Source organism: Bubalus kerabau, chromosome 8 (assembly GCF_029407905.1).
Source record: "Bubalus kerabau isolate K-KA32 ecotype Philippines breed swamp buffalo chromosome 8, PCC_UOA_SB_1v2, whole genome shotgun sequence".
Classification (NCBI taxonomy): Eukaryota; Metazoa; Chordata; class Mammalia; order Artiodactyla; family Bovidae; genus Bubalus; species Bubalus kerabau.
Window position 1 is genome coordinate 116,486,950 of NC_073631.1, and position 72,089 is coordinate 116,559,038.

The 72,089-nt window shown below is 42.5% G+C and overlaps 2 protein-coding genes and 1 pseudogene across 2 annotated transcripts in view; 1 reads left to right on the forward strand and 2 right to left on the reverse strand.

The window, feature by feature from the left end:
• Nucleotides 1-16,910: 16,910 nt before the first annotated feature.
• On the reverse strand, nucleotides 16,911-25,736 carry LOC129658763 (GTPase IMAP family member 4-like). The gene is made up of 3 exons (XM_055589600.1): nucleotides 25,706-25,736; nucleotides 21,662-21,715; nucleotides 16,911-18,645 (listed from the first exon to the last, which is right to left on the reverse strand). The coding sequence occupies exons 2-3, from the start codon at nucleotides 21,699-21,701 to the stop codon at nucleotides 17,720-17,722; spliced, it is 966 nt and encodes a 321-aa protein (XP_055445575.1). The 5' UTR covers nucleotides 21,702-21,715; nucleotides 25,706-25,736; the 3' UTR covers nucleotides 16,911-17,719.
• Nucleotides 25,737-28,152: 2,416 nt separating this feature from the next.
• LOC129658465 (sulfate transporter-like) lies at nucleotides 28,153-30,250 on the forward strand (annotated as a pseudogene).
• Nucleotides 30,251-65,244: 34,994 nt separating this feature from the next.
• The window catches only part of LOC129658764 (GTPase IMAP family member 7-like), an 8,350-nt gene continuing 1,505 nt past the window's right edge, over nucleotides 65,245-72,089 (reverse strand). The window contains exon 2 of the mRNA XM_055589601.1: nucleotides 65,245-66,658. Within this exon, the coding sequence (XP_055445576.1) occupies nucleotides 65,736-66,617 (882 nt within the window). The 5' untranslated portion in view covers nucleotides 66,618-66,658 and the 3' untranslated portion in view covers nucleotides 65,245-65,735. The remainder of the gene's footprint in view (nucleotides 66,659-72,089) is intronic.

Sequence of the window (72,089 nt, forward strand, 5' to 3'; positions counted from 1 at the left end):
GTCTACTATAAAAGAGGTCTTTTCCCTGGCCACTACCCCATCTACCCTAAGTTCCAAGCTCGTGTTCAGGACACGGGCTTGGGGGGCTGGAACCCAGCCCCTGTCATTGCAACAACTCTCGTAGGGTTGGGCTGGGGTTCTGGGGAGAAGTGGGGATCTCCCCAAGGGCACCAGGGTGTCGCTGTGGACATTCCACTCTCCAGGTCTGGGAGGTGGGACCTCCCCAGGGGTGCCAGGGCATCCCTGGGGACAGTCCATCTTCCAGTGTCCCCATTGGCCACAGGTTGGGCATGATTTTGCCCAATGTCCTGACCGGTTGCATTGGAAGCAGGGTCGGGGGGAGGGGGTCTTAAGCCCCGTTCTAGGATGACTTGGGCCAAGCTGATCTCATCCCTTAATTGCTGCCACCAAAAAGGCATATTTAGTTTTTCTCTCACGTTCTTTTTCTCTCTTAGCCTCCTCCTCCCTATTATTGAACACCTTGAGGGCTACTTCTAGAAGGTCTCTTTGGAGGGTCTCAGGGCCCTTTTCTAGTTGTCAAAGCTTGTGTCTCATGTCAGGGGGGGACTGGCTGATGAATTGAACGTGAAGGTAGAGTAACCCAGCAGGCGTGGTAATATCTAGGTTGGTATACCTCTGGACTGCCTCTGTGGGGCGTGCCAAGAATAGGGCGGGATTTTCATCTGCCCCTTGGGTGATTTCTCTGACTTTATCATAATTGACATGGATATGAGTATTTTTCTACATTCCTTCTAGAATGCAGGTAATCATATGATTGAGTCTCCTGATACCTGGGTCACTGGGCTGGTAAGTCCAGTGGGGATCTAATGGAGGCACCACCTCATCAGCCACTGGGCTATCCCAGTCTTGGTTATGTAAATGATCACCGTGGGCTTTTGCTGCTTGCCAGATATGGTCTTTTTCGTCAGTGGTGAGAGTGGCATTTAAGATATAATATACATCACTCCACATGAGGTTATAGGCCTGGGAGAGTCTCAGGAATTCTTTTCTGTATCTGGTAGGATTTTCAGAAAATGATCCTAACTTTTCCTCTATCTGGCTCATATCTGACAATGAAAATGGCACATGGACTCGGATGGGGCCCTCTGGTCCTGCCACCTCTCTCAGGGGAAACATGTGTTGGGTACGTGACCATGTGGCAGGGGGGGAAGGGGGGAGTGGGAGTCGGGGAGATGGGGTAGTGGGGTCAAGGGGGAGTCAGGAGAGGTTTCCGGGCCAGTAGGTGAGTTGGATGAAGGGGAAGGAGAGGGTTGGTGGGGTAGCGGGTAGGGAGGGGGCTCATCCGCCAGGTCGAACTCCGGGGGTGCAGAAGGTCACGGTCTGCGGTTAGTTGAGGAAGAAGAGCCCTTTTGCTTGGGAGGCAAGGTGCATAGAAGGACCTCGTGGGTGGAGCAAGCCTTGCATAGGGAGGGCCTGTTCTGAAGGGCCCAAAAGGCTTGGGCATAGGGCACCTCCGACCACTTGCCATTCCGTTTAAGGAAGTCTGTGAGATTTTGAAGAATGTTAAATGTGCCAGCTTCAGGCCAGTGGTCTTGATTGTCTAATTGGTATTGAGGCCAAATCTGTGTACAGAGTTGTTTTAAACGCTTAGCTTTGAGTTCAGTGAATGCAAGTGGTTTGAGATTTTTGAGAACACAGGTCAGAGGGGAATCTTTTGGGACAGATTGGCCAGACCCCACAATTGAAAGGCAGCAGAGGCTCCTACTGAGAGCTCGAGTCATCACCCGTAGTTGCAATAGGAGTTATGAGAGCTCTGTGTCGAGGTGGAGAGTCCCCCACCATCGCCTACAGAGTGGCCCTGGGCCAAGGGTCCCCGGGACCCGGAGAGGACTGAGTTCTAGGGTGCCTCTAGAACACTGTCCGGATCTTACCTTAGTCTAGGGGCCGGCTTGAGTGGAGTGTTGCATGTAGAGCAGTCTAATGGCAAGAGTTCCCTATTCCGGAGGTAGTCAGAGAGAGAGAGAGGGAAAGCAGGTAGAGCCGAGGCCTACCCTGGAAAAGGGAACCGCTACCCACTACAGTATTTTGGCCTGGAGAATTCCATGGACAGAGGAGCCTGGCAGGCTGCAATCCATGGGGTTGCAAAGAGTCTGACACGACTGAGTGACTTTCACTGTTACTTTTCAGTTCTCTGCTAAAAGTTCAGAGTTGTCTTTTATTTATCCTATCACAGAAAACAAAATTGTTTTTTTGGTCTACATCTGATAATTACGATTTCTTAAGTCATTTCCTGACCCCTTTTCCTTTTTGTTGTTTCATATAATTCTTATTCCTTTTTAGTTTCCTGTGTATTCCATTATCCTTATCTGGGCCTTGGATACTACATTTGAAAAGTTAAGAATGTTTTTTGCGCCATAGAGTACATACTTAGGAAATTTACATTTGCTTTTGACAGACACTTTGGGAGTATTGCAATCCAGGATACAGTTTATAACCCAGGTTTACAGTTTGAGAAAAGCAGTTTGATCCAAAGTTGTTATCTGCCTTGGGTTATTCTCACTTAAGGTTGTATCTCTTTGGAATTCCAGCTTCTTATGAGAGGGGCTTAGGCCCTCAGTTTTATTTCTGTATCAGTCACCCTGATAATCAATAAAAACAAAGGTTCTAATTTTTCAAGATCAGCAAGAACACTTCAGAGGAAATGTGGCTTTAGAATTTGCTTTCCATGCTGAATTTTCATTCCTGTTTCATTTAAAGGAAAATTGTGGTAAAATATACATAATGTAAAATATATAACATAAAATTTACCATTTTAACTGTTTTTAAGTGTATAGTTCAGTGGCATTAAGTATAATATATTCCCATTGTTGTACAAACATCAGCACTATCCGTCTCCTCAACTTTTTCATCATCTCATAGTGAACCCATTACACAATATTCTCTTTATCTCACTCACCTCAGCCCCTGGTAACTGCTGTTCTACTTTGTATGAGTTTGATTATTCTAAGTACCTCATATTAGTAGAATCATGTAGTAGTTGTATTTTTGTGTCTGGCTTGTTTCACTTAGCATAATGTCATTAAGGTTCATGTTATAACATGTACCAGAATCTCACTCCTTTTTAAGGCTGAATAATATTCCTCTCTCTGTGTGTATGTTTGTGTGTACTCATACCACATTTTGATTATCAACTCATCTACCGATTGGAAACTTTACTTGTTTCTACTTTTTGGCTGTTGTTTATAATGTTGCTATGAACATGGGTGTACAAGTATCTGTTTGAATCCTTGCTCTTATTTCCTTTGGGTATATACCCATGGGTGGAATTGCTGGATCATATAGTAATTCTATTTTTAATTTTTTGAGGAATCAATGCACTATTTTCCACAACAGCTGCACCATTTTACATTTTCATTAGCAGCACGCAAGGGTTCCAGTTTCTCCACATCCTCATCAATACTTGTTGTTTCCTGTTTTGTTTTGTTTTAATAACTTTTAACAGGTGTGAAGTGGTATCTTACTGTGATTTTCATTTGCATTTCCCCAGTGATTAGTGATGTTGAGCATCTTCTCTTATGCTTATTGGCTAGTTATGTGTCTTCTTTGGACAAGTGTCTATTCAAGTCCTTAGCCTGTTACATTTTTTTTGTTTGTTTATTTTTGGCTGTGTGGGGTCTTTGTTGCTGCATGGGCTTTGTCTACTTGTGGTGAGCAGGGATTCTCTCTAGTTGCAGTCCATGGGCTTCTTATTGCAGTGGCTTTTCTTATTTCAGAGCATGTTCTCTAGGGTGCATGGGCTTCAGTAGCAACAGACTCAGTTGCTCCATGGCATGTGAAATCTTCCTGGACCAGGGATTGGGCTCATGTCCCCTGCATTCACAGGCAGACTCCCAACCACTGGACCACCAGGGAAGTCCCTTAGCCCATTTTTTAATTTGCCCAATTTTAATTTAGTATTAGGAGTTGCTTCCAGATATGAATTCTTTATCAGGTATGTAATTTGCAAATATTTTTTCAGTTCTGTGGGTTGCCTTTTTATTCTGTTGATAGTATTATTTTATCCACAAAAGTTTAAAATTTTGATTTAGTCAGTTTATCTATTTTTTTTCCTTTTGTTGCCTATGTTTTTAGTGTCATATCTAAGAAATCATTGTCAAATTCAGTATCATGGAACTTTCTATGTTGTCTATGAAGAGTTTTATACTTTTAGCTCTTACATTTAGGTCTTTGATCCATTTTGAGTTAGTTTTTGTAAGGTAAGTGTCCACCTTTATTTTTTTTTCTTCGAATGCAAATATTTAGTTTTTCCAGCACTATTTTTTGAAATCCCTTCTTACTTTTCTGACTTGATGATTTTTTTACTGTCTTATTATTTTTCAGTGCTTTCAAAAAAATGTTTTTAAGTACTTTTAGAGGTCATTAAGTTATTTGTAACAGGAAGATTGATGTGCAAAACCTAGTTCACCATTGTACTTAAAATAGGAAAATTCATTAATGTTTTAAATCAGTTTGAATGAGAGTACAAGTGATAACCTAAATCCTGTAAAACATGTGGAGGGGTGTAGATAAAGCTCCTATCCTTAGCTTTCAATACTATTTGGTTGCAGTTTTTCACTTTTCATGGGAAAAGGGTACAGCTTATCACCATATGTGTTTTTTAAATAACCAAATAATTCTTTAGTCTAAATCTTATTTTCCTAGGTTATAAGTCTTACTTAGGATTGAATTACTAATGAAAGAAACAAAGACACAGATGTATAGAACAGCCTTTTGGACTCTGTGGGACAGGGAGGGGGGGATGATTTGGGAGAATGGCATTAAAACATGTATAATATCATAAAAGAAAAAAAAAAAAGAAACAGACATAATTTACTACCAAGAATTTGATAATCATGAAAGTATTCTCATCGCTTTTTAGTGGTTTTAAGTTTTCCCCACATTAGTGAATGAATAAGGATTAGATCCAAAATTTTAATCTGTCATTTAAATAATCAAGTTTAATTAGGTAGATGGAGGAGCAACCTCTCTGTTTTAAAAAATTCAGCAACAAAGTAAATATTAATCATACCATCTTCAAATGATACACTGCTAATGTTTTTTTTTTAACTTGTTTTTTATTGAGGGATAATTGCTTTACAGAATTTTGTTGTTTTCTGTCAAACCTCAACATGAATTAGCCATAGGTATACATATATCCCCTCCCTTTGAACCTCTCTCCCATCTCCCTCCCCATCCCACCCCTCTAGGTTGATACAGAGCCCCTGTTTGAGTTTCCTGAGCCATACAGCAAATTCTCCTTGGCTGTGTATTTTACACACGGTGATGTAAGCTTCCATGTTACTCTTTCCATACTTCTCACCCTATCCTCCCCTCTCCCCATGTCCATAAGTCTATTCTCTGTGTCTGTTTCTCCACTGCTGCCCTGTAAATAAGTTCTTCAGTACCATTCTTCTAGATTCTATATATATGTGTTAGAATATGATATTTATCTTTCTCTTTCTGACTCACTTCACTCTGTATAATAGGTTCTAGGTTCATCCACCTCATCAGAACTGACTCAAATGCATTGCTTTTTATGCCTGAGTAATATTCCATTCTGTATATGTACCACAACTTCTTTATCCACTCATCTGTGATGGACATCTAGGTTGCTTCCATGTTCTAGCTATTGTAAATAGTGCTGCAGTGAACAATGGGATACATGTGTCTTTCTCAGTTTTGGTTTCCTCAGGGTATAATATGCCTAGGAGTGGGATTGCTGGGTCATACGGTGGTTTTATTCCTAGTTTTTTAAGGACTCTGCATACTGTCTTCCATAGTGGCTGTATCCATTTACCTTCCTACCAACAGTGTGAGAGCGTTCCCTTTGCTGCTAATGTTTTATTTCTTTTAGAAATTTCTTCTTTGTACATGAATAGGCAAGTATAGGATTCCCAGAGTAAGAGCTAGAATCAGTCAGTATTCATAGGTAGTAATTTTCAGAGATCTGTTGAGCAGTGCATTAATGATTTTATTCAGATGTTTATAACATTTGACTTTGTTCAAATTCATTATAGGATTCCTTGATAACATTTTTTTTTTCCTGTGAATCCTCTTGAACTATGTACCAGTAGCACTTTTCACCCCCAAAGTGTACCCCTTCTGTGTGGCATTGCATGTGTGTGTGCTTAGTTGCTCACTCGTGTCTGACTCTTTGTGACTCCATGCACTGTAGCCCGCCAGGCTCCTCTGTCCATGGGGATTCTCCAGGGAAGAATACAGAAGTGGGTTGTCATACCTTCCTCCACGGGATCTTCCCAACCCAGGAATCCAACTGCGGTTTTCTGCATTGCAGGCGGATTCTTTATCAGCTGGACTACTAGGGAATCCCATTATCCTCTTTAATTCACAATAGTAGTTGGTTGTCAGGTATTTAGCAGGTAATTGTTACATCAAAGAATTGAATTAAAATGTGTAATTACTTTTACAATACTAATTAGGGTGGATTTACACATAATCTTATTGTTTCTTGCTTCCTTGAGAAGGGATAAAGAGGTGGTGTTAAAATATAGTGAATGTACTTATTTATTCTATAGCCTGGTAGGGTATTTGCACTTGTAAATATCATATATTATGTGTGTTGGAGAAGAAAAAAACATGAAGGGCTATTTTAGTATAGAGGGTATCTGTGAAAAAATATCTGTGTAATATTTGTTGGAAAAAAAATTGACTAATGACCTTTAACTTTTAAAATTGCTTTCAACCAAGACATTTTATCAGTTTGTCAACAATTTTAACGTACCTGATACTTGTGCCGTGTTTCAGCTATGGAGAGAGCACAGTGTGGGCTGAAGAGCAGAGCGTTAGAGTGGTCACGGGAAGTCTGCCCTTATAAGTCTTGAAGATAAGCCCTGATATTGTGCATATTTACTCCCTCAATGACTAATTCAATAAAGCCTATTCATTAAGGAAAACTTGTCCTTGACTCAGGTCCATGTGTCACAAATCACACTTTCCAATTTTAGGATTACGTCAGGCTGAAATCTTGGACAAAGCATGTTGCTATGTTCATTATTTCTTTTATAACACAAGGAGCGGCTTATTATCAAATTGCCCACAGCAATTTGATCATCAGCAATTTTTATATATTTAGGGTGATTACTCCAACATTTCCTTAAAGCTATCGAGCTTTATAAAGCCCTTTCACTTTTTGGAACAAGAAAGAAAGAATTTTGGTTATGTATTAAATGCTTGCCACTTGCCACACGTTGTATTATATTGAATCCAAGACAAGTAACACAGTTTCTCCTTGCAGGTTAACAGTTTTCTAGGAAAGTACAACACACAAAGCAGAAGAACGGTTCACTCAGCTGAATTTTAAGAATAGTTTTGGTTTTTATCAAAGATCATTTTAATCACTGAAGATTTATAGTCTATAAAACAGAAGTGTCAGAAGTATTATTGGATGGAGGAAGAGGAAGACATTTAAAAATTCTATTTAAGAAGCCATTATTGATTCTCTTTTTTTTATTTTAAAAACTCTGATGGTTACTGGGATTACAAAGACCTGATTATGCCCCAAGATATGTAAAATGTAGGAGGATAAGAGTTACCTCAAAGCTGTCTTGCCCTTTATAGAGTGCACATTGCTTTTATGGTATAAGCTCCATTATTCTTCATAACTGTACTGTTTGGGTTTACAGTGGGGGTAATAAAGGCCCACAAAGACCAAATGAAGAATGGAGTGGGTATTTAGCCCTGCTTCTGTGTTTCTGCAATGTCTTTTTGAGATACTGCTGCTGCTGCTGCTGCTGCCAAGTCACTTCAGTCGTGTCTGACTCTGTTTGACCCCACAGACAGCAGCCCACCAGGCTCGCCCATCCCTGGGATTCTCCATCTCCAGGCAGGAACACTGGAGTGGGTTGCCATTTCCTTCTCCAATGCATGAAAGTGAAAAGTTTTGAGATACTGAGTGAGGATTAAATAAGCTTTGTAGAGTAGCACGTGGAACTGTGTGGGACCTTTAGACTGTATCTTGTGTTGGTGTTTCGTCACGTTGCTAGAATAAAATGACAAAGCAAAAAAGCAAAACCATTTAGTATTTGGATAATACTGAATACATGAGATATTTAAATTTATTTTTGTTACAGATTAATTGCATAATGTGTGTCAGACATTATATTCATTGACTGTTCTATTTGGTTCTGCCGTCACTCTTACTAATTTAAGCATCCTTAATGCAGAAGATTTGTAAATGCTATTAAGCATAAAGATCCAGAAAGAAGTTATTTATTAACTCTGCCTCTCATTTTCTAGAAGGAGTCATTGTGAGCATTTTGATTTATTTCCTCAAGTTATTCTTTATCCATAAAAATAAGTCCTGTTTTATTGAGACCATGCGGCATACATATGATTGAATTCTATTATACTTTTATTTAAATACTTTACCCTCACAATAAAAATAATTAATATTTCTTGGGCATTTACTATATTTTTGGCATAGAGCTAATATATAATTCTTTTATACTAAAATTTTTTGTATTTTAAAAATATGTATCACTCAAGACATGGCAAAGAATCTACATATATAAGTTATGGATTTTTGTGAGCTGATCATCCAGAGTAAGAACAATGTGAGAACCAATACTATTGAAGAAATGACAAAATATACCACTTTGGCATAAGGATTATTTTGAGCTAAATGCACTTAAAAAAATGGCAGGTGCAAGAAGAATGCTCTGACCACAGCCCCCTCCCCCTGCCCCACCCCACCCCATTCTTCCTGAAAGCAGAAGATAAAACTCTACTCAAGTGAAAAATGCCTTCCATACCATACCAAGAGGAAACATTTTTATCAGTGGAGCCAGGGGTTGAAACTGAGTGTTCTGTACAAACAAACCTTGTAAAAATAACTCCTGTCTCTACTCTTTTCTCACAGTTGCTTCTCTTTGTTCACCTAAAATATAAGCACTTAGGTTTTGCCAATTTGAGGACTCTTCATTTTCTTGTGGACACTTACATGTACGTGAAAAAATAATGTGTTTTCTTCTTTTATAGTGTCATAGTTCTAATAAAATTTTTTCTTCTTTTAATTTGTCTGAAGTCACTTCAGTTCAGTTCAGTTGCTCAGTCGTGTCCGACTCTTTGTGACCCCATGAATCGCAGCACGCCAGGCCTCCCTGTCCATCACCAACTCCGGAGTTCACTCAAACCCATGTCCATCGAGGCAGTGATGCCATCCAGCCATCTCATCCTCTGTTGTCCCCTCTCCTCCTGCCCCCAACCCCTCCCAGCATCAGGGTCTTTTCCAATGAGTCAACTCTTTGCATCAGATGGCCAAAGTATTGGAGTTTCAGCTTCAAGCATCAGTCCTTCCAATGAACACCCAGGACTGATCTCCTTTAAGATGGACTGGTTGGATATCCTTGCAGCCCAAGGGACTCTCAAGAGTCTTCTCCAACACCACAGTTCAAAAGCATCAATTCTTCGGTGCTCATCTTTCTTCACAGTCCAACTCTCACATCCATACGTGACCACTGGAAAAACCATAGCCTTGACTAGACGAACCTTTGTTGGCAAAGTAATGTCTCTGCTTTTGAATATGCTATCTAGGTTGGTCATAACTTTCCTTCTAAGGAGTAAGTGTCTTTTAATTTCATGGCTTCATTCACCATCTGCAGCGATTTTGGAGTCCCAAAAAATAAAGTCTGATACTGTTTCCAGTTTCCCCATCTATCTGCCATGAAGTGATGGGACCAGATGCCATGACCTTTATTTTCTGAATGTTGAGCTTTATGCCAACTTTTTCACTCTCCTCTTTCACTTTCATCAAGAGGCTTTTTAGTTCCTCTTCACTTTCTGCCATAAGGCTGGTGTTGTCTGCATATCTGAGGTTATTGATATTTCTCCTGGCAATCTTGATTCCAGCTTGTGCTTCTTCCAGCCCAGCGTTTCTCATAATGTACTCTGCATATAAGGGAGGCAATGCCAAAGAATGTTCAAACTACTGCACAATTGCACTCATCTCACATGCTAGTAAAATAATGCTCAGAATCCTCCAAGCCAGGCTTCCATGGTATGTGAACCAGGGACTGCCAGATGTTCAAGCTGGTTTTAGAAAAGGCAGAGTAAGCAGAAATCAAATTGCCAACATCCATTGGATTATCAAAAAAGCAAGAGAGTTCTAGAAAAAAATCTACTTCTACCCTATTGACTATGCCAAAGTCTTTGATTGTGTGGATAACAACAAACTGGGAAATTCTTCAAGAAATGGGAATATGATAAAAACTCTCCAGAAAGCAGGAATAGAAGGAACATACCTCAACATAATAAAAGCTATATATGACAAACCCACTGCAAACATTATCCTCAATGGTGAAAAACTGAAAGCATTTCCTCTAAAGTCAGGAACAAGACAAGGGTGCCCACTTTCACCACTACTAATCAACATAGTTTTGGAAGTTTTGGCCACAGCAATCAGAGCAGAAAAAGAAATAAAAGGAATCCAAATTGGAAAAGAAGAAGTAAAGCTCTCACTATTTGCAGATGACATGATCCTCTACATAGAAAACCCTAAAGACTCCACCAGAAAATTACTAGAACTAATCAATGACAATAGTAAAGTTGCAGGATATAAAATCAACACACAGAAATCCCTTGCATTCCTATACACTAATAATGAGAAAACAGAAAGAGAAATTAAGGAAACAATTCCATTCGCCATTGCAACAGAAAGAATAAAATACTTAAGAATATATCTACCTAAAGAAACTAAAGACCTATATATAGAAAACTATAAAACACTGGTGAAAGAAATCAAAGAGGACACTAACAGATGGAGAAATATACCATGTTCATGGATTGGAAGAATCAATATAGTGAAAATGAGTATACTACCCAAAGCAATTTATAGATTCAATGCAATCCCTATCAAGCTACCAACAGTATTCTTCACGGAGCTAGAACAAATAATTTCACAATTTGTACGGAAATACAAAAAACCTCGAATAGCCAAAGCGATCTTGAGAAAGAAGAATGGAACTGGAGGAATCAACCTACCTGACTTCAGGCTCTACTACAAAGCCACAGTTATCAAGACAGTATGGTACTGACACAAAGACAGAAATATAGATCAATGGAACAAAAAAGAAAGCCCAGAGATAAATCCACGCACCTATGGACACCTTATCTTTGACAAAGGAGGCAAGAATATACAATGGATTAAAGACAATCTCTTTAACAAGTGGTGCTGGGAAATCTGGTCAACCACTTGTAAAAGAATGAAACTAGAACACTTTCTAACACCATACACAAAAATAAACTCAAAATGGATTAAAGATCTTAATGTAAGACCAGAAACTATAAAACTCCTAGAGGAGAACATAGGCAAAACACTCTCTGACATACATCACAGCAAGATCCTCTATGACCCACCTCCCAGAATATTGGAAATAAAAGCAAAAATAAACAAATGGGACCTAATTAACCTTAAAAGCTTCTGCACATCAAAGGAAACTATTAGCAAGGTGAAAAGACAGCCTTCAGAATGGGAGAGGATAATAGCAAATGAAGCAACTGACAAACAACTAATCTCGAGAATATACAAGCAACTCCTACAGCTCAACTCCGGAAAAATAAATGACCCAATCAAAAAATGGGCCAAAGAACTAAATAGACATTTCTCCAAAGAAGACATACAGATGGCTAACAAACACATGAAAAGATGCTCAACATCACTCATTATCAGAGAAATGCAAATCAAAACCACTATGAGGTACCCTTTCACACCAGTCAGAATGGCTGCGATCCAAAAGTCTACAAGTAATAAATGCTGGAGAGGGTGTGGAAAAAAGGGAACCCTCTTACACTGTTGGTAGGAATGCAAACTAGTACAGCCACTATGGAGAACAGTGTGGAGATTCCTTTAAAAACTGGAAATAGAACTGCCTTATGATCCAGCAATCCCACTGCTGGGCATACACACTGAGGAGACCAGAAGGGAAAGAGACATGTGTACCCCAATGTTCATCGCAGCACTGTTTATAATATCCAGGACATGGAAGCAACCTAGATGTCCATCAGCAGATGAATGGATAAGAAAGCAGTGGTACATATACACAATGGAGTATTACTCAGCCATTAAAAAGAATACATTTGAATCCGTTCTAATGAGGTGGACGAAACTGGAGCCTATTATACAGAGTGAAGTAAGCCAGAAAGAAAAACACCAATACAGTATACTAATGCATATATATGGAATTTAGAAAGATGGTAACAATAACCCTGTGTACGAGACAGGAAAAGAAACACTGATGTACAGAACAGTCTTATGGACTCTGTGGGAGAGGGAGAGGATGGGAAGATTTGGGAGAATGGCATTGAAACATGTAAAATATCATGTATGGAACGAGTTGCCAGTCCAGGTTCGATGCACGATACTGGATGCTTGGGGCTGGTGCACTGGGACGACCCAGAGGGATGGTATGGGGAGGGAGGAGGGAGGAGGGTTCAGGATGGGGAACACATGTATACCTGTGGTGGATTCATTTTGATATTTGGCAAAACTAATACAATTATATAAAGTTTAAAAATAAAATAAAATTTAAAAAAAAAGAAAGAAATGGGAATACCAGACCACCAGATCTTCCTCCTGAGAAATCTGTATGCAGATCAGGAAGCAACAGTTAGAACTGGACATGGAACAACAGACTGGTTCCAAACAAGAAAAGGAGTACGTCAAGGCTGTATATTGTCACCCTGCTTATTTAACTTATATGCAGAGTACATCATGAGAAGCGCTGGGCTGGAAGTAGCACAAGCTGGAATCAAGATTTCCAGGAGAAATATAAATAACCTCAGATATGCAGATGACACCACCCTTAGGGAAGAAAGTGAAGCAGAACTAAGGAGCCTCTTGATGAAAGTGAAAGAGGAGTGAAAAAGTTGGCCTAAAACTTAACATTCAGAAAACTAATATCATGGTGTATGGTTCCATCACTTTGTGGCAAATAGATGGGGAAACAGTGGAAACAGTGAGAGACTTTATTTTTGGGGGCTCCAAAATCACTGCAGATGGTGACTGCAGCCATGAAATTAAGAGATGCTTGTTCCTTGGAAGAAAAGCTATGACCAACCTGGACAGCATATTAAAAAGCAGAGACAGTACTTTGCCGACTAGGTCCATCTAGTCAAAGCTATGGTTTTCCCTGTAGTCATGTATGGATGTGAGAGTTGGACTGTAAAAAAGCTGAGCACTGAAGAATTGATGCTATTGAACTGTGGTGTTGGAGAAGATTCTTGAGATTCCCTTGGACTGCAAGGAGATCCAACCAGTCCATCCTAAAAGAAATCAGTCCTGAATATTCATTGGAAAGCCTGATGTTGAAGCTGAAACTCCAATGCTTTGGCCACCTGATGTGAAGAACTGACTCATTGGAAAAGACCCTGTTGCTGGGAAAGATTTAAAGCAGGAGGAGAAGGAGATGACAGAGGATGAGATAGTTGGATGGCATCATTGACTCGATGGACATGAGTTTGAGCAAACTTCAGAAGTTGGTGATGGACAGGGAAGCCTGACATGCTGCAGTCCATGGGATCGCAAAGAGTTGGAGACAACTGAGCAACTGAACTGAACTGACCAGGCTGAATGCCTTCTTTATAGTCTGGAAATGACTTACTACACAGCATCAGTAAATTGGTTAAAAAAAAAAAGGCCAGACACCAGAGAGGAAGATTCTTATGCAGTATTAATAAAGTGTATATATATACATATATATATATATATATATTTATATTTATATTTATATAGGTGTGTTTGTGCATATTGGAGAGGGGCATGGCCACTCATTCCAGTATTCTTGCCTGGAGAATCCTCATGGACAGAGGAGCCTGGTGGGCTACAGTACATGGGGTCACAAAGAATTGGACATGACTGAACAACTAAGCACATATGTGTGTGTGTGTGCGTGTGTGTGTGTGTGTGTTCATGTATATATATATATGTGTGTGTGTGTGTATATATATATATATATATATATATATATATATATGGTTGTTCAGTCACTTAGTCATGTCCAACTTTTTGCCACCCCATGGACTGCAGCATGCCAGGTTTCCCTATCCATCACCAACCTCTGAAGTTTACTCAAACTCACGTCCATCGAGTTGGTGATGCCATGTAACCATCTCATCCCTTGTTGTTCCCTTCTTCTCCTGCCTTCAATCTTTCCCAGCATCAGGGTCTTTTCTAATGAGTCAGTGCTTCACAACAGGTGACTAAAGTATTGAACCTTCAGCTTCAGCATCTGTCCTTCCAATGAATATTCAGGCTGTATTCATTTAGGTTTGACTGATCTCTGTGCAGCTCAAGGGTCTCTCAAGAGTCTTCTCCAACACCACAGTTCAAAAGCATCAATTCTTCAGCAATCAGCCTTCTTTATAGTCCAACTCTCACATGACTACTGGAAAACTCATAGCTTTCACTATATAGACTTTTGTTGGCAAAGCGATATCTTTGCTGTTTAATACACTGTCTAGATTTGTCATACCTTTCCTTCCATGGAGCAAGCATCTTCTAATTGTATGGCTGCAGTCATCATCCACAGTAATTTTGGAGCCCAAGGAAAGAAAATCTGTCACTGTTTCTCCTTTTTCCCCTTTCTACTTGCAATGAAGTGATGGAACCAGATGCCACGATCTTTGTTTTTTGAATGTTTAGTTTTAAGCCAGCTTTTTCACTCTCCTCTTTTACCCTCATCAAGAGGCTCTTTAGTTCCTCTTCAATTTCTGGCATAAGGGTGGCATCATCTGCATATCTGAGGTGATGGATATTTTCCTGGCAATCTTGATTCCAGCTTGTGCTTCATCCAGCCCAGCATTTCTCATGATGTTCTCTGTATATGTTAAGTAAACAGGCTGAGCCTTGTCATACTTGTTTCCCAATTTTGAGCCAGTCTGTTGTTCCATGCAAGGTTCTAACTGCTGCTTTTTGACCCGCAAACAGATTTCTCAGGAGACAGGTGAGGAGGTCTGATATTCCCATCTCTTGAAGATCACAGTTTGTTGTGATCCACACGGTCAAAGGCTTTAGCATAGTCAATGAAGCAGAATTAGATGTTTTTCTTGAATTCCCTTGCTTTCTGTGTGATCTAACGGATGTTGGCAATTTGATATCTGGTTCCTCTGCTTTTTGTAAACCAGGCATGGAAAATTGTAAATATTATTTTATATATATTATATATGTGTATATATATCATGCATATCTTTTTTAAAAGTCACATTCCTTAAGTATTAGGGAAGGGAGCCAAGTCCTTGGTAATTAGTAAAGGTACGGGAGGTGATGGAATTCTAGCCAAACTCTTTAAAATCCTGAAAGATGATGCTGTTAACGTGCTGCACTCAGTGCGCCAGCAAATCAGGAAAACTAAGCAATCGCCACAGGATTGGGAAAGGTCAGTTTTCATTTTAATCCCAAAGAAAGCCAGTGTCAAAATATGGCAAATAATTACATTGCTGCTGTTGCTGCTAAGTCACTTCAGTCGTGGCCAACTCTGTGCGACCCCATAGATGGAATTACATTGAATACATTTCAATCCATTCTTGGATGTGTCTCAGGGACTTTTAAACTGTACATTCTTATAACAAAACAAGTATCCATATACCCATGTTCAGATTATTTTGATGAAATGATTTAAAGGAATGAGATGGGAAATAAATAGCAGAACGATTTTCTTTGTCTCATCTACAGCATTAACCTAGGATGCAAGAATAAGAATAATTGAATGTATTTATACTGAAAATTACCACTGCAGCTAGCTTTTTTTTTTTTATCTTAAACCTGAATTTAATTTTCTTTGAGGGGTATGTGTTGTTCTTTGGTTGAATATTTGCTTGTGGAAAGTTGTAATACAATAGCATGTTAAATTCACACCTAAGAATTTTGACTGAAACACCAATGAAGAAAACTATAAAGACTAAGTTCTCCCACATTCTGCCGAGTGAAATGGAATCTGTCCACTCAGAGTGACCGACTCTGCTGGAGTCCTGTGCTTCTTTGCCAGGTGCTTCTCATATCCTTGAGCCTTTGCTAACTTCCCCGGTGGCACAGACAGTAAAGTGTCTGCCTACAATAGGAGAGACCTGGGTTCAATCCCTGGGTCAAGAAGATCCTCTGGAGAAGGACATGGTGACCCACTCCAGTACTCTTGCCTGGAAAATCCCATGGACAGATGAGCGTGGTAGGCTACAGTCCATGGGGTCACAAAGAGTCGGACATGACTGAGCAACTTCACTTCACTTTAGTGACTGAACAACAACAGCAATAGTTTCTTTCCAATAGTATGTTAGTTTCTATTGTACAGCAAAGTAAGTCAGCTATAGATAGATAGCAGCTGTGTTAAGGGTACAGTCCTGTGTGTTTGGGGGAAGTCAGGGCAAGGCATTATGTCCTCTTTTGGACAGAATGGGTTAGGGCATGGAGAAGATGATTTTAAGATGACCAAGCAAGGAGAGTTGGCATAGATCACGTGTGACCTTCAGACCATATTGGAAGAGCATGGGAATGTGCTTGGGAAAGCCTACAATTAATAGGTGAAGAGGACCCATTGGAAGAGGAGAAAAGGGACAGGGATGTCTCTATTTTATCCATAGATTTAAAAGAATTTTTGCAGCAGGAAAGCCACAAAGGTCTCAGAAACCTCGGTTACACATAATTTCTACCAACATAATGGATGAATCCAAGGAGAATATATACTTTGACTGATAGAGGTGTTGAAAATGTGGCTCAAACCTTCTGGGGTTTGGGGGAAAGAGGAGGGGAGATGTCTGGAGGGTGGACCAAGTCTACACCAAAATCATCTTGAACTTTTACAAAAAAAACTGAAATTCATCCCTGTTCTTAGAAGGAATAGTGGTGCTTTTCAAGGAAGAAAAAAAAAAAACATTTTCCAATTTGCACAAGTATGAGAGAACAGAAGCATTTTATTAAAATAACAGTAAGCAAACAATTCCTCTGCATGGGGCAGCTGTTAGTTTCACAGGAAAAGGAGAGAACTGGTTATTCAGCAAACTGTTTGTTGGTCAAAGATTTCCTACAGATACATCTGAACACACCAAGCATTATTCCCTTATCTGTTGAATATCTTTTGTGCCTTTTGGCATTTCAGGTAGTTAAGTTCTGAAAGATCTATTTGCCAGAGAACTCTTTGTTCGTAATGGTCAGTTGATAAGGAACAATTTGAGGCCTTCAGTAAAATTATAAGTGAACAAATTTCCATTCATCTAGAAAGATTTCTATCAGTATCTCCTTCTGTAAGTTTAACTAATGCAAAGAATTGATCTTTCTAATAAACTATAAGGGTAAGATGATCAGCACCGTCTAAAGACAAAATAAGTGAGAAAAAGCTGTAAGGAGATTGGAGAGAGAGCTAGGGAACACATGATTCTCTCACCCACCAATCTAGAAAGAATCTAGCAGAGAAATCTTTTCTAGGGATAAAGAGAGAAAGCTTGGGGTCATCTTCTTTGGTCTCCTGCATTCCCTGTCTTGGTGTCTCTGAGAAAGAATTCACAAATAAGGAGCATCAATACTTTCTGCTTTGGAGTTTCACAAGTTGAGAATTTATCCTCTTCCTGTTAAATCAATCAAACATATACCAATTATCAACAGTGAACTTACTCTCCTTAGCCCTGAGAGTCTCAGAGAAAAAGGAGAATGCTCTGAGTTACGTGGGGCAGGACCACCCCAAAATATGCAGGAAATATAGAAAGATTTTCATGAAGTTTAATCCCTAAACAGAGGGAAGACAAAGGAAGCAACCTGTAACAAGGTATAGATGATTTCAAATATCTTATCCTGACTCAAAACATCATCTCTGGCTGTTTGCTGCCTTGAAACCCAGTAAGCTTCCCTTTCTGCCAATTGCCTTTCCATTTCCACCTTCCGCTTTTGCTGTTCTAGTTCATCCTTCAGCTTTCTGATTTCCTCTTCAAGCTCCTGTTTTATCTGAGCTTTCACTCTCTCGAGCTCTGCTCTGTAATTTTCTTGAAACACTTGGATTTGTTTCTGAATCTCCTCCTCGGTCTTCTGATACAGGCTATTCGTGTAGTATCGACCATTGCACTTGTCCACCACACCCTGGACCAGGGCCAGCAGCTGCTCCCTCTGGTTCTCCTGCTCAGCTCCTGTGGCCTTGTTGTTGAAAACACAGTAGCGATCTCTGAACTTGCGAATCAGCTCTTGGATGGCTGTAGGAGCATGCTTTAAGTAATCACGGAAATCCATGCCTTCTAAGTCATCTTTCCGGGTGAATAAGAGAATCATGTGTTCCCTAGCTCTCTCTCCAAACATCGTCAGGATCTTCTCTGTGGCTTTCTGGTCTTCCAGCGTGTAACGGCCCAGTGGGATGACCAGGAGCAGAGCGTGAGGCCCCGGGGAGGTCAGCACCATGCAGCGGGTAATCTCCTTGAGAGTCTCAGCGTCTGGGACCTCCGTGTCAAAGAGGCCAGGTGTGTCCACGACGACAACTTCTCTCCCCTTCCAGGTGGTGCTTTCTTTCTGACAGTTCTTGGTGATGGATACAGCCGAAAAGCTAGACGGAAACACTTTCTCGCTGTTTCTGAGGATGCTGTTTCCTGTTGCGCTTTTTCCTGCCCCAGTCTTACCCACTAAAACAAGTCTCAGCTGGGAATCTCCGGGGTTTGCAAGCCCTGGAACATCAGGAAACAGAAGACCCAGTGTTAGAATGAACTTCAAATGTCTCCCCTGCAAGGCTCCCGCCCACTGAATAAATATTCAACCCTGAATGTTCATTGGAAGGACTGATGCTGTAGCTGAAGCTCCAATACTTTGGCCACCTGATGCAAAGAGCAGACTCACTGGAAATGATTCTGATGCTGGAAAAGTTTGAAGGCAAAAGAAGAAGCGGGTGGCAGAGGATAAAATGGCTAGACAGCATCACCAAATCAATGGACATGAATTTGAGCAAACTCCAGGAGAGAGTAGAAGACAGAGGAACCTGGCAAGCTGCAATCCATGGGCATGACTTAGCAAGTGAACAACAGTAACAATGGATATTTTTCAGGATTCCTTTCAGCTTCTTACTCTGACCTTGTGGAAGCAAAAGCTCATAGAGGAGGAAACAATGTGATTAAGAAGAGGTCTCTGAGTTGCTACCAGTAGCTGTTCTTCATAAGATAGGAGATAACACAAAATTGACTATGCATATTCGACTTCCTAGGAAAGTTGAAAGTTAATATCAGAGCAGTAGAGCACAGCAATTGAAACCTGAATTTAAACACCAAATCATCTACCAGCTCTTTCTGTGCTTGTACTTAGCAAGTCTCTGCATATCTCTGCAATGTGTCTATAAAGTCAAAGTCCCCTGGATTTGTCAGGCATAGACCCAGGACCAGAGGGAAAGCAATTGACAGTCACATGTGAAAGCCTGTTTTTCCAAGAAGGCAGACCTTGCCAGGTGGCCCTTGAACTTAAGGGTCTGATTCCTGCATGAGGAATCCTATGTTATATCTACCCATTTCTGCTTTGAGACAATGCCTACATTATCCCAGGTACAACATCATAGACACTGTTACCAACTCCAATTTATTTTCAGAGGCATCACCATTCACCCAGGTCCTCAGACTGGAAAGCTAGGAGTCGCCCTTGACTCCCCTCTTTCCCCTACTTTCCAGACCCAACCCATCAGCATGTTTTCTTGGCTCCAAATCTGTTCGTCTGTCTCTGTTTTGAAGATCATCATTCCAGTCCAGATTCCATCACCACCCCTGCCTCAGCAGTCTCCTAACAGGTGTCTCCACTTCCACATTGTCTCTTTTAGTCTATTCTGTGACGTGGGCTAATCTTTAAAAAATATCAATCATGCTTGGGGCTGGTGCACTGGGATGACCCAGAGGGATGGTATGAGGAGGGAGGAGGGAGGAGGGTTCAGGATGGGGAACACATGTATACCTGTGGTGGATTCATTTTGATATTTGGCAAAACTAATACAATATTGTAAAGTTTAAAAATAAAATAAAATTAAAAAAAAAAATCAATCAAACAGAACCAGGAACTTGAGGAAACCCCTCCTGTGATGTCCACAAAATCTGTAGTTAATCTCCATCTCCCACACTCTTTCTGATGAAGTGTTTGCTGCTCCCTGAATCCCTAAGACAGAGTTTTACCCATTTCAAAACCAGAATCCTGGGATAAAAGAAGTAACCCAATGCTGCAAACACTGGATATGGGATGGCTAAGATTTATCTAAAAAAAAAATGTACATAAGAATTCAGAGTATTCTTAATAGTTAGCCTCACAATAGAAGCTCCAACCTAAGGAGATCCCAGGGCATTGGTTGGCCTTAGAGAGAGGGTGTAGGAAATTCATGGCCTGGCAGTGAAAAGGCACCAAGGACAGTGCCAACACCACAACCATTGCCCAATGCTGATATGTGGCCAATGGATGGCAACCTCTGAACATGGCAGCCATAGCCACGAAGGAGTCCATCTCTGCACTTGTGCCTCTTGGGAAGGTGGATTCTCAGCTCCTCTCATCAGGATGCTGAGTCTGTTTCTCCAACCCTTCAGTCTGACTGGGCCATGTGACTTGCTTTGGATTATAGGATCATGAAAACATGGTTAAGCAGAGAATCCAAAAGCACTGACACATTGTGCTTTGCCTTCTCTTTCTGATTTTTGGAACCCTATACCTGCCCTGGACTAGCCTACTTGGTGAGGGACACAAGGCCCTGTTATCCCTGTCTGCCTGGCCGACCCAGAGCTTGCTGACCACCAGACATGTCTGTGAGGCTATCCAAGATATTGTGTTGAATCCTGAACCACCAGCTGAGCACCCACACATGAGTCAATCTGGCTGAGATTAGCCAGGTTGGTCCAGACCCTAGCACAGCCCAGTTCAGTTCAGTTCAGTCGATCAGTCATGTTCGACTCTTTGCGACCCCATGAATCGCAGCACGCCAGGCCTCCCTGTCCATCACCAAGTCCTGGAGTTCACTCACACTCACGTCCATCAAGTCGGTGATGCCATCCAGCCATCTCATCCTCTATCGGCCCCTTCTCCTCCTGCCCCCAATCCCTCCCAGCATCAGAGTCTTTTCCAATGAGTCAACTCTTCGCATGAGGTGGAAGTGACCCTCAAAATTAAGAGCCAACTAAATGGTTGCTGTTTTAGGTTCCTAAATTACAGGGTGATTTGCTGAACCAGCATAAGCTCAAATGATAAATTCTATTCCTAGGATAAACGGGTAGAGGGAGGGTTATATGAGAAATGGAGTGATCAGTCTGTTGAGTGTGTTGCTTAGAGTGAGGCCACTGGGAGCAGGGAAATTAGGGGCCTGAATGAGGCATTGATCACCCCCACATTCCTCCTTCCCAGTCCTCTTGGGCTGAAGAGAGGGGCAGAGAAACCATCTGGGAGGCCACAGCCCCTGATCCATGTGCCCACATGGCAGGAAGTAGCAAAGAAGAAACCTCATCAAGCCCGGGAGCAGTCAGGGTATTGGAACTCTCCTCCTGCTCGCTGTTAAGCTACATCACAAGGAGGATGTGTAGAGGGTGGAGAGAATGAGAGAGCAGAGCAAATGAGGGGAAAATGAGAAATGTGGTTGAAGATGTTTCACTCTTGTACAGGTTGGCTGGATGACAGGGCAGGAGAGACCCAGCCCTCCCCACCAAGCCTGGCTGCCCTCCCCAAGCAGCCTCTCACCGTGGCTAGTCCTGGGTTCGCTGAGGTACTGGGCTGCCATTGTGGTGTGGATTCCTGGGAATAGAGAGACAGAACTATGTTATGTCAGGGAAATGCAGAACAAACCAGAAACATTGACTTCCTGTAAACAACACTTTCTTCATAAACTTGCTGCTCGATCTCTCCTCTATTTCTCAATACTTCTTAATTCTGCTTTCAGTCTCATTTTCAGACTGTCAAATTTCTTTACACAGATGTTAGTGCTTCAAGTGCTTCCTTGGCACTGGTTCTGGGTGCCCTTCCCGCCTCTATTCCATTATTGCTCTGAATGCCATTTATATGTAGTCTGCAGCCTAGACCCTTCCCAGTGTTACAACCTTTTCTATCCCAGTCAAATTCTCCATTTAGCAATTTTGTGGGCATCTCCAACCGATTTGGACAAAATGAAACCCTGACTTCCATCCCTAACCTGGTTCAAATTTCAGTAAGTGGCATCACAAAATGGCTCATGAAGAACCTCGGGGTCATCTCTAAAACACTTCTTTCCTCACTTGCTCACAGTCCATCACCAAATCCTACAGATTTTAGTTCCCCAAATGAAAAAGTATCCATTTCTCCCCATCTCCATGTGAATCCAATCCTATCATTTGATTGCAATGTAGTAGGCTCCCAAATGATACTGTATCTTCAATCCCTCCTCTACTCAATAGTCAGAGGCCTTTTTAAAATTTATAATCAAAGGATAATTGCTTTACAGCATTGTATTGGTTTCTACCAAACATCAACATGAATCAGTCATAGGTTTACCATGTTCGCTCCCACTTGAACATCCCTCCCACCTCCCTCCACATCCTGCCCCTCTAGGTTGTTACTGAGCCCCGGTTTGAGGTCCCTGAGTCATACAGCAAATTCCCATTGGCTACATATTTTACATATGGTAATGTATATTTCCATGTTACTCTCTCTATACATAGTCAGATGCCTTTTTGATATTTGGTTTTTTCTCATTTAGATTTTCTAATGGATTGTTTTTGTTTTTTATTTTTCAAATAGTTGAAAGCCCTTGGAATGATCCTGAAGGCCTTGCACGATCAATTTCTCTCTCTCTCTCTCAAAAAGCTTTAATCATACTGGCCTCCTCAGTGTTCCCTATATCCCCTAAGCTCTCCCCAGCTCCTAGATCTTTGAGGAGCACCTCCCCCTCCCCAGAGCACTCCCACCCCCACCCAATGGCCAACTGGTTTCTGCTCAGCCCTGAGGCTTCAGTGTTTTGTTATTTCTCCAGAGGGGGCCTCTCCACACACATCATCAACCAACAAGACAGGTTTGGTGTGGAGTTTGTTCTAACTACACCCTAGAGTTTCTATAGAATACATACCACAATAGGAAGTGGTTTGATTTTTTTTACTGTCTCCTTGTAGACTGCTAGCTTTGTGATGGTGAACTGTCTGTGTCTTGCATACCCCATTATTCCCGAGGAAAAAAGCACAGTATTGGACAAAGCATGGATCTCAAAAACTATTAGTTTAATGAATTAATTGATTAAAAAATACCCCACTGTTTCTTGCCTCCTCTGTGATTGAGCTTTATATCTCGCTTGCATCTGGCTGTGAAAAAACTTATCTTTTCCTTATTAAAACCACATTGCTCTTGAAACATTGCATTACATTTTAGATGCTTTCTTTTATCACTACCTACTAAGGTTGGGCAATGGAGAAAGCCATTTGAAGAATTCTTAGCAGAGCAGATGTTAACTAGAACAGGCTGAAAATGCTATTTGCTAAAGATAGAGTCTGTTGGGGGCTGGCGTGAGGCACTCCGCCCATGGCAAAGGTCATGAGGAAGGAGGCTCGACATACGCAAAGGCGGGATCGAGCCTTAGGAGTCCCCCTGGAAATCCTCGAGCATCTACCCCCATAACCAGAGCCTGCCTACTTTACTACTTTGTGCTCTCACCTACACCTCTGGCTTTATGGGGGGCTGTCCCCCACCACCTCTTTCGGAGAAGGAGTTAACTTAGAGCTCCAGTTAATAAAAACTCCTGGGTGTGATAGGAATGTTTCAACCTACAAACTCCTCTGAAGGTTCTCTAGCCTGCCTGACAGGCTTGTCCGGCCACATGTGATTGCTCACAGCCTCCCAACTGTGAGAGGCATGAGATGCTTTAAACCTTCTAAAAACAGGTTCTTTAGAAAAGTTAGAAAGCTATTAGTATAAGTATAATGGGCTGATTTGAAATCGTATTGGTGAAGGGTTTTTCATTTGTTGAGCCGATGTTTACTGCTAAGTCTCCACATCCCCTGCCCTTATACACATTAATGAATATATAGAAGAAATAAGTATTAACCTTTGATATTAATCACGTTAGACCTTAGGCTAAGTAAATTCTGTCCTTAACTAAAACCCCCTACACCCTCTCCCTATAGGAGTGTAACTTTATTTGGGTGGCGTCTGTTTTAAGAATAATCACCCCTGGAGAAATAAGTGTCCTGGTTGACTGACCACTGTCACAAGGAGAGGGTCATAAATTGTCAGCAGGCCCCCTGGCCAGAAGATGATGTAATACCCCTAAGACCTCTGTATGCATTTGTATGAAGCACCTGACTTTGATAAAAGTCAGGACTTCTGACCCCACGTGACTTTTGCATAACATCTCAGTGTATAAAAGTAGACCATGGAAAATAAAGAATTGGGATCAGTTCCTCGAAAGACTGGTCTCCCCATGTCTCCCTCTCACTCTGGCTGAGTCTCCTCTGGAGCGCGGAACCCACCATGCTTACTAATTATGCCTGAGCTTCTAAGATCCGACCGGGGAGGCCTCAGTGTCTCCTCTCTTTCAGGAGAACGGAAGGATGCCTGTGGCCTACGTAAGTGGTGCAAACTTCTTGTCTTGAAGTTTTATTGGTCCCCCGCATAAACCAAGCTACTCAGCCTCTTTTCTCCACTGAATTTTCCTACTGAGCTATCCTTATTCTATTACTCTTTATATCCTTAATTAACGTTTAATTAAGCAGTTGTTTCCTGACCCTCGCCTACGCCGTCTCTCCTTCGAATACCCTGGATCAGCTGGGGCTGGACCCCGGCAAGAGTCATCTGGTAGGAATGCATCAAATACAAATTTGAAGCACTTTCTTTTGAAAGTCGATTAGGAATAAGAGTAGGAAATAGCTTCTTATAAACTGGGAACTGATATCACCGAATTTTAAAGAATAAGCTTTGTTCATAAAGTTCATGTTGGTTGTGGGCGTTAGGAGAAGGAGTAAGATACCAGAAATAGGAACATACAAGGTTTGGGTTATTTCTTAAAGTCTGCTGTCCAGTCTGTGGGCTCTCCTTCAGCATTCTTTAATGCTGTTCTGTTTATCCTAGTTCAGATATTAAACCAGAGGCCTGACCTTGTCTACACACTGACACTGGATGGCTGAATTCTCCTCCTACTGTTTAAGGAACAAGCATCAGTTGGTCCCCTGCTTCTCCTGAACGGTAGACAGTAACATGGGTTGGCATCTCCCTCCTCCTGTCTTCTAAAAGCTTCTCTTCCCCAACTCAGGGTGAGGCCCAGGAAGAGACTGTCCCTGAGGAGGCAGGTCCAAAGGGGCAGCTCTGAGCAGAGGGTTAACTGGGTAACAGACTCACTATTTCTGCTCTGTGTGCTGGTTTTGCAACAGGGGAAGTGCTGAGCTGTGCCTCTTACATCTTCTCGAGCTCTTCTCAACACCAGCTTCCCACAGAATGAATTCTGTCTGTTTGGTCAATGCTAATCCTGAAAACTTCAAGTTTTCTAATAAATTCTATGAATGGTGAGAGGAATCATTTGTTTGTACAAGTATCCTCTGAGCCATCACCATGGAAAGAGGCATCAATTTGTAGGGCTCAGCCTTCAAAACAGATTACAGCCTAAAATCATCAAAAACAGCAAACAGAAACCCAATGAGAAATATATTCTGAGAGCAAGTTTGCAAGGAGATTTAAGATACAGATCCAGGGGAGGAGTCCCCATCCATCAAATCACACATTTCCCTCCCTCCCTCCCTCTCACCCCCACAAACACACTTCTTCCCTTACCTAGAAAATCTGGGGCCTGCTCCCTTCTCTTACTTTGAAGACAAGGCTGAACCAGGAGGTGATGCAAAGCTATTAAAAGGAGGAGGCAGGAGGAGACAGGAAGTGAGGGAGGAGCCATCCAAACTCACCCCAAAGACCTGCTGCCCCTGTGATCATCCAGGAGAGTTAGAAGTCTTTGCAAAGATGAAACTGTTTTGTGTGGTTCCGTATGGTTGCCCTGAGCCACATGGGTTATTGAGCTCATGAAATGTAAGAAGTGTAAATGAAGAACTGAATTTTAAATTTTATTCCAAATTGTCTAATTGAAAGTTACAGTTGAATGGCCACACCTGCCTAGTTACTACCATACTAGGCCATGCAGAGATTACAAAAGGGAGGGAAACAAGATGTGTCATGCTGTGAAAGTCGAGAAAAAACTACTGGGTCAAAACCAGAGTGCTGACGCTCAGAGTGTGGCCAAGATGGCAGGGTAGGAAGACCCTGAGCACAACCCCTCCTATGGGCATGCCAGAATTATAAGTATCTAGAAAATAACTATGATCTAAGAACTAGTAGAAAAGATTTTCCACATCCAAGGTAAAAAGAAGGAACCACAACAAGACAGATAGGAGGGAGTAAGGTCAAGACCCGCATCCCTAGGTAGGTGACTCACAAATGGGAAGATAATCACAACAACAGAGGTTTTCCCTAAGGAGCAAGGGATTGGGCCCCACTTCAGGCTCCCCGGAGGGGGGAGGTCCTGCACTAGAAAGGTGAGCCCCCAAAATATCTGACTTTGTTGTGTCATTGCTAAGTTATGTCTGGCTCTTTGTGACCCCATGGATGGTAGCCCGCCAGGCTCCTCTGTCCATGGGATTCTCCAGGCAAGAATCCTGGAGTGCATAACCATTCCCTTCTCCGGGGGATCTTCCTGACCCAGGGATTGAATACATGTGTTCTGCATTGCAGGCAGATTCTTTATAACTGAGACACCTGAGAAGCCCCAAAGGGGGCTTATGCATGGGAGAGTGAGAAGGCATGGAAGCAGAGACCCCACTCTCAAAGGTCATGGACAAAATCTCTCATGCTCTGAGACCCAGTGCAGAAGCAGTGATATGACAGAAGCCTGAGGGAGACCCACTTGCTGATCTTGGAGAGCCGCCCAGAGAGGCAGGAGGCAACTGTATATATATATATATATATATATATTTTTTTTTTTTTCAGGGATTTGAAGAATCAATATTGTGAAAATGTCTGTCACGATACTGTTCTACACTATCCAATGTAATCTACAGACTCAATGCAATTTCTATCAAATAACCAGTGGCATTTCTCACAGAATTAAAACACAAAATTTTACTATTTGTATGGGAACACAAATGACCCTGGATAGCTAAAACAATCTTGCCAATAAAATGAACAACATGGAAGAAGTGGACAAATTCTTAGAAAGGTACAATCTCCCAACAGTGAACCAGGAAAAAATCAAATATATGAATAGACCAATAACCAGTTCTATAGTCTCCGTATTGGGAAATCTAACCGGGTCTCACACTTGACAGGTGGGGATACTGGTAAAGAATCCACCCACAATGCAGGAGACCAGGGTCGAGAAGATCCCCTGGAGAAGGAAATGGCTACACACTAGAGTATTCTGGCCTGGAGAATTCCATGGACTGTATAGTCCATGGGTTCACAAGGATTCGGACACAACTGAGTGACTTTCACTTTCACAATAACTAATTATGAAACTGAATGTGTTATTCAGACCAAGAAACAAAGTCCAGGACCAGATGGCTTCACAAGTGAATTCTATAAAACATTTATGAAAATGTTAACAGCTATCCTCCTCAAATGATTTTTAAAAATTGCTGAGGAAGAAATACTTCTGAACTCATTGTATGAGGCCAGCATCACTCTGATTTCAAAATCAGAAAAGATAACACACAAAAAGAAACGTATAGGCCAATATCGCTGATGAACATATATGCAAATGTCCTCAACAAAATATCAACAAACCATGCTGGGCTTTCACTCTAGAGTCACCTTCTGCACCTCCTAGATGGTGCCTGCATGCCACTCCCCTGCCCTGCCTGGCTGGGCCCTCCTCTTCCAGGGACCAGGCAATGGGTGGGCAAGGGGTCGATGGGTTAAAGGGACGCTGGCCTGGAGGTGGGCTGCCTCTGCCCACACCACCTTATCCCCTCAGTCCCGCCATGGTGGAAGATGCTCCTTGAAGGCAGGTTGTATGTGGGTGGCCCAGAATCAAGCGGTTTGGAAAAGTCTCTTGACCCGGAAATCACAGAGAGCTAGTCCAAAGTAGAAGGAATGCACTCAAACTAGCTTGGCCTGAAGGTAGAAAGTGAGAAGAGAGTCCTGCACCAGTTGCATTGAGAGATGAAGAGCTCCTGTGTGAATTCGCCAATCTGATTTCTTGCTCAGGGAGGCTGGAACATCTATCTCCAGAAATGTCTTTGAAAAATAAAAAGCAAGATAACATTTCATCTGAGGACTCCGTTAAAGGAAATAACCAATACAGGTCTCCATGTAGGATCCCCCCTGGAGCATGAAGAGGAATCACGTAACAACTTTCAGCAATTTGAGACCAATGATCATTGCAGACCTTATCCTAGGGTCCACTTGGAGCCTTAAGAGAAACCAGATACTAACTTCAGGCAATTTGCCACAAAAACCTACAATTTCCAGTGCAATCCAACCAAACCCCAAAATATCATTTTTGGTTTCCTTCCTGTTTTGCAGTGGCTCCCAAAATGTAACCTGGAGGAAAACATTTTAGGAGATGTGATGTCTGGCTTGATTGTGGGCATCTTGTTGGTGCCCCAGCCCACTGCTTATTCTCTCTTGGCTGACCAAGAAAATATCGATGGTCTACACACATCTTTTTTTGTCGGCTCAGTTTACTTCCCATTGGGGACCTCCATCACATCTCTGTGGGCATCTTTGGAGTGTTGTGCCTTATGATCAGCCAGCTATAGTTGACTGAGAATTGTACAGAGCTGTCAATGACACTGCCCATGTTGCTCCTTCTTTGGGAATGGTTTCAGGTGGGAGCACACTATTAAGCCAGACATCAGGCAAGATATGTAACACAAGTAGCTGTGACAGTACGGTCACCTTTAAGGTTGGAGTTTTTCAGGCAGCAATGGGCTCTATCAAGTGGGCTTTGTTTCAGTCTCTCTCTCAGATGCCTTGCTGAGTGGATTTGTCACCTGTGCCTCCTTCACAGCTGTTACATCTCAGGCCAAGTATCTCCCTGGACTCAGACTCAGTTGGAGTAATGGTGAGGATTATTCATTAGTGAAAGTGAAAGTGTTAGAAGCTCAGTCATATCCGACTCTTTGTGCCCCCATGTACTGTAGCCCACCAGGCTCCTCTGCCCATGGGACTTCTCCAGGCAAGAATACCGGAGTGGGTTGCCATGCCCTCCTCCAGGGGATCTTCCTGACTCAGGGATACACCCTGCATCTCTTAAGTCTCCTGCATTGGCAGGTGCATTCTTTATCATTAGTGCCACCTCGAAAGCCAAATCCCTGGAGAGCCCTAAGTAAATTTAAGAATCTGCCCAAGATGTGGTGCTTTCCTGGAAGCTCAGCTGGTAAAGGATCCGCCTGTGATGCAGGAGACTCCTGTTCAATCCCTGGGTTGGGAAGATCCCTGGAGAAGGGGACGGCTACCCACTCTAGTATCTAGAGAATTCCATGGACGATGTGGAGGATTAGCCGAATGGATACAGTTATCTCATTTGGTACTGTGCTGTCCTCTGAACTAAGTACTGAAATAGCCCTGCTTATTGGAGTTGGTTTTTCTTGTTTTCACTCATCCTCTACACTCAGAAGTCAAAGACTTCATTGCTTGGCCCAACAAAAGAGCCTGAAATCTTTGAATCCATGTCTGCCTACAAGACCTGTCAGGCTAAGTCAGCCATCAAGTTTGTCCACTAGAAATCCACTCTCTATTACATGAGCAGAGAATATTTTAAATCTTCTTTATAAACCACCACCCCCCAATCCAGTCTTAGTAACCAGTTCAGTTCAGTCGCTCAGTTACGTCCGACTCTTTGCGACCCCATGGACTGCAGCCCGCCAGGCCTCCCTGTCCATCACCAAATCTCAGAGCTTGCTGAAACTCATGTCCATTGAACCGGTGATGCCATCCAATCATTTCATAGGCAGCTCAGAAGAAGGTATCAAAGAAAAAGATCAAAAGGGAAATAGCCGCTCTCAGTGGAATCCAGGATGAAGTTTCAGCACGACTTTCCCATTCCTTAGAGTTCCACACCATCGTGACTGACTGCAGTGCAATACAGCTTTTAGATCCAGCAGGGATCCGCATGATGAAAGAAGTTCTCGGGGCTTATGAAACCATTCGCATCCAGGTTCTGCTGGCTAAGTGCAATCCCTCTGTGAGGGACTCCCTGGCCCAGGGAGAGTACTGGAGAAAAGAAGAGGAAAATCTCTTTTACAGTGTATGTGAAGAATGACTTTTGCAGAAGACTCTCAAAACTCGAAAGATGTTCCCATTGGTCTGAGCTTTTTCAGTGATTGAGAAAGTAGATGGAAGGAAGGAATACTGTGTAGCCAGTTGTTTAAAAGTTCAAGTGTGCAGCATTTTGTACCGTGGGCCTGGAAATTGTCCCCCCCCCCACCCCCCCGGAGACTTTGGCCTTTTGGCTGGACAGAACTCTTCCTTTGAAGCTGATGGCCGTCGTCAATACATAAATGCAGCAGAGCTTTTAGTTAGGCAGAATCAAAAAGAAGAAACTACCTAGGTTTTCAGCTTTCTTGCACATATGGAATTAAATGAGTATCTGTTGAATTGAACTGTAGTTCAGTTCAGTGGCTCAGTCGTGTCCGACTCTTTGTGACCCCATGAATTGCAGCACACCAGGCCTCCCTGTCCATCACCAACTCCCGGAGTTCACTCAGACTCACGTCCATCGAGTCAGTGATGCCATCCAGCCATCTCATCCTGTCGTCCCCTTCTCCTCCTGCCCCCAATCCCTCCCAGCATCAGAGTCTTTTCCAATGAGTCAACTCTTGGCATGAGGTGGCCAAAGTACTGGAGTTTCAGCTTTAGCATCATTCCTTCCAAAGAACACCCAGGACTGATCTCCTTTAGAATGGACTGGTTGGATCTCCTTGCAGTCCAAGGGACTCTCAAGGGTCTTCTCCAACTGTTGAGTAGCCCCCAGATTTAATGACCATCTTGTTTTAGGAGATAAGCATCTGGACTCTTCCTTTCTCAGGAGGTGAAGGGGTAAAGATGGCATTTACATGAGAAGTCCTGGAGCCTGTTTGGCAGGGTTCCCTAGAGAGGGAGTAGAACAGATGTAGGGAAAGAATACTGTGTCTGCTCCTGCAAGAGCAGGTCAAGAGGCTTCCCGAGTGCAGGTTAGTAATTAGACAAGCTTGTGTTCACTTTGGGCTTCCCTAGTCCTTGTCTTCCCTGACCACCCCGCCCTGCCACCCCCAGATGGCACTCAGGTCTCTGACAATTCCTCTTAGGCAAAGTCTTACCAAGAGTCTAATGGCTAAGCAGGTTTGCAAAATCCTATCAGTCAGCCGAACTTTATACAGAACACTCTTGACGATACACTTGATGCTTTTAGACAGTCTTTTTGTAAGAGCAAGTAGGTAAGAAAAGAACTCCTCAAAATCAGCCAACCCAATGAGAATCCTCCCTGTCTCTTCTGTGATCCCTACCTGTCCCTATTTCTGAGAACTTCTTCCCATTAAGCGCTGTGTGCTTCCCATGCAATCTGTCCTAAACTGCTGTATCTGATGAGCAGTGAGTAACGAGTTGGCCAGGCAAAAGGTAAAATGCTGGCTGGGTAATTTTGTGTAGCCTTTACTTTTTTTTATTTGGCTGCACTCGGTCTTTGCTGCTGCACCTGGGCTTTTCTCTAGTTGCAGAGAGTAGAGCTAATCTCCAGTTGCAGGGAATGTGGGTTTGTCTTGCTGGGAAGCATGGGCTCTAGGGCACGTGGGCTTCATTAGTTGTGGCACATGAGCTCTAGAGCACAAGCTCAGTACTTGTGGCACACAGGCTTAGTTGCTCTGCAGTATGTGAGATCCTCCCAGACTAGGGATGGAACCTGTGTCTCTTGTATTGGCAGGAGGATTCTTTACCACTGAGCCACCAGGGAAGCCCATATGTAGCCTTTTAAATGAGCCTGAAGCAAATTGTTCAGGATAGATTGCAAAAAGGCATGATTGACAGCTTTCCTTAAGAATTTATTTATTTAGCAGTGAACTGTTTTATCCTTCCCATGATATTTTAGCAAGGGTCAACTGGAAATTGAGTCTTTTGCATATTGAACAGCTGCTGGTCATCTTTATTTACTCTGCAAGAAAAAATTATTGTAACCAATGGAAAAGAATGAACATAAGTGATAGTCTGCTTCTCAAAGAACATCAATAATTAATCTGTAGATGTTTTTAGTGAAAACAGAGTGAAAGCTTACTGCCATGCACCCTATTGATATACAAAGAATACTGATGACAGTGACAGCTTTCAACTCTATGAAACAAGGTGAAAATGAAAGTCACTCAATCATGTCCAACTTTTTGCGACCCCATGGACTGTAGCCCGCCAGGCTCCTCTGTCCATGGAATTCTCCAGGCAAGAATACTGGAGTGGGTTGCCATGCCCTTCTCTAGGATGTCTTCCCAACCCAGGGATTGAACTTGGGTCTCCTGCATTGCAGGCTCTTTGGATCCTCTAAAACTATTATATAAGAGGATTTAGAAGCATCACATTCATACAACCCAGATTCTATGGGTGAATTATTTATGATAGCTGATCACAGATTGTGACATAGCAATATTTCCTTTTCAAAAGCAAGTACATCCAACATTGAAAGCTTAAAGTTCTGTATCTGGGCTTTTATGGGTGAAGAAAATAAACAGATTTTCCAAAGCTAGGACTAGGAGACTAGTTTATGTGAAAACAAATAGCACACTATTTTAAACAAATGAGATAAAAATAGCAAAAATGCAACATCAATTTTAACCCACTCCTACATTCTAAAATGACTACTGGTTTTTCCAGTAGTCATGTATGGATGTGAGAGTTGGACCATAAAAATGGCTGAGTGCCAAAGAATTGATGTTTTTGAACTGTGGTGTTAGAGAAGACTCTTGAGAGTTCCTTGGACTGCAAGGAGATCAAACAAGTCAATCCTAAAGGAAATCAATTCTAAATAGTTATGAGAGGCACTGATACTGAGGCTGAAGTTCCAATACTTTGGCCACCTGATGCAAAGAGCTAACTCATTGAGAAAGACCCTGATGCTGGAAAAGATTGAAAGCAAGAGGGGAAGGGGAAGAGGATGAGATGGTTGGATGGCATCACCAACTCGTTGGACATGAGTTTGAGCAAGCTCCGGGAGTTGGTGATGGACAGGGAAGCCTGGCATGCTGCAGTCCATAGGGTTGGAAAGGGTCAGACACCACTTAGTGACGGAACAACAACAACATTCTAAAACGTTTAAGTATTCATGAAAAGCAAAACTTAAGAGTAGAGCACCTATTAGAGGGGGAGACTTAAAAAAATTTTTTTTATATTTTGTATTGGAGTATAGCTGATTAAGGAGTGGGACACTTTTAAAATATCTTTTTTGTTGGCTCCATAAATTGCAAGTGTTGCTTCTCTTTGGGGAGAGCTCTGCCCATCATGAAAAATGCCTTTCTGTTATTAAAGCAAAGCAGTTTCTCATGAGCTAGATTTCTGTTTTGAGGTGATTGACATCATGATTCCATGTCATAGTGTCCTGAGTGTTGACATCCTTTTAGAACTTAAGTCTAGAAATTCAGAAATGTTAGCTGCTGTTTGCATTTGTCTTTTGTTCATTGTTTGTAGCCAATATTTGCTCTTTCTCTTCAGTCTTATGAATAGTAAAATTAAAAAAATTAGCAAACCAAATCAAATAAAAGGGTCATATACCGGGATCAAGTGGATTCATCCTAGGCATATGAGGATTTTTTGATTTCTGCAAACCAGTGTGATATACCATGTTAACAAATTGAAGAATAAAAAAAAATTCAATTATCTCAATAGATGTAGAAAAAGTTTTTGATAAAATCCAGCATCCATTTATAATAAAAAATCTCCAGGAAGTGGACATAAAGGGAACATGAGTTCAGATCAGTTCAGTCACTCAATCGTGTCCAACTCTTTGCAACCCTATGAACCGCAGCACACCAGCTCTCCCTGCCCAGCACCAACTCCTGGAGTCCACCCAAAACTGTGTCCATTGAGTCGGTGATGCCATCCAACCATCTCATCCTCTGTCATCCCCTTCTCCTCCCACCTTCAATCTTTCCCAGCATCGGGGTCTTTTCAAATGAGTCAGCTCTTTGCATCAGGTGGCCAAAGTATTGGCGTTTCAGCTTCAACATCAGTCCTTCCAATGAATATTCAGGACTTATTTCCTTTAGGATGGACTGGTTGGATCTCCTTGCAGTCCAAGGGACTCTCAAGAGTCTTCTCCAACACCACAGTTCAAAAGCATCAATTCTTCAGGGCTCAGCGTTCTTTATAGTCCAACTCTCACATCCATACATGACCACTGAAAAAACCATAACCTTGACTAGATGGACCTTTGTTGACAAAGTAATGTCTACCTCAACACAATAAAGGCCATATATGACAAACCCATGGCTTTCCTGGTGGCTCAGTGGGAAAAAAGCCACCTGCCAATGCAAGAGATGTGGGTTCAATCTCTGGGTGGGGAAGATCCCTTGGAGAAGGGAATGGCTACTCACTCCAGGTGTTCTTGCCTGGGAAGTCCCATGGACAGAAGAGCCTGGCAGCTACAGTCCACGGGGTCCCAGAAGAGTTGGATATGACTTAGTGACTAAATAACAACAATGACAAACCCATAGCAAACATCATAGTCAACAGTGAAAAGCTGAAAGCACTCAGTCTAGGATCAGGAACAAGTTGATAATGCCCACTCTTGCCACTTTGGCTGAACATAGTTTTGGAAGTCCTAGCCACAGTAATCAGGAAAAAAAAGAAATAAAAGGAATCTACATCAGAAAGGGAGAAGTAAACCTGTCACTGTTTGCAAATGACATGATACTATATATAGGAAATCCTAAAGAAAACTACTAGAGCTCATCAGGGAGGTCAGTGAAGTGCAGGATACAAAATTAATACAGAGAAATCTGTTGCATTTCTATACACTAACAAAGAACTACCAAAAAGAGAAATTAAGGAAACAATCCCATTTATCTTTTCATAAAAAAGAAAGAAATACCTAGGGGTAAGACTTCACTTTGACTTTTCACTTTCATGCATTGGAGAAGGAAATGGCAACCCACTCCAGTGTTCTTGCCTGGAGAATCCCAGGGACAGGGAAGCCTAGTGGGCTGCCGTCTATGGGGTCGCACAGAGTAGGACACGACTGAAAAGACTTACCAGCAGCAGCAAGCCTACCTAAAGGAGATGAAAGACCTGGACTCCGAAAACTATACCACATTGATGAAAGAAATTGAAGACAACACAAAGAGATAGAAAGACATATCACGTTCTTGAATTGGAAGAATTAACATTGATAAAATGACCATACTACCCAAGGTGATTTACAGATTCAATGCAATCCCTATCAAATTACCAATGGCATTTTTAAAGAACCAGAAGAAATAATTTAAAAATTTTGTATGGAAACACAAAAGATTTTGAGAAGCCAAAACAATTTTGAGAAAGAACAAAGTGGGAGGAATTATGCTGTCTGTAATCAAAACAATATCAACAGTAATCAAGACAGTACGGTATTGGAGCAAAAACAGACACATAGATTAATGAAATGACCCAAATCAGCCAAAATATTGCACGAGGTCCTCAAATTCCTTGGAGGTTTCACATTTCTTATCACCCCGGTCCTCCACTAAGGCTGAGAGAGCCAAGCGAGTCCTAAATGAAACTCTGACCAAATTAACAATTGAACTTCATCATGATTGGACTAAACTCCTCCCTTTAGCCCTCTTAAAGGTCCGGGCCTTACCAAAAAACCCTCTAAATATCAGTCCATTCGAGGCCACATATCAGCAGCCAATAGTACCTTTAGGACCCTCCCCTCCCAGGACGGTCCCAAACTGCCATCCCACCTTCCTTTTCCCTTACTTGCCCAGATACGAGATGCCCTTTGGCAACATATGGATAACCTCGACCACTCTCCAATCTTCCATACCCATCCCTCCAAATAGGAGACAAAGTCTTTATGACAGTTCAGTCCCACTCAGATCTAACCCCTAAATGGCAAGGACCCTACACGGTAATTCTGCTGACCCCTACCGCTGCAAAATTAAAAGAAATCACCCCTTGGGAGCACATCACTCAGCTAAAAAAGGTTATGCAGCCCAATGATGAGAATGCTTACAGACTAATACTTATCAAGTTTCTCACACAGACCCTGCAACTCTAAAGTTCTCATGGCTTCCACCGACAGGTGAGCCTGTCGGTTTCACAGTTACAATTATTTCTGGACCAACTCCCGGCAGGTATCTGGGTCTTGAGTCCTCAAGGATCCACATTTGAACACGTTGAAGATTACACCTTCACCCTGTGGCTGCAGAGAACCGTTTATAATTTTATCCTTTTGAAATCCAATTTTTCTCCATAGTCAGTCCAGCTCAGTTAAACATTTTTACTCTCCTAGTTCACTTTCATCAAGAGGCTCTTTAGTCCTTCATTTTCTGCCATAAGGGTGGTGTCATCTGCATATCTGAGGATATTGATATTTCTCCCAGCAATCTTGATTCCACCTTGTGCTTCTTCCAGCCCAGCATTTCTCATGATGTACTCTGCATAGAAGTTAAATAAGCTGGGTGACAATATAAAGCCTTGACATACTCCTTTTCCTATTTGGAACCAGCCTGTTGTTCCGTGTCCAGTTCTAACTGCTGCTTCCTGACCTGCATACAGGTTTCTCAAGAGGCAGGTCAGGTGGTCTGGTATTCCCATCTCTTTCAGAATTTTCCACAGTTGATTGTGATCCACACAGTCAAAGGCTTTGGCATAGTCAATAAAGCAGAAATAGATGTTTTTCTGGAACTCTCTTGCTTTTTCCATGATCCAGTGGATGTTAGCAATTTGATTTCTGCTTCCTCTGCCTTTTCTAAAACCACCTTGAACATCTGGAAGTTCAAGTATTGCTGAAGCCTGGCTTGGAGAATTTTGAGCAATACTTTGCTAGGGTGTGAGATGAGTGCAATTGTGCATAGTAGTCTATCTTATATTCACTTACCCAAATGTTGGTTAGCATCTTCTTATCTTTTTTCTTTCCTCTGACCCAAGAACTCTTTCAAAACCCTAATCGCAATTATCTACTCCGGACCCTTAATTTAAACCATACTCTCAATGCTTCTAACTCACGATTGGCTAAAGACTGCTGGATATATCTATCCATAATTCCTCTGGGAGATTCAGCCCTCCCCATATCCATCCTCGACTGGACCACTGGTAACATATCCTTACACAACTCATATCGTGGGGAGCCTTTATTCATCTCATATCTTAAACATCTTCACACGAGTGATCAAATCTGGAATTCGGACAAATTCTTAGAATATTTACTCACTGACCTTCCCTCCTACAACAGAAAACCTCCAATATGAGGCCCTATCACCTAGAAAGTAAGACTATTACAACCAGCTCCTTTTTGCATATTTAGAAACTCCCAAAACAGTTCATATGACCAATCCTTGGGCATAATCCCTAAACCCATGTGTAACCATACCTTCACTTTACTCTTTGCCACTGGAAAAGCTATGTATAATATTTCTGGTCCTACAGGACAATCTTTAACCGTTATAGGACGATTTCCCTCAGCATAGTCCTCCACTTCTCCCATTGTTGGGGCCACTTTAGCAGGGTCCCTGACCATTCTTCAACGAATGATCTAACCCCCTTCCCCTTGACTCCTCTTCGTCATCAACTTCAGCTGTTGTATTGAGACACCTGGCCTGTTGTTCTTGTGTGTGGCATCTACATACCTCTGTTTACCTACTAATTGGACTGGAACCTGCACCCTGATATACTCCAGTCTTAACATTTTTATAGGCCCCAGTGATCAACCCCTACCTATTCCTTTCATTCCCAAGCAAATGAAATGAGCCACTCATTTCATTCTCCTCTTAGTCAGTCAGTCAGTTCAGTCACTCAGTCGTGTCCAACTCTTTGCAATCCCATGAATCGCAGCATGCCAGGCCTCTCTATCCATCACCAACTCCCGGAGTTCACTCAAACTCACGTCCATCGAGTCAGTGATGCCATCCAGCCATCTCATCCTCTGTCGTCCCCTTCTCCTCATGCCCCCAATCCCTCCCAGCATCAGAGTCTTCTCCAATGAGTCAACTCTTTGCATGAGGTGGCCAAAGTACTGGAGTTTCAGCTTCAGCATCATTCCTTCCAAAGAAATCCCAGGGCTGATCTCCTTCAGAATGGACTGGTTGGATCTCCTTGCAGCCCAAGGGACTCTCAAGATTCTTCTCCAACACCACAGTTCAAAAGCATCAATTCTTTGGCGCTCAGCTTTCTTCACAGTCCAACTCTCACATCCATACATGACCACTGGAAAAACCATAGCATTGACTAGACGAACCTTTGTTGGCAAAGTAATCTCTCTGCTTTTCAATATGCTATCTAGGTTGGTCATAACTTTCCTTCCAAGGAGTAAGCGTCTTTTAGTTTCATGGCTGAAGTCACCATCTGCAGTAATTTTGGAGCCCAGAAAAAATAAAGTCTGACACTGTTTCCCCATTTATTTCCCATGAAGTGATGGGACCAGATGCCATGATCTTCGTTTTCTGAATGTTGAGCTTTAAGCCAACTTTTTCACTCTCCACTTTCACTTTCATCAAGAGGCTTTTTAGTTCCTCTTCACTTTCTACCATAAGGGTGGTGTCATTTGCATATCTGATGTTATTGATATTTCTCCCGGCAATCTTGATTCCAGCTTGTGCTTCTTCCAGCCTAGCGTTTCTCATGATGTACTCTGCATATAAGTTAAATAAGCAGGGTGACAATATACAGCGTTGACGTACTCCTTTTCCTATTTGGAACCAGTTTGTTGTTCCATGTCCAGTTCTAACTGTTGCTTCCTGACCTGCATACAAATTTCTCAAGAGGCGGGTTAGGTAGTCTGGTATTCCCATCTCTTTCAGAATTGTGCACAGTTTGTTGTGATCTACACAGTCAGGAATAGCGGCTGGAATTGGAACTGAAACTGCCAGCCTAACCACCTCCATCCAAAACTATCAGGCACTATCCAAAGACCTATCAGACAGCCTCCAGGAAATGCCCCAATGTCTAATAACTGTTCAAAATCAACTCGATTCCTTGGCGGCTCTAGTGTTACAAAATAGAAGGGGATGAGATCTACTCACTGTAGAAATGGGAGGTTTCTGCCTTTCTCTGGATGAATCCTGCTGCATCTATGCCAACCAGTCAGGTGTTGTCCAGGAAGCTGCAAAAAAAACCCTACAGATCGAGCCTATCAAATTGGCCAGAGATTAAGCAACCTCTGGCAGTCATGGTTGGCGGATTGGAACTGGATGCCTTGGGTTTTGCCCCTTCTCGGACCATTCATGTTCATTATCCTCCTATTCACTTTTGGACCTTGTTTCTTTAATCTTTCCAGTGATTCCTCCAGGACTGAATTCGAGCCATTTCTCGAGATCAAGTCAAGACTGTTCTTCTGCTTGAGACCCTGGCAGCTAGGATAGAAAATCAACATTATGGGCCTTAGACTTCCTTCCTCCCAGACCACAAGCCCCTGCCCCTCATTTAGCACAAAGAAGCCCTGAACATTGACAATGCCCATCTCTCTTTCTCTTTCTATATATTCCTTAGGGTCCGGAATGAAGGAAAGCTACCTGGCTCAAAATAACCTAGAGTTAAAACTCCTCTCTAGGTCCTCCCCACCATTTTATATAGAATAAAGAACTTTCTACCTGAAGAAAGGAATGAACATGAAGATTGTTTACATTCAGCTCCCAGCCAATCCCAGTCTCCGGCCCGTCTCAGGAATTCCTTGCCCCAGTGGTTGAAAGTGAACTAATCAAAAGTAATCTTGAGGAAAAACAGACCCCCTCAAAACAATATATCTCTGCATACATATGTTTTCCATATATACCACTCTCTTCTTGACTTAGTGCAGCAGTTCCCCTGGTCTGACTGTTGCACCTTCTCGCCTTATTAAAGGTGATCTGTTTCTGTAGAGTATCAGTCTCATTCTTTCTCCAAACCTTGCCTTCTCTAGTCCCTTTACCTTACAATGACTACATAAAAAAGCCAAGAAACAACAAGTGTTGTGAGGAAGTGGAGAAAAGGGAACCTCATGCACTATTGATAGTGTTAGGTAGTTAGAATCGGACACAGGAGTCCAAAATGGCGGTGGCTAAAAGACAAGGAAGGGGAAAGCCCATGAAAATAGAACAAAGCAAGGTCAAAGGAAGGTCCAAGGACCTGAGTGAGGACCTCAGGTAGAACAAACAGCATTCCTGTCTAGCCCAGTTTACATAGGGCAGTCCCAGGGGGAGGAAAAAACATATAAAAAGAGGAGCCAAAGGGCTCTCTCTCGCTCTCGCTCTCTCTATCTCTTTCTCCCACCTGTTGGCTCACGTCTTTGGGTTGACATGCCCTCACGCCTGGAGGATGGATTTTCCTGCTATTTTCTAAATACAATAGAGGTGTAACACGGAGCTGTAACACTGACTTGTCTAAAAGCTACAACATGGTCTGTTAGATACCTGAGAGCTATAACACAGTCTGCCCAAGACCCGAGAGCTGTGACAAGCTGAGGACTTTAATGTCTGTCACTTCAAATCTTTGTTGTGATGAGACAGAACCGAGGAGCATACACTCACCTGATATCTATGGTGCCATGACTCGGATTTACCCTGGCTGAAAGAACCTCCGCGTGGCCCCAGGAAGGTGGAGGCCAAGCACAGCAGGAGCCCAACTCAGCAAAAGCTCCCACAGTAGAAGCACAACAGGAAGAAACCTAAGCTCAAGGGAACTGACAAGAGGCCCATCGTGCTGGAAACTGGGACAGAGAAAAATGAACTCAGCAGAAAGCTCACGCAGCTCAGTCTCAGATTCCATAAGACCTCCAGTTAAGGTAGGAGGTCCTCGCTCCTATGGCTGTAGGGACATATGCCTAATGAAATCTCAGTTCCTTAACAATCTCTAGTTTCTTGTTTCCTCAAACCCCCCGTGAACAGATGGGCAGCAGTGGGCACAATTGAGGGACTCTCGAGAGGGTATTCTTTGGTATGTCCCAAAGGCACTATCTGCTGGGCCCCAGTAGCTGTTACCCAAGCCAGTGGGGGTCCTTCTGTCCTTACTCTTCTTTGTGCCAAGGACCAGGCCAATGAAAACTGTGAGCACCAGTCAGATTTTAGATATTTAGCAGAATTTTCAGCAGGCTATGAAGGGGATTCCTTGGCACGGTTTTCCCACTGCTTTTTCCTCCTGTCCTTCAGATCTCTCCTGAGACTTGAGCCTGGCCAAAACCCAGAATGCCTGGCTTCAGGACCTAATGAAGATCAGGCTCTGATGTCTCATTGCAAAAATTCAGTGAGAGACAAAGCAATAAGTAAGAGGTGGATTTGTTAGGATTCAGAGAGAAGCGCACTCTTCAGGGTGTGGGCCATTGCTGAGGACAAGGGCTCTGGCCATGGAATGCTGCCTGGCTAGGTTTTGCTAGCCAAAATGAATTCATATGCTGATGAGGGGGAGGATCATCCCAACCATTGGGGAATCACCCACTCCTCCATCTTTTGACAGTGCCTTGGAGCTGTCCTGCCACCTCTGGGTGTGTCTTTTGGCTTACAGATTGGGGATTAAGGTTTACTTGAATTTGACTTGTCATCTTGGACTCAATTGATTTTAATCGATTTACATTATGTCCCTGTGCTATGTGCTTCTTTCAAAGGTCGTGCCCTGCCCCCTTCCCTCCTGTTTCATGCTCTTTTCCTAAGCTCCATCCAGGCCCACAATGTCACCTCTACAATCTTCTGGAGGGACAACCAGAAAATAGCTGGCCCTTGGAAGGGACATACTGTATAATATCCAATCCATCTAGATATTCAAGCCTTCATCTTCCATGTTTCCTACAACATGTGCAACATCAGCATCTCTCAGTGAACCCCCTAGGGTGGGGGACAGGCACACAATACCAGCTAGAAGTCCATCAGTTGGCATCCCTTCAAAGGCAATTGGACTTCCAGGGATAATGTTTGCCACTTTGGGAGTTAGTCCTGCAGGCCGTTTGGGCTCAAACCCTTACCACCATTCTCCTAAATTTACAATAATACCCCTGGATCAAATCTCCGCTCCACTTTAATGGAACATTTGGTCTGTTGCCTCTTGACAAATTTGTTCTTAAGCCAATGACTAACTCCTACAATCAGGACCCTGCCCCCTTGTAGGCAATGTTGCTCCACCCAGTCTATTATTAAAATACCTTCATGTCCCTAACAGGGCCAGATAACCCACTCATTTGTCACTACTTCCGTTATTACCTAAAGTGGGTCTATGACAACGAAATATTTACCTGTGGAGACACCCTAACCTGCTCTTAAGGAGGACTAAGGGAAGAAATCAATGACTTAAATCCCTTAGAACAGTAAGAGGACAAGGCTTGTGACTCACTGTTTCCCAGTCTCAGGGCACAGGCTTGGATTGCTTTACATCATGATATCTATTCCCATCTGTCGTGAACAAACTGGCAATGAGTTAAAATCACAACCTCTTAATCCTACCTAGCACTGGTCACGCTGGAGACCTTGGAGAGGCCCAACTCGAGTCTGGGGGTCCCAGGAGGTCAACCTGCCTTGACCTGCCTAGGGGTCTGGTCCTCGAAAGGTTGTCACACCTAAACCTGCTCAGGGATCTGCCAGTCCAGGGGTCCCAGGAGGTCGTCACACCTCGACCTGCCCAGGAACCCAATTCTCGGGAGGACCTCGAGCCTTGACCTGTCCGGGGATTCGATCTCCAGGAGGCTGTCACCCCTAAGCCTGCCTGGGGATCTGCACCCTGACCTGGGGATGCCTGGCTCTCAGGTTGCAACAGTACTGCGTAGGATAAGCTTCAGAGTGACTAACTAACTCCTAAGAAAGTCCACCCATGGAAATAAAAGGAAGCCTATTACTTGTGGGACTATGCCCAGTCTCAGCAATAACTCGGGAGCCCAATGAGAACCCCATTGCCTTTCTGGAAAGGCTAAAAGAAGCCCTCCAAAAGTTTACCAATCTGGACTTAGACTCTTACGAGGGACAGGTGATTTTAAAGGACAAATTCCTGTCCCAGTGTGCATCAGATTAGCAGCAGGACCCTGCTTCTTCTTTAGATGAGATGGTCCAGACAGATGAGATGGTCCACCAATACCTTTTATAACAGAGGACAGAAGAAGGAGGCCAAGGCCCAGGAGAGGGAGAGAAGGAAAGAGACAAGGCATGCCCAGATGCTGGCTGCCCTACAGGGAAGCCCTATTTCAAACCCTGAGTCCTTAAAGGACAAGGCACAAAGCAAATGCCTAGTCTGTAGGCAGGTGGGGCATTAGGCCAAAGAGTGTCCAAACCGTGACACGTTTCCTCAAATGGCTTGCTACAAATGCCATCAACAGGGATATTGGGCGGCACTTTGCCCTGGGGACCCAAGAGCCTCAAGGTCAAGCACCAAGCCTTCCCTCACGATGGTTCAACAGGACTGAAGCAGTCCACTTCAGCCAGCCTACATGTCACAGATAACCACCATGGGGATGGAGCCAAGGGCACAATTGGATGAGGCAGATAGGTCCGAGAATTTCTTGGTTGACACAGGGGCTGCTACTCTGTCCTGACTTCCTACTCGGGAGCCTTCTCCTCCCATATCTGTACTAGTTCGGGTGCTCCAGGAAAAACAATTACAAAAAGATTCACTTGAGGACTTCTTTGTTGCTGGGATGGACAAATATTTTCCCGCCAGTTTCTAGCGGTTCCTGAGTGTCCTACTCCCTTAATGGAAAGAGATATACTCACTAAACAGGAGACCACCCTTGTGATGGGAAGCTTTTCAGCCCCTAGAGCCCTATAGCTCCTGGTTACTACTGAAAATCCCATTACACCTTCTCCAATAGAGAGGGACCAAAAACTATTGGAGGACAAAATTAGCCCCCAGATGTGGGACCAGGGGATTCCTGGACGAGCCCACCAAGCTGAACCAGTCATCATTGTCCTCCGAGATCCCACTCGGTTTCCTAACCGGAAACAATATCCCCTCAAAAGAGAGGCTTGGGAGGGACTACAGCCTTTAATAAATACAATCTTTGTTGTGGGCTATTGGTCCCCACCAATTCACCATGTAACACCCCAATCCTCTCAGTAAAGAAAAAGGATGGAACCTGGTAAATGGTTCAAAATCTCTGGATCATAAATGCAGCTGTAGTCCCCCTCCAACCCACAGTACCCAATCCCTATGTAATCTTGGGAGAAATCCCACCCAGTGCCAAGTGGTTTACAGTCTTGGATCTCAAAGATGCATTTTTTTTTTTTTTTTGTATACCACTGGATAAAAAATCCCAATATCTTTTTGCCTTTGAGTGGGAGGCCCCAGGAGAAAAACACCAACAGATGACTTGGACAATATTACCTCAGGTGTTCAGAGATAGCTCCCACTTGTTTGGACAGGCCCTTAGCTGGGATCTCCTAGATCTGGGACCTGGAACATAATGGGAAAATATTACACTATGTAGATGACCTACTAATCTGCTCTCCAGATGAGAAAAATGCCCAACAACATGCAATTCAGGTTCTAAACATTTTGGCAGAAAGGAGATATAAAGTCTCCCATGCTAAGGCACAGATGGTCGAGACAAAGGTCACTTACCTGAGAGTTCAGATTACATCGGGTCCAGGAGGCTGTCTTCTGATCAGGTACAGTTGCCCTCCCCCACGACTCAAAAACAACTGCGAGCTTTACTGGGGCTAACTGGGTATTGTAGAATCTGGATACTCAACTATGGTCTAATTGCCCAGCCCTTATATGAAAGCTTAAAGGGACGAGATGATTCAATCCCATTGATGTGGGGAACTCCTCAAAAGAAGGAAGAGGCTACACTAAAACAAGCCTTAACTCAGGCACCTGCCTTAAGGTTGCCAGACCCAGAAAAAGCATTCCAACTTTATGTCCATGAAAGAGAGGGAATAGCCTTGGGAGTGTTAATTCAAAGGTTGGGATCTGAGCCCCAGCCTGTAGCTTACTTATGCAAGAGGCTCGATCCAACCACCTGAGGCTGGCAACTGCCTTCGAAATCTTGCAACTATTGCAGTCATGGTAGAAGATGCTTTAAAACTCTCCTTGGGGGGCAAACTAACTATTTTTACCAGCCACCAAGTAAAACAACTCCTACATGTGAGAGGCCATTTATGGATGTCTGATCAAAGAATTCTCAGATATCAAGTAATGCTGATGGAAAATCCAGGCCTCATTATATCCCCTTGTGAGGTTCTTAACCCAGCCACCCTCCTGTCTACCCCTGAGGGCTCTCTCCCCTTCCACTCTTGTCTAGAAACCTTGGGCCACTGGACAAAACCCTGAGAGGGATTGTCAGAAGATCCTCTGACCAATCCTCAGGAAATCTGGTACTCTGATGGAAACAGCTTTATCTTAGATGGAAAAAGAAGAGCTGGATATGCAGTAGTCTCCAATTTTGAGATCATAGAGGCTAAGCCTCTGCCACCAGGTACTTCAACCCAATTAGCTCAGCTCATAGCCCTGACTCAAGCTTTAGAACTGGAAAAAGGAAAAAGAATGGCCATTTACACTGACTCCAAATATGCCTTTCTGGTGCTACATGCACCTGCTGCTGTTTGGAAAGAAAGGGACCACTTGACCACCCGAGGGTCCCCAATCAAAATTGGGAGCAAATTCTTAGACTCTTGGAGGCACTCCATCTGCCCACTGAGGTTTCAGTCTCCCACTGTAAAGGACACCAAAAAGGGAGCACGGAAGTGGCACGAAGGAACCAAGCAGCTGATCAGGCAGCTAAGAGAGCAACATTACAGAACAATGACCTAATAGGGGTTGCCACCCTAGTTCCACAGACTAATCTGCCAGAAACTCCTTCATATCCTGATGGTGAGACTCTTACAGCTAAGAGTGAGGGCTTTCAAGAAGATCATATGGGGTGGTTCCAAAAGGAGGGACTCCTTTTTCTGCCTGGGAACCTCCAATGGAAGTTGGTTAACTCCTTACATGCCACCACTCATTTAGGAGAAAAGGCCCTCCAAAAATTACTAGAAAGGTCCTTCAGAGGAACAGGCCTCCAAACAACCATAAGGCAAGTGGTCTCCTCTTTTCCCACTTTCCAATTAAACAACCCCCAAGGAGCTCAAAGACCCCAGCTGGCTCAGCCCATCCAACAACAGGGGACCTACCCAGGAGAGTACTGAAAGATGGATGTAGTAAATCTAGTAAGATGGGTCCCCAAAGGCTCAACTCCAGCCCCCATGGAAGGGCCCCTATACTGTAATACTTTCTACCCCCACAGCAGTCAAGGTACCAGGACATGACTCCTGGATTCACTACTCATGAGTTAAGCCATGAAAGAAAAGAGAAGAGGACACTCAATACACCTGTGAGCCCCTGGGAGATCTCAGATACCTATTCAGAACTACCAATGAGTGCCATTCTAATAAACACCCCAAAATCTAGTTTCTGGAAATAAGATTTCTCAGGACAGCTCCAAAGAGACAACACAGCTTGGTAGAGACTGTACTCCAAAACAGGCAGGAGATATATCTTCTGATCCCTGAACAAGGAGGGACTTGAGCCATCCTGGCGATGGGAATATGAAATTGGCTAATGCCCGTACTAGTCCTTGTTATGCCATATTGATGCTGGTTGTGATTGTTCCATGTATTATCAATTGTCTAACCTGGTTGTCTCTGACCAGGTCAACAAGCTACAACATGCAGAGCCAGCTCAACAAAGATATAAAACTAGAGCCGGCCAAAGGAAAATATCACTCACCCTTAGATGGACACCGCTATAAGGACTCTGAGGCCTGAGACTAGCAAGAGGCAGAGGCCCAATGCCCTCGCCATCCCAGTTCAGCAGGAAGTAGCCAGAAAGACCTCGGCGTCCCTATTCCCAAAGAGTTGGGCCTTCCCTCTCTTGAGGGGGGAATGTTAGGTAGTTAGAATAGGAAACAGGAGTCCAAAATGGCGGTGGCTAAAAGACAAGGAAGGGAAAAGTCCATGAAAATAGAACAAAGGCAGATCAAAGGAGGGTCCGGAGACCTGAGTGAGGACCTCAGGTAGAACAAACAGCACTCCTGGCTAGCCCAATTTACATAGGGCAGACACAGGGGGAGGAAAAAACATATAAAAAGAGAAGCCAAAGGAGGAGCCAAAGGGCTCTCTTTCACTCTCTCTTTCTTTCTCCTGCACACTGGTTTGCATATTTGGGTCATGATCACTCACCTAGAGCCAGATATCCTGGAATGTGAAGTCAAGTGGGCCTTAGAAAGCATCACTATGAACAAAGCTAGTGGAGGTGATGGAATTCCAGTTGAGCTATTTCAAATCCTGAAAGATGATGCTGTGAAAGTGTTGCACTCAATAGGCCAGCAAATTTGGAAAACTCAGCAGAGGCCACAGAACTGGAAAAGGTCAGTTTTCATTCCAATCCCAAAGAAAGGCAATGCCAAAGAATGCTCAAACTACTGCACAATTGCACTCATCTCACATGCTAGTAAAGTAATGCTCAAAATTCTCCAAGCCACGCTTCAGCAATATGTGAACCGTGAACTTCCAGATGTTCAGGCTGGTTTAAGAAAAGGCAGAGGAACCTGAGACCAAATTGCCAACATCCGCTGGATCATGGGAAAAGCAAGAGAGTTCCAGAAAAACATCTATTTCTGCTTTATTGACTATGCCAAAGCCTTTGATTGTGTGGATCACAATAAACTGTAGAAAATTCTGAAAGAGATAGGAATACCAGACCTCCTGACCTGCCTCTTGAGAAACCTGTATGCAGATCAGGAAGCAACAGTTAGAACTGGACATGGAACAACAGACTGGTTCCAATAGGAAAAGGAGTATGTCAAGGCTGTATATCGTCACCTTACTTATTTAACTTATATACAGATTACATCATGAGAAACGCTGGACTGGAAGAAGCACAAGCTGGAATCAAGATTGCCAAGAGAAATATCAATAACCTCAGATATGCAGATGACACCACCCAGGCAGAAAGTGAAGAGGAACTACAAAACCTCTTGATGATGGTGAAAGAGGAGAGTGAAACAGTTGGCTTAAAACTCAACATGCAGAAAATGAAGATCATGGCATCTTTTCCCATCACTTCATGGGAAATAGATGGGGAAACAGTGGAAACAGTGTCAGACTTTGTTTTTTGGGGCTCCAAAATCACTGCAGATGGTGACTGCAGCCATGAAATTAAAAGACGCTTACTCCTTGGAAGGAAAGTTATGACTAACCTAGATAGCATATTCAAAAGCAGAGACATTACTTTGACAACAAAGGTTCATCTAGTCAAGCCTATGGTCTTTCCAGCGGTCACGTATGGATGTGAGAGTTGGACTGTGAAGAAAGATGAGCGCTGAGGAATTGATGCTTTTGAACTGTGGTGTTGGAGAAGACTCTTGAGAGTCCCTTGGACTGCAAGGAGATCCAACCAGTCCATTCTGAAGGAAATCAGCCCTGGGATTTCTTTGGAAGGAATGATGCTAAAGCTGAAACTCCAGTACTCTGGCCACTTGATGAGAAGAGTTGACTCATTGGAAAAGACTGATGCTGGGAGGGATTGGGGGCAGAGGGAAAAGGGTACGACAGAGGATGAGATGGCTGGATGGCATCAATCACTGACTCGATGGACGTGAGTCTCAGTGAATTCCCGGAGTTGGTGATGGGAAGGGAGGCCTGAAGTGCTGCGATTCATGGGGTTGCAAAGAGTCAGACACGACTGAGAGACTGAACTGAACTGAAATGAACTGCCCTCACCCCTGGAGGATGGATTCTCCTGCTATTTTCTAAATAAAATAGACGTGTAACACGGAGCTGTAACACTGATTTATCTAAGAGCTACAACACAGTCTATTCGAGACCTGAGAGCTATAATACGCTCTGTCCAACACCGGAGAGCTGTTGCCGAGGGCTTTAATGTCCGTCACTTCAAATCCTTGTTTTGACGAGACAGAACAGAGGAACATACACTCGCCTGACAATAGGAATACAAAAAAGTGCAGCCACTGCAAAAAAACACTATGGAGGCTCCTCAAAAGTCTAAAATAGAACTCCACATGATCCAGAAATCTCAGCTCTGGGTATTTATCTAAAGAAGATGAAAACACTAACAAGTAAAGATGTTTGTGCCCCCACGTTCATTGCAGCATTATTTACAATAGTCAAGATACGGAGACAACTTCTGTGTCAGTGATGGATGAATGGATAAAAAAATTTAGTGTACACACACACATACACACACGAATAGTATTCAGCCATAAGAGAGAAGGAAATCTTGCCCTTTTGACAACATGGATAGACGGGAGGGCATTATGGTAAGTGAAATAAGTCTAACAGAAAAACAAATTCTGTGCAAACAAATTTATATGTGGAATGTAAACAAAACAAACGCCAAACTCATAGATGTAGAGAACATATTTGTGGTTGCCAGCGGTCGGGATTGATAGTGGAAGTGGGAGAAATGGGTGAATGGGATCAAAAGGCAAAAATAATAAAATAAAATAAAACGCATACATAGCAACATGTATACACATATATAAGCTAATGGGAAATACCAAGACTTAGAAATATTTTTGATTGATTATTGAATCTCCTGGAAAATGCATGAATTTTTATTTCATGCAAATTGAAATACAATAAAGTTGAAAAGTCAAATGTAAGAGATTGATTGTAAAATTCGTCTAAGTTGTCAAACTACCTTGTCTCCAGGCCCTTTTAAGATGTTAATTTGGATCTCTTCTAATGCAGAGTTAGGACCTATTTTTGCACTTCTTGAAGCTCAAAGCCTCAAAGGCTTTGCAGTTTTACTTTCAATAGTTTCTGCTCTTTTAAGCATTTGCTGGTTTTGTATTTTTCATTTCCTGTTGTTTTTCAGCCCACAGACTACCTTCTCATGCATGTAAAAATATCTGTACCTATTTGCTAGAAATTCTGTGATAAAGAGACCAGAGGATGATTTTCACACACATTACAGCACAGTCCCCAAGAAGTTTGTGGTTGGCCCATTTCTCAGAATCTTCTCACAATAACAAGAGTGGCTGTTATAAATTCACATGTACACAGGCACACCCATTTCCTTCCTGCCTCATCTCCTTCACCTTTGGCCTGACCAAGGTCCCCTTCCCTCCTCTTCGTGGGGTGATGCTCTCAGTGGACTCAGACTTGCTGAGGAGGCCTGACTGAGGCAGTCGCAGCTCTGTCGTGAGCTGAGTGAAAGAACCAGTGCGATCAGTGGATGCAGGGTCTTCTGCTTTCCTGAGGATGGAGTTTTAAAAGCCTGAACATAATAGAAAACTTAAGAAGCCAATTTTCTCTCTCTTTGCCTATTTTGAAGTAATAAAAATTTGAAATTAGTATTAAAAAGTCTTTACCTCCAAGTTGTAGATGACCACAAATAATTCTGTGTATAAGTATGTAAGAGTAGTTTGCACATTCTCTCTTACTGCATTTTATTTCTATGTAACAGGAGATCAGAGATTTCAGCATCAATTTAGCAAGCTAGTCATATGCCAACCATTCTGGAAAATGGATTGAGATCAATTATAGACCACAGACATTTTCTTTTTGAAATCCCTAATAAAACTGGGATGTCACAGCGAACTTAGGAGCATACATATCAGATACAAGAGGATGCAACAATTTCTGGAAGGAGCACTGGGGCCAAACATTCACAGTCAGCATGGGCCCAGAGAGGCTATCGCTGAGGTATCCATGGAGGAGACAGAAGCACCGTGGGGAGGTGGGCTTCAGACATTTCAGCTGCGAAGGGGTGGGGCTGAGGATTCGTTGAGGATGTGACCATGAGACCGCTGGCCCAACTGTCTCCTCACGTCCCCCTCTTCAGAGGCTCACACTTCAAGGTCTCTCTTCCCGAGTGCATAACTGAAGGATTCGGCCCTATGATTAGAGCATCTCCAGAGAAAATCCTCCACATTCGGGCATTTGGAGTTCCCTCTCCATAACAACCTGTCCCGCAGTCACCTCAGGTGGGACCTGCACTCAGAACCCTCACTCACAGGTGAAACTTCCAGGTTTTCTAATGATTTATTCCAAAATTTGAAAAGGTAAACAGGGAGAACTGCCATTTGAGGACAAACTGTAATATGATGGAGAGATGCAAGAGACAAAGATACACAGAAAAATTAACCCTAAGGGGGCCATTAACTAAGCAAACAAAAACATGAAAAAACTAACCAAGGGAATATAAATTTCTCTTTCAGGTATCTAGATTAATCATCCTCCCACTGAAATCAACTAAAAATGCTGAAAACATATTAGATACCTTTTCTTAAAAGCATATGTGAGTAGGCAAGTAATAAGCATTCTCAGAACAGAACTAAGTGGGTGACAAGTAGAGTGCAACAGCAGGCTGTGTCTCTGAGGATACTTTACCAGCTCTGGAGAATTTAAACTTTACTTCTGGAAGCCACATTGACATGAAAATCATAGTCAAGGCAAAGGGGGATTCAGGGTGGGAGGGGGTGGGTAGCTAATAGAGGAAACTGTATCACTAAGTCCAAAGGGACAAGCCCTCAGTGAAGGGTGACATAGGGGTCAGTGACCTCTAGTCAGTGAAATGGATGAGAGATTTGAAAAAGAAAAGATCAGAATGAAGTTTAAGGAGCAAAAGATGCTTATAGAAAAAGAGAGAGAGAGAATAGGCTAGAGGAAGACTGTAAAGTAATAATGGTTGGATTTTTTTTTTTTTATTCCTGAGCTGATGAAATTCAGCAATTAACACATTCAAGAAATCTAATACCAAAGAATTTCATTAGGAAAGAATTCACACATTAATGTGTAGCAGTGAAACTGTGGGGAAAGAAATGGACCAGAATGAACAGACAGATGACCTTTGAAAAAAGAAAGGAACTGGGCTGATTTCTTAGTAATGACAAAGGAAGCCACAAAACAGTAGAAGCAGGCTTTCAGTGTGCTCAAAGAAAATAACAGTCAACTTAAAATTCTATACCCAGGGAAAACAGGAATCAGAAATAAGGCAAAAGAAACACATTTCAGACAATACAGACTGAGAGTCTTACCACCAGCAAAACTTATCTAGAGTTTGTAAGAGTGTACTTGAGCAAGAGAAAAGTAATCCCAGATGGTAAATCATACGTGAAAAAGAAGCAGAAAGAAAGAAAAAAAGAAGAGATACTATTAATAACTTCTAGGGCTTTCCTGGTGGCTCAGTTGGTAAAGAATCCGACTGTAATGCAGGAGTCCCAGGTTCAATCCTTGGGTCGAGTAGATCCCCCAGAGAAGGAAATGACAATCCATTCCAATATTCTTGCCTGGGAAACCTTATGGACAGAGGATCCTGGTGGGCTACAGTTCATGGGATCATAAGAGCTGGATTCGACTTACAGACTAAATCACCAGGGCTTAAAAAGGAAAAAAATAAGAAAATTAAAATACACAACAACAATAATGTAGAGATAGGGGTGGCAGGTGGGAATAAAGACTAAAATATTCTAAAGTATTTGTTGTATAACAGAGAGATGAAAACATAGAATAACTTTTAAACTGACAAATTAAGAATATATGTTCTATAGGGAATAAAGCCAATATTTTGTTATAACTGTAAGAGATATGTAACCTTTAAAAATTGAAGGAACATTAAAAATTTCCATACAAGTAAAGGAAAAATTTAGAAGTGAAAAAAATAGCCAGATAATCCAAATTAAGATACAAAGAAGAAAGAAAACACAAATTATGAAAGAAGTTGGACATATAGACAGCAGAAAATAAAATTATGAATGTATCCAAATAGATTACAGATTATAATTATGATAAACACAGCACAGACTTCAGTTACAAAAATAAATGTTTTTTGAAGTGGATTGCAAAAGTAATCTGAATCTAAAACATGAAACTAGAGATAGATCGAAAGCAGAAGTAAAGGCAAAATACAGCAATACAATTCTAAACAAACACAAACAATATATCAAATGAAATAGGCTTTTCAGTGTCTAGTGAGAGCCTATTTCGTGCCAAGTGCTGTTCTAGCCAACTGGATATATTAGCACATGATAGCAGATAAAGATCCCTGCTTCTCCAGACCTATCAGTGCTCCTTGAAGGGAAAAACAACAAACAGAAAAGGAATAATTGATAAAATAAAGAATCATTACAGAAGACATTCCCCTATGTAAGAATAAGAACTCAGGGAGCATGGTAGAGAGGACCCAGAGCGGGAAGGCAGGTGAAACTTCAACAGTGTGGAAAGCGAACACCTACCAAGTCCTATTCTGCAACGTGGCAACTTGTTCATTCCATATCCCAGAGAATGCAGCCCAGGTTCAGAAGGGATTTAGATAATAAGGATGCTGTTACACAAGCAAAAAATATTTGAGAATGATTTCCCTGGATAATCCAACAAATATTGTTTATAAATATAGATGAGACTGATTTTTAAAAATGTACGTTGATTTGCAGCTTCGTTGGGATCTGTCCAGGTTTCATCTGAAACCTGACAGTGAAACATACCACTCCAGGCTGCAAGCTGGCAGGTTTAATACACAGGGGACTGACTCAAGATGCTTGTCTTGGGCAGCCCCAAGAAAAGCAGTTCTTCACACCTGTCTGCCAGAATCTGAAACACTTATAGAGAGGCCTTAAGTGGGTTCAATCACTTTTATGATCCAGACAGTATCAGTTTCTACCTGAGGCTGCATCCTTAGAGGGGCTTCTGGAAGTGGGGAAGGCAAGCAGAAGGCACATTTCTAGGACAAGGGAATGGCTGGGGAGTCCTCGATTGCATGGGTGCAGTTTGCTGGACCACCTTTCAACCCCATGACCAGCTCTCGCGATCTCACAGGCTCCCCTCTCCCTGGCCTTTCACCAGCATGGAAACGGCTGCTCTGGTGGCTCCCTGGCTGCAATGCGGGCAGATGCCACAGCAACAATAGAGTCACATGTGAGAGAACACGGGTGAAGTCAGTGATTCCCAACGGAATGACAACTTTTTCTGCCGAAAATCCTATGACCTGAATCTTGGATTTACAATGTCCCCCACATAGTGTGTGGGATCCCTCAGGATGTTCACTGTGCCCTCGTGTGACTTAATAAAGAGGACACATTAACAGTTTCATCAGTAGGAACACACTACATTCTGTTTGGATAATTGTGCCAATGCTTCCTAGGGAGGAAGTGACCATGTCCAAAGCCACTTTTTCAGTTCAGTTCAGTCACTCAGTCATCTCTGACTCTGTGACCCCATGAACTGCAGCACGCCAGGCTTCCCTGTCCTTCACTATCTCCTGTAGCTTGCTCAAACTCATGTCCATCAAGTCGGTGATGCCTTCCAACCATCTCATCCTCTGTTGTCCCCTTCTCGTCCTGCCCTCAATCTTTCCCAGCATCACAGTGTTTTCTAGTCAGTCAGTTCTTCTCATCAGGTGGTAATATTTGAGCTTCAACTTCAGCATCAATTCTTCCAATGAATATGCAGGATTGATTGCCTTTAGGATTGACTGGTTTGATCTCCTTGCAATCCAAGGGACTCTCAACAGTCTTCTCCAACACCACAGTTCAAAAGCATACATTCTTTGGTGCTCAGCCTTCTTTATGGTCCAACTCTCACATCCATACAGGACTACTAGAAAAACCATAGCTTTGACTAGACAGACTTTTGTAGGCAAAGTGATGTCTCTCTGATTTTCAATATTTTGTCTAGGTTGGTCATAGCTTTTCCTCCAAGGAGCAAGCGTCTTTTACTTTCATGGCTGCTGTCACTATCTGCATTGACTTTGGAGACCAAGAAAAGAAAGTCTGTCACTGTCTCCATTGTTTCCACATCTATTTGCCATGAAGTGATGGGACTGGATGCCATGAGCTTCATTTTTTGAATGTTGAGGTTTGACCCAGCTTTCTCACTCTCCTCTTTCACTTTCATCAAGAGACTCCGTAGTTCTTCTTTACTTTCTGGCATTCAGATAGTGTTTTATGCATACCTGAGGTTATTGATATTTCTCCCTCAATCTTGACTCCAGCTTGTAATTCATCCAACCTGGCATTTTGCATGATGTATTCTGCATAGAAGTTAAACAAGCAGCGTGACAACATACAGCCTTGACATGCTTCTTTCCCAATTTGGAAACAGTCCGTTGTTCCATGCTGGTTCTACCTGTTACTTCTTGATCTGCATACAGATTCCTCAGGAGGCAAGTAAGGTGGTCTGGTATTCCCATCTCTTGAAGAATATGCCATGGTTAGTTGTGATCCACACAGTCAAAGTCTTTAGCATGGTCAATGAAGCAGATGTTTCTCAGAAATTCTCTTGCTTTTTCTATGATCCAGTGGAAGTTGGCAATTTGATCTCTGGTTCCTCTGGCTTTGCTAAATCCAACTTGAACATCTAGAAGCTCTCAGTTGACGAATTGTTGAAGCCTAGCTTGGAGAATCTTGAGCATTACTTTGCTAGCATGTGAGGTGAGTGCCATTGTGTGGTAGTTTGAACATCTTTGGCATTGCCTTTCTTTGGGATTGGAATGAAAACCGACCTTTTCCAGTCCTATGGCACTGCTAAGTTTTCCAAATTTGTTGGCATACTGAGTGCAGCACTTTGATAGAATCATTTTTTAGAATTTAAAATAACTCAGCTGGAATTTCATCACCTCCATGAGATTTGTTCTTAGCGATGCTTCCTAAGACCCACTTGACTTCACATTCCACGATGTCTGGCTTTAGGTGATTGATTACTCCATCATGGTTATTTGGGTCATGAAGTTTTTTTTTTGTATAGTTCTTCTATGTATTCTTGCCACCTCTTCTTAAAATCTTCTGCTTCTGTTAGGTCCATATCATTTCTGTCTTTTATTGTGCCCTTCTTTGCATGAAATATTTGCTTGGTATCTCTAGTTTTCTTGAACAGATTTCTAGACTTTCCCATTCTATTAGCTTCCTCTCTTTCTTTGCATTGACCACTTAGAAAGGCTTTCTTGTCACTCCTTGCTATTCCTTGGAACTCTGCATTCAGATGGATATATCTTTCCTTTTCCCCTTTGCCTTTAGTTTCTCTTCTTTTCTTAGCTATTTGTAAGGCTTCCTCAGACAACCATTTTGCCTTTTTGCTTTTCTTTTTCTTGGGGATGGTCTTGATCACAGCCTCCTGTACAAATGTTATGAACCTCCATCCATAGTTCTTCAGGCACTCTCTCTGTCAGATCTAATCCCTTGAATCTATTTGTCACTTCCACTGTATAATCATAAGGGATTTGATTTAGGTCATACCTGAATGGTCTAGTGGTTCCCCCCTACTTTCTTCAATTTAAATCTGAATTTGGCAATAAGGAGTTCATGATCTGAGCCACAGTCACCTCCCAGTCTTGTTTTTGCTGATTGTATAGAGTTTCTCCATCTTTGGCTGCCAAAAAATATAACAATCTGATTTTGGTGTTGACCGTCTGGTGATGTCCATGTGAAGAGTCCTCTCTTGTGTTGTTGGAAGATGGTGGTTGCTATGACCGGTGCATTCTCTTGGCAAAACTCTGCTAGGCTTTGCCCTAATTCATTTTGTACTCTAAGGACAAACTTGCCTGTTACTCCAGGTATCTCTTGACTTCCTACTTTTTCATTCCAGTCCCCTACAATGAAAAGGACATCTTTTTTTGCTGTTAGTTCTAGAAAGTCTTGTAGGTCGTCATAGAACCATTTAACTTCAGCTTCTTCAGCATTAGTGGTCTTGGCATAGACTTGGATTGCTGTGATACTGAATGGTTTGCCTTGGAAACGAACAGAGATCATTGTGTCATTTTTGAGACTGCACCCACGTACTGCATCTCAGGCTCTTTTGTTGACTATGAGGATTAGTCCATTTCTTGCGTAGGTGCAAGCCTACCTGAATTAAATCTGCCCATTCCAGTCCATATTAGTTCACCTATTCCTAAAATGCTGATGTTCACTCTTGCCATCTCCTGTTTGACCACTTCTAATTTACCTTGATTCATGGACCTAACATTACAGGTTCCTATGCAATATTGTACTTCACAGCATTGAACTTTACTTCCATCACCAGTCACATCCACACCTGGATGCTGTTTTTGCTTTGGCTCAGCTTCTTCATTCTTTTCTGGGGTATTTCTCCACTCTTCTCCAGTAGCATATTGGGTTTCTACTGACCTTAGGAGTTCATCGTTCAGTGTCATATCATTTTGCCTTTTCATACTGTTCATAGGATTCTCAAGGCAATACTGAAATGGTTTGCCATTCATTTCTCCAGTGAACTAGCTGATTCACAAGGGAAGCCCAAGAATACTGGAGTGGGTATTCTCCAGTGGATCTTCCCGACTCAAGAATAAAACAGGGGTCACCTGCATTGCAGGCAGATTCTCTACCAACTGAGCTATCAGGAAATCCCCTCCAGTGGACCACACTTTGTCAGAATTCTCCACCATGACCCATTCATCTTGGGTGGCCCTACATGGCATGGCTCATAGTTTCATTGCATTAGACAAGGCTTGGATCCATGTAATGAGTTTGATTACTTTTTTGTGATTGAGGTTTTCATTCTGTCTGAACTAACAGACGTGGTAATTTTGAGGCCAGCTTTTCTCAATGGAGACATGTCAACGTTCAGTAAGGACAGGCCTTGTTGGCTACCATTCAAGACTTGTGGGGTGAAGTCATCAGGGGCGTCTGTATGTGCTATCTTCCAGGAATATGTAATTTTGAGTCTACATTCAACAGATTATGATTGTGACAAACATTTGGTTGTTCATTGGTTCTGTACACAGCATTTTACAAATGACTGCTGCATTTCATGCATGCTTCCTTGACCTTGAGGACTCATTACTCAACATCTCAGGAACCCTTCTGGTGGAGTCATCTTTGAACTTAAATGCCACAGTGGAAAGAAAACAAGTCTATTTGTAGCTTCTTTTTATTTTCAACCAAAGCATGTATTCAAGCTTGGTCATTGACTTTATTCACCAGACTGAGACTCTGTCAAAAACTAAAGTCATTCTCATGAGGTCAAGTCATGATCTCTAAGGACAGTGAAAGCGTTTGCCAGAGTTATCGCCTACACTTGTTGTGAGAGTCTCCACTCACCTGTTTTCTATTCAGTCACAAGGACGTGAAGACTCCACCACACAGATGCTTAGCTGGTCAAGGCTGGTCTTTGACTGATCTTGAGTACATAAGGATCAGGGCTCTGAGGGACACTTCTACCATTTCACACATGCAGGCTCTACTCCACCTCTATGACTCTTCTGACTGTGGGATTTACATATTAATACCAGTCTGTGAGAGGGATGTGGCCACCTCAAACTTCTTCCCATAATCTTAAGGAGCACAGTGCTTCTCTGGACTCCTGCTACACCACTCAGAGCACCCAATGCCACTATTTCAGGAATAGAAGGGGAAGATCTTGGGGTTCTTCTTTCTATAGAGTGCTCTGCTCCACAGCAAATGAGGTGATCTATATCTAAGCCCTGCATTAAGTAAGAAAGACATCACAAAGAAGGAAGACATTTATTTTTTTCTCCTACAGACCCATCATGTTGACTCCATTAGTGTCTCATGAAGGAAATCTTGGATAGCTGATACTCTAAGCAGAAAGTCTCTCCAACCCCTGCTCATCCATTGTGTAATTAAAGCTTCCAACCCAATAATCAAGCTGAATTTCTTTGAAGGGTAAAGCCTCTCCTTCCCATGGCTTGTGCCGGCTTCTGCTGAAGGCCGAGCAGTGTGGACAGGGCTGCTTCCATCTGCACCCCTGCCCTCACCTCCTCCTTCTCCAGCCACTGGCCTTGCTTCTGACTCCTCCTTGGTTGGAGGAGAGAAAAGAAACCACTGAAGACAAGTCTGGTGCAATCTGGTCTTTGGGGAATGGAGACACACTTAGTGGCTCTTTTTCTCATGAGGCTCCATTAATGACTCGGCAGATAGCCTCCCCTGGAAATCTACCATTACGTGTCCAACTACTGACTGCTATCTGCCCTCCAGCTGGTCATTTCAACTCCAGTTCCTGGCAGAGTTGGGATCCCTGGTAGACTTCCAGTCAAGTCCCCTTTAAGCCAGCTTTGGTTGGCTCCCTCCTGTGTGGCCTACAGCTGACTTGTGGGAAGAACACACTTGGGTCCCACAGTCAGTGAAAGCTATGGTTGCTTCAAATCAGCCTCCTCAATCATTATCCTCTGGCACATGGCAACAGCTTTTATATTTCCCCCAAGAGCATCTGGCTCTAAAGTTTCACTCCAGAGGACACTGGTCTTGTCCCCCCAGGAATCTTACCCTGCAGTACTCATGTCCTCAGGCAGCACCAAGACCCGGGGGGCCACCTTATTGGTGTGAGGTAAGAGAGAACTCTTGTCCTATTAGGTAGAGCACAAGAGGATTCCCCGTGAAGCCTCCCTTATGAAATGCCATGGTTACAGAGAGATCACCCTCTTGACTAGGGGAGCCACTACTCTAGGCATAAACCCCCCAAATTTGCTAACCCTGAAGGTTGTTGTCCTTCCAATCAAACTGTCCTCTTTTACAAAGCCCTTTCTTCATAGCTCAATTGGTAAAGAATCCTCCCGCTATGCAAGGAGACCCCTGTTCAATTCCCGGGTCAGGAAGATCCCCTGGAGAAGGGAAAGGCTACCCACTCCAGTATTCTGGCCTGGAGAATTCCATGGACTACAGTCCATGAGGTCGCAAAGACTTGGACACAACTGAACCACTTTCACTTTCACTTTCCTCTTGAACTCTTCGAATATCTACTGAATTATTTTAACAACTACACCTCACAGAACTGATCACCACCTGCATCCATTCAGATCAGATCAGATCAGTCGCTCAGTCGTGTCCGACTCTTTGCGACCCCATGAATCGCAGCACGCCAAGCCTCCCTGTCCATCACCAAGTCCCGGAGTTCACTCAGACTCACGTCCATCGAGTCAGTGATGCCATCCAGCTATCTCATCCTCTGTCATCCCCTTCTCCTCCTGCCCCCAATCCCTCCCAGCATCAGAGTCCAAAGTACTGGAGTTTCAGCTTTAGCATCATTCCTTCCAAAGAAATCCCAGGGCTGATCTCCTTCAGAATGGACTGGTTGGATCTCCTTGCAGTCCAAGGGACTCTCAAGAGTCTTCTCCAACACCACAGTTCAAAAGCATCAATTCTTCAGCGCTCAGCCTTCTTCACAGTCCAACTCTAACATCCATACATGACCACAGGAAAAACCATAGCCTTGACTAGACAACCTTTGTTGGCAAAGTAATGTCTCTGCTTTTGAATATGCTATCTAGGTTGGTCACAACTTTCCTTCCAAGGAGTAAGCATCTTTTAATTTCATGGCTGCATCACCTTCTGCAGAGATTTTGGAACCCAGAAAAATAAAATCTGACACTGTTTCCACTGTTTCCCCATCCATTTCCCATGAAGTGATGGGACCAGATGCCATGATCTTCGTTTTCTGAATGTTGAGCTTTAAGCCAACTTTTTCACTCTCCACTTTCACTTTCATCAAAAGGCTTTTTAGTTCCTCTTCACTTTCTGCCATAAGGGTGGTGTCATCTGCATATCTGAGGTTATTGATATTTCTCCCGGCAATCTTGATTCCAGCTTGTGCTTCTTCCAGTCCAGCGTTTCTCATGATGTACTCTGCATATAAGTTAAATAAGCAGGGTGACAATATACACAAATCTTTTAGTACATAAGACTGGAATGTGGGGATGTTGTCAGTACTGAGTCAGTCGAAATGAATATTTATTGTTAATATCCTGCCACATTCACCCTAGGCCCCTCACATAACCTTCAGTTCAAAATTTTAATGTCAGACCCTCCCTTTGACTCTGATACTCAGCTTGTCACAAACCTAATTGAAGGCTGTCACTTCTGAGTCTACCCTGATGGTCTCACCTCCAGACCCTAACTTTCCTCTTTCTGCAAAGAAAGGGGCTTATCATCCCATCATCCACATGCACACATCCTATACATCCTTCAGAGTAGACCTCAAACCCGGAATTCCTCCTCAAGTCTTCTCCTATGAATCCTACTTTCCCCAACTACGGATCATGGCTGTGGCATATTTCAACCATAGGAATAATATACACAGTGAGTGCGGGAACTTCCTGAGACCTCAGGGTTCAGAACCACCTTCAGAGAAAACTGGGATATGATGAAAGTGAAGATAATCTAATGGTCAAGAATTCACACATCAAGGAAAAGATGATACCTATATGATTCACTTCAATTATTCATTTTTCTTCTAAGTATGTTTTACCTTCAAAAATAGAACATAGGTTTGAGAGAAAAGAAATCAACTCCTTTAAGTTGCATCTTCATTAGGTCCTAACACAAGCCTAGAAACACACAAGCTAACTGACTTCATAATGCTTCTGCAAATCCCTGAGAGAAAATATCATCCAAATGGTTCATAAAGGAAATATGTCTGGGCAGTGCATGATTGTTCGCTGTCTAGAGATAATGTAGCACTGATGAATCACTCACAAGGAACTAACTATAAACATAAGATTCTGTTATAGCAAATAGCAGTTGGGGCCCACAGTGTTATTTCACATATACTATGAATGTTTCTCACAACAGACTTTTCTTCCACATTGTCTTACTCCATTCATAGTATTTGTGATGAACCTTAGAATGAGCAGGTATTTGAGATGTTATTTTCTCGAGATTTAATCTCCAATCCCTGTGTCCTTAAGTTTCATGGATGCAGTAAACACTCTGTCACTTTCACAGACAAAACAAAGGACAGCTGTAAAAATTCCAGATATTTGAGTTTGAGTTATCTGCCATATTTATTTTAATATAAACTCATTTCTGTATCACTGAAATTTTGTAATGATTTTAGCAAGAGAGAACCTTTAATGTGTTCACTGCCAATGTCACAGTCTACATGGGTAAAATTTTCCCAGAGATTTCAACAGTCACGTGAGACTTTCCTGCTGTCAGCGTATTGAAAAGAAAAACAATAAAAATCAGGGAATGCTTTCAAATAGAAAAAGAAGTAGGTATCATAAGATGTATCCACCAGGATTCTAGCAGAAAATAAGATGGTCTATAGTGACATACTTGAAGCTGAGTCTAGTGAAGAGGCTTCCTATGAGCGATGGATACAAGGTTTGGAAATGACAAGAGAGAGGTCCAGTAACAGTGAGGAAATTGTATCAGTAACCTAAGTGGTGAACAAAAGGCAGAATCCAGAAGAAGAGTTGGGTGGAGAGATCTCAAGAAGAGGAGCTATAACCTTCAACGTAGGGTAGCAACTACTCAGAGATGACCCTGCAGGGAGAGAGGCAGGAGAACAGATATACTGATCTTGCTTTTCTACCTTCAAGAGATCTCCTGCTTGGATTTCCTTTGGCAGAAACCAAGCAGAGGACCGATAGCAAGAGATCCCTCTGATGTAGTCCATGCAGATCAGTCTCCCAGGCAACGAGTTAGACTGAAGGGGGGGGGGGGTGGTGAAGTGTGGATGTGCAGAGGCAAATGAAAACTATTTGATAGAGAAGAGGTTTTTATATTACAGTTAGGAGCACTTGAAGTTAGGACAGTACCTTAAAAGAGGGAGAGAGCCCACTGGTGGGGTTGGACCAGTGTCTTGTGAAAGTTTCCTAGTTTGGAGGACTTGTGCCTCTGCTCTGGTGGATGAAACTGGACTTTGTCTCTCTGAAAGGCAGTGCTGTGTCTAGCAGTGTGTGTTCGGGTGTCTATGGGCTTGATATGGTGTTGGGGGCCAGCAAGAGGTGCTCTGCCCGTGGCAAAGGTCATGAGGAAGGAGGCTCAACATACACAAAGGCAGAATCGAGCCTCAGGAGTCGCCCTGGAAATTCTCGAGCATCTACCCCCATAACCAGAGTCTGCCTACTTTACTACTTTGTGCTCTCACCTACACCTCTGACTTGATGAGGGGCTGTCCCCCACCAACTCTTTCGGAAAAAGAGTTAACTTACAGCTCCAGTTAATAGTAATTCCTGGGCGTGATAGGAGTGTTTCAACCTACAAACTCCTCTGAAGGTTCTCTAGCCTGCCTGACAGGCTTGTCCAGCCACATGTGATTGCTCACAGCCTCCCAACCGTGAGAGGCACGAGATGCTTTAAACCTTCTAAAAACAGGTTCTTTAGAAAAGTTAGAAAACTCTTAGTATAAGTATAGTGGGCTGATTAGAAATTGTATTGGTGAAGGGTTTTTCATTTTTTGAGCCAATGTTTGCTGCTAAGTCTCCACATCCCCTGCCCTTATACACATTAATGAATATATAGAAGAAAAAAGTATTAACATTTGATATTAATCACATTGGACCTTAAGCTAAGTAAATTCTTTTCTTAATTAAAACCCACTACACCCTCACCCTATAGGAATGTAACTTTATCTGGTACCTTTGGAAGGTGGCATCTGTTTTAAGAATAATCACCCCTGGAGAAATAAGTGTTCTGGTTGACTGACCGCTATCACAAGGAGAGGGTCATAAATTGTCAGCAGGCCCCCTGGCCAGAAGATGATGTAACACCCCTAAGACCTCTGTATACATTTGTGTGAAGCACCTGACTTTAATAAAAGTCAGGACTGCTGACCCTGCATGACTTTTGTATAACATCTCAGTGTATAAAAACAGACCCTGGAAAAATAAAAAATGGGATCAGTTCCTCGAAAGACTGGTCTCCCCATGTCATTCTCTCTCTCAAACTCTGGCTGAGTTTCCATCTGGAGCGCGGAGCCCGCCAAGCTTACTAATTATGCCTGGGCTTCTGAGATCCGACCGGGGAGGCCTCAGTGTCTCCTCTCCTTCGGGAGAATGGAAGGACGCCTGCGGCCTACATAAGTGGTGCAAGCTTCTTGTCTTGAAGTTTTATTGGTTTCCCGTGTAATCCAAGCTACTCAGTCTCTTTTCTCCCTGAATTTTCCTGCTGAGCTATCCTCATTCTATTACTCTTTATATCTCTAATTAATATTTAATTAAAGCCAGTGTATTCGCCAATGCCATCTCTCCTTTGAATTTCCCTGGATCCACCTGGGCTGGACCCCGGCAATATGGCTTTGGGCAGTCCTTCTGCTAATGGTCAGGGTTGTGTTTCTGTTTTGCAAATGGTTTGGCACGAAGTGTCCAGGACTGGAGGTTTCAGGTCTTTGGGTGGGCCTGGGTCTTAGTGTTTATATGGAGGCCTTTGGGAGAGCTCCTGTCAATTAACTTTTCCATTAGCAAATGTGCTGTTTGATGCAGAGATCTCAAATCCCTAGGTTGTGCTCTGTGACAACCAACAGGGGTGGAAAGGGGGTTCAAGAGGGAGGGGACATATGTGTACCTATCACTGATTCATGTTGAAATATGGAAGGAACCAACATAATACTGGAGAGCAATTTCTTCCAATTAAAAAAATTAAGATGTCTAAAAAGATCAAACTAGTGCCTTTGAAAGAGCTTTAACTTTAAAAGCCAGCAGATATGAATCAAAATTCAGCTCTATTGATCTCTAGGCAAGAATTCAGATGGCTCTAGTCAAATTACTTATAATCCTGAGACTCACTGTCATCTTTTCTATAAGGTTGTTATCATAATTAATTTAAATAAAATGACATATAAAATATTTTTGTATAGAATAACAGTCATGTTAACCTGTACTATACTTAGATGGCATTGATAGCAAAAAAGAGATACATTTAATAGCAAAAAGAGGAGAGAATAAAACAAGAGAATTTGCCAACTTCCACATCTCCACGAACCATAGAATAATGGTGCCAGAGAAGCCCATGCTTCACAAACAAAGTTCTCATAGGTGTGGATTCAAATAATACATCCATTATTACATCAGTGGAGCCTACACTTAACATAGGCAAGGTTTCTTATTGGAATTTTCCCAAATTGAATCTTTGAACTCTACAAAATGGATCATTACCTGGTTATGTCAATTTCATAAACTCTTAAATTTATTGGCATTGTGTGGAAGGACAGGTGGGAAGCAGGAGTGCTGGGGAATGAGCTGGGAAGTTATTTAATTCTGGTTAATTCTCACTGCATGTGTTTCCCAGATGATGCTAGTGGTAAAGAATCCCCCTACCAATGTGTGAGATGTAAGTGATGTGGGTTTGACCCCTGGTTCAGGAAGATCCCCTGGAAGGTGGCATGGCAACCCACTCCAATATTCTTGCCTGGAGAATCCCACGGACAGGGGAGCCTGGTGGGCTACAGTCCATAGGGTCGCAAAGAGTAGGACAGGATTGAAACAACTTAGCCTGCTTGCATGAAGCCCTCACTGCATAACAAATCATCCCAAAACATAGTGGTTTAAAAGAATAGCAATCATTTATTTTTCTCATGAATCTGCAATTTGGGTAGGACCCCGTGGGGATGGCTCATCCTTGCTTTTTGCAGTTTCATCAGTTGGCAGCTGAAGAATCCACTCTATGTTGCCTCACTTGCAAGACCAGCAAGCTGATTCTAGATGGCAGATGAAATATCAGCCAGGGGAGTGCAGCAGTGACTTCAGGTTCTCTTCATGGGGGCGACTTGGGCTTCTACTCAGGCTTCCTTACAACAGGGTGGGCAAATTCCAAGGGTAACCAATGTGGAAGAGCAAGGAGGCATTTTCCCTATCTAATCTTAGAAGTCATATGGTGTTCCTTCAACCACCCACTATTTCTCAAAGCAGTCACAAAATCCCTCCAATTTCAAGGTTAGGGACATAGACGCATAGTGCAAGGGAGAGAGATCATAAGAGGAAGTCAGATTGTAAGAAGTCAGAAAATATGGTTTTAACCATCTTTGGAAACTATAAACTACCGTATTAACAAGTTATAGTAAAATGAGGAGTAAAAATAAACTTTGTACTACCACAACATGTGCCATATGCGTGAAAGCATATTTCTAATCATGTTGAATGCAACTTGAAATATATTCGTCTCAGCTTTTCCCCTTATATTTTTCATTCGTTCATCATGCTTCTGCATTAGCAACTTTATTTGTTTCTCCTTTTCTGCTGGTTGTTTATGGGCATATTCCTTTTCTACTAGTTTAATTTTGTTTTGTAATTCATCAACATAGACTTTCTTCAAGTGTTCCTCCTGCTGTCTCAGCTTTTGGTCTATGTTCTTGTAAATGGGGTCAGAAAAGTAAGCCCCTTGGTTGTTCTGCACCATCTTGTCTATCAGCTCCATCAGCTCCTGCACCTGAGCTTCCTTCTCAGCCTGCTCTGTGTTCTTGCTGTTACTGATGGCACAGCCGCGGTCTCCACACTCCTGGAGGAGGCTTCGTAGGTTTACATCTGCATCCTTCAAAAAGTCGCTCAGGCTCTGGTCCCCCAGTTCATCTCTGCGAGTGAATAAGATGATCATATACTTCATGGCTGCTTTCCCAAACAGATTCTTGACCAACGCCACGGTTTGCTGCTCTTCCTGTGTATAACGGCCCAGCCTCAGGACCAAGACGATGGCGTGAGGCCCGGGACAGGAGGCGAGGACACATTGGCTGATTTCCCTGCAGGTGGTGTTCAGGCTCTCCTTGGTGTCAAAGAGCCCTGGGGTGTCAACAACGAGAAGCTCTCTCCCCTTCCATTTCCGGGATGCTTTCTGACAAGTTTTGGTAACAGCTTCCGCAGCAACCCTAGAGTCGAATACTTTTTCCCCGAGGATGGTGTTTGCAGCTGCACTTTTCCCACTTCCGGTCTTCCCGACCAGCACGATCCTCAGAGTGTTGTTTGGCGTGGCAGCCATGTTTATATCAAGAGACTCTGGCTCGCAGGCACCCACACCACCTAAGAAAAGGAGGGAGGGGGGAAAGGGTCAATTTAGGTAAGTAGGAACCATTTCCATCTCTTTTCTTCTTCTTCTTCTTCTTCTTCTTCTTCTTTTCCTCACTGATAGTTTCTAATATTCGCTTATTCATATTGACCCCGGTAGCAACAGAAAATTTAAACAGTTCAATTGTTATTGAAGAAATAACCAAGTAGTTAGAGTATCTCCACAAAAATGTCAGGTCCTGATGGTTTCATAGGGAACTCACTGAAACCTTTAAAAACCTGGTAATCTCAGTGCTCCTCAAACTATTCCTGATCACATAGCAATGAAGGAAAATGTTCAGTTTTTTTTTATGAAGCAAGTGTAATGTTGATTCCAAAGCTAACAAAGATTTCACAATAAATAAAGCTATAGACGTGTCATGTGTAAATATTGATACAAAAGTCCTAAATACATTATTAGATGCGAAAAGCAGCATCACATGAGTAAGTACGATTGTCATATATACAAGGGTGATTCAACATGAGGATTTTCATTGTACAATACATCCCATCAAGAGATTAAGAAGAAAAGTAGGTGCAGAAGAGTCATTTGGCCAAATTCAATCCTGATTCATGTTTAAAGAAGTTCATCAAATTTAAATTAATTGATTCTTCTTTAACATGATTGTATGTATATATAAAATTAAAAAATTTGTTATCACTTTTTTTTCCATGCAACTAAAATTGTTGTTTGGGCACTAAGTTGTGTCGAACTCTTTTGTGACCTCATTTATTATAGCCTGCCTGGCTCCTCTGTCCATGGCATTACCCAGGCAAGAATACTAGAGTGGTTTGTCATTTCCTTCTCCAGAGGATCTTACAGACCCAGGGATCAAACCCGAGCCTCCTGCATTGGCAGGTGGATTCTTTGCCATTGAGCCACCTAGGGAACTCAGCAACTAAAGCAGTTGATTATAAAATTTATTTGGATGAAGGAAAAAAAATTAGCCTGGGCAAACAAGCCAAAAAAAAAAAAAAATTGAGGTAAGACTAGCTTTGCCAGATAGTAGAATGTAACAGTTTCTATAATTAAAGCAGTATGATATTGATGCATGGATAGACAGAACAGTGAAACAAAAACAGAAAATTCAAATATAGGCCAAGTTGATCACACAATATTCAATTATATTCAAATCATTTACATTATGCTACATTTATATTCAGTAAGGTAGCATCTCACATCAATGCAAAGAAAGATGGACTAATAAGGAACATTGAGATAACCATATAGAAAAAATAAAACTGTGCCCATTTCTTCTTACCGTTCAACTTCCAAATAGATTAGAAATTTAAATGTAGAAAAATTTAATCAATATAAATAATAGAAGAAACATGAGTAAATCTTTGTAACCTAGGTATAGGTAAAATATTTATAAGATTTGGAATAGAGTAAGGTTGTGTGAAAATCACTTAGTCATGTACCACACTTTGGGATCCCATGGACTATACCATCCATGGAATTTTCCACACCAGAATACTGGAGTGGGTAGCCTTTCCCTTCTCCAGGTTATCTTCCCAACCAAGGGATTGAACCCAGGTCTCCCACGTTGGAGGTGGATTCTTTACGAGCTGAGCCACAGGGAAGTCTAGAGTAAGGAAAGAGACTCCTAAATTTGATTACATAAAAATCAAACAGATATTGTGGGAATATACAAATTAAAACACAAATGTCAAACCAGAGAAAAAAATTTTCCCACTTTTATAAAAGAAGGGTCATTTCCCTTTTATACAAATAATATATGTACAAGTGGTCAATAAGCACATTAAAAGATGCTCAGCATCACTAACTACTCAAGAAATGCAATCAAAAATACCTTGGTGTATCACCTCACAACAGTCAGAATTGCCACCATCAAAAAGTCTACAAATAATGCTGAAGAGAGTGTGAAGAAAAGGGAATCCTCCTCCACTGTTGGTGGATACATAAATTGGTATAGCCTCTATGAAGAACAGTATGGAAGATCCTCAAGAAATTAGAAATAGAGTTGCCATATGATACAGCAATCCAACTCCTGGACATATTATCCAGATAAAGCTCTAATTTGAAAAGATACATGCAGCCCTATGTTCATAGCACTATTTACAATAGCCCAGACGTGCAAACAAACTAATTGTCCATCTACAGATGAATGTGTAAAGAACTCTGGTTTGTATATACAATCGGATATTACTCAGCCATAAAAGAGAATGAAATAATGCCATTTGCAGCAACATGGATGAAACGAGATGTTTTCACATTAAGTGAAGTAAGTCAGTCAGAAAAAAACAAATATTATATGGTACAATTTATATGTGGAATCTAAAAAAATCAATTACCTTATTTACAAAACAGGAACAGACTCACTAACACAGAAAACAAACTTATGATTACCAAATAGGAAAGTCAGCTGCTGCTGCTAAGTTGCTTCAGTCATGTCTGACTCTGTACGACCGCATAAACAGCAGTCCACCAGGCTCCCCCATCCCTGGGATCCTCCTGGCAAGAACACTGGAGTGGGTTGCCATGTCCTTCTCTAAAGCATGAAAGTGAAAAGTGAAAGTGAAGATGCTCAGTTGTGTCTGACTCTCAATGACCCCATGGACTTCAGCCTATCAGGCTCCTCCGTCCATGGGATTCTCCAGGCAAGAGTACTGGGAAAAGGGATAAATTAGGAGTATCAAATTTATGGATACATACCACTATATATTCCTTGTGGCTCAGCAGATAAGAATCCGCCTGCAATGTGGGAGACCTGGGATCTATCCCTGGGTTAGGAAGATCCCCTAGAGAAGGGAAAGGCTACCCACTCTAGTATTCTGGCCTGGAAAATTCCATGGATTACAGAAGAACTGCACAAAAAAGTTCTTCATGACCCAGATAATCACGATATTGTGATCACTCACCTGGAGCCAGACATCCTGGAATGTGAAGTCAAGTGGGCCTTAGAAAGCATCACTACAAACAAAGCTAGTGGAGCTGATGGAATTCCAGTTGAGCTATTTCAAATCGTGAAAGATGACACTGTGAAAGTGATGCACTCAATATGCAAGCAAATTTGGAAAACTCAGCAGTGGCCACAGGACTGGAAAAGGTCAGTTTTCATTCCAATCCCAAAGAAAGGCAATGCCAAAGAATGCTCGAACTACCACACAATTGCACTCATCTCACACGTTAGTAAAGTAATGCTTAAAATTCTCCAAGCCACGCTTCAGCAATACATGAACTGTGAACTTCCAGATGTTCAAGCTGGTTTTTAGAAAAAGCAGAGGAACCAGAAATCAAATTGCCAACATCTGCTGGTTCATGGAAGAAGCAAGAGAGTTTCAGGAAAATATCTATTTCTGCTTTATTGACTATGCCAAAGCCTTTGACTGTGTGGATCACAATCAACTGTGGAAAATTCTGAAAGAGATGGGAATACCAGACCACCTGACCTGCCTCCTGAGAAATCTGTATGCAGGCCAGGAAGCAACAGTTAGAACTGGACGTGAAACAACAGACTGGTTCCAAATAGGAGAAGGAGTATGTCAAGGCTGTGTATTGTCACCCTGCTTATTTAACTTATATGCAGAGTATATCATGAGAAATGCTGGGCTAGAAGAAGCACAAGCTGGAATCAAGATTCCTGGGAGAAATATCAATAACCTCAGATATGCAGATGATACCACCCTTATGGAAGAAAGTGAAGAAGAACTAAAAAGCCTCTTGATGAAAGTGAAAGAGGAGAGTGAAAAAGTTGGCTTAAAGCTCAACATTCAGAAAACGAAGATCATGGCATCTGGTCCCATCACTTCATGGGAAATAGATGGGGAAACAGTGGAGACAATGGCTGACTTTATTTTTCTGGGCTCCAAAATCACTGCAGATGGTGATTGCAGCCATGAAATTAAAAGACGCTTACTCCTTGGAAGGAAAGTTATGACCAACCTAGACAGCATATTAAAAAGCAGAAACATTACTTTGCAGACAAAGGTCTGTCTAGTCAAGGCTACGGTTTTTCCAGTGGTCATGTATGGATGTAAGAGTTGGACTATAAAGAAAGCTGAGCACTGAAGAATTGATGCTTTTGAACTGTGGTGTTGGAGAAGACTCTTGAGAGTCCCCTGGACTGCAAAGAGATCCAACCAGTCCATCCTAAAGGAGATCAGTCTTAGGTGTTCATCTGAAGGACTGATGTTGAAGCTGAAACGCCAATACTTTGGCCACCTGATGCGAAGAGCTGACTCATTTGAAAAGACCCTGATGCTGGGAAAGATTGAGAGCAGGAGGAGAAGGGGATGACAGAGGATAAGATGGTTGGATGGCATCACCAACTGGATGGACATGGGTTTGGGTAGACTCCGGGAGTTGGTGATGGACAGGGAAGCCTGGCGTGCTGCAGTTCATGGGGTCACAATGAGTCAGACACGACTAAATGACTTTCACTCACCACTATATATAAAAAACATAAGTAACAAGGATTTACTGTATAGTAAAAAGGAACTATCCAACCAGTCCATTCTAAAGGAGATCAGTCCTAGGTGTCCGTGGAAGGACTGATGCTAAAGCTGAAACTCCAATACTTTGGCCACCTCATGCGAAGAGTTCACTCATTGGGAAAGACCCTGATGCTGGGAGGGACTGGGGGCAGGAGGAGAAGGGGACGACAGAGGATGAGATGGCTGGATGGCATCACTGACTCGATGGACATGAGTTTGAGTGAACTGCGGGAGTTGGTGATGGACAGGGAGGCCTGGCATGCTCCAATTCATGGGGTCACAAAGAGTCAGACACAACTGAGTGACTGAACTGAACTGAAAAGGGAACTATATTAAAAATCTTGTAATAACTATAATGGAAAAGAACCAGAAATGTATACATATATATAAAACTAAATCACTTTGCTGCAATTATAGTAAATTGACTGTACTTCAATAAAAATATTTTAGAAAACAAACAATATCTAAAAGTAGAGAAACAAAAGACCAATAACTCAATAGAAAATGGGATAAGAGATATGAATGAACAAGTTCATGAAAAAATGTAAAAATCCTTTGAATATATAAAAAGATATTAACATTCACTCATAGAAAAACATATCAAAACATAAAAAACCATTAAATTAATTAATTAATTAAAGTTATACTATGACACTATTTCTCACATACAGGTTTGGCAAAATTCAACTTTGTTGGCATAATCTATAGGTAAACGGTATAGGGGAGGGACTCCCTGATGGCCCAGTGGTTAAGAATCCACCTTGCAATGCTGGGGATGAAGGTTCTACCCCTGGTTGGGAAACTAAGATCCCACATACTATGGAGCAACTAATCCCACCACAACCAGAGAGTCCGTGTGTCCCAAGGAAAGATCCCACAAGAGGCAACAAAGATCCCGCATGCTGCAACTAAGACCCAATGCAGGCAAATAGATAGATAACTATTTAAA

What these genes read in the sequence shown, in the direction of transcription:
- LOC129658763 (XM_055589600.1), bottom strand. Translation starts at nt 21,701, where the DNA reads ATGGCAGCCCAGTACCTCAGCGAACCCAGGACTAGCCACG. An exon ending in CGAACCCAGGACTAGCCACG is followed by an intron (nt 18,646 to 21,661) that starts GTGAGAGGCTGC and finishes CTGATGTTCCAG; the next exon opens with GGCTTGCAAACCCCGGAGAT.